A 72,089-nucleotide genomic window follows, 5' to 3' on the forward strand; every position below is an offset into this window, starting at 1 on the left:
CCTATTACCCCTTTTGCCCTTCTCACTCCTCCTTCCCCTCTGGTTCCAACAATCTAATCTCTGTATCTATGTGTTTGTTTGTTGTTGTTGTTTTATCTTTCACAAATGAGTGAAATCATAGGATATTTGACTTTCTTCCTCTGACTTATTTCACTTAGTATAATACCCACATGGTCCATCCATGTTGTCACAAATGACAGGATTTCACCATTTTTATGGCTGAGTGTTATTCCATTATGTATATATACCACATCTTCTTTATCCATTCATTCATTGATGCAGACTTAAGTTCTTTCCAAGTCTCGGCTATGTGAATAATGCTGCAGTGAGCATAGGGGTGCAAATATCTTCTTCACATTCATGTTTTCATGCTTTTTGGATAAATACCCAGAATTGGAATAGCCGGATCATATGGTACTTCTATTCTCAATTTTTTGAGCAATCTCCATACTGTTTTCCAAGTGGCTGCACCATGTTACATTCTGATCAGCAGGGTATGAAGTTTCCCTTTCTCCACATCTTCTCAAACACTTTTTTCATGTCTTCTTAATTATAACCATTCTAATGGGCATGAGGTGATATCTCATTGTAGTTTTGATTTGTATTTCTCTAATAATTAGTGACATTGAACATCTTTTCATGTGCCCATTGATCATTTGTATATCTCCTTTGGAGAACTGTCTGTTCACATCCTTTGCCCTTTTTTTGTGTATGTGTGAGAAAGATTAGTCCTGAGCTAACATCCATCACCAATCTTCCTCTTTTTGCTGAGGAAGATTGGCCCTGGGCTAACATTTGTGCCCATCTTCCTCTACTTTATATGTGGGACACCTGCCACAACATGGCTTGATGAGCAGTGTATAGGTCTGCATCCAGGATCCGAGCCTGTGAACTCTGGGATGCCAAAGCAGGCGTTTTGGACATGCCTTTCTCTCTAAGCTTAATCATTTCTGGCTTTTGACTTAAAATGAATGACTTACGACTCTTTCTTTCACTTTAACACTTAGAGGCCATTGTATGGTTGTTAATTGGTCTAATTTCACTATTATTGTGTCTCAGGGAATAGGGGGGCCTGAGGTGAGGGAGAGAGATTGGGAAATGAGTGGTTGGTGGAGGAGTCAGAACACATAGAACACATATAGATTGTTTGCCATCTTACAAGGGCAGAGTTTGTGGCACCTCCAAATAATTATGATAATAACATCAAAGATCACTGATCATAGATCACCATAATATATATAACAATAATGAAAAAGTTTGAAATATTGTGACAATTACCAAATGTGACACAGAGACACAAAGTGAGCAAAAGTTGTTGGAAAAATGGTGCTGATAGACATGCTCGATGCAGAGTTGCCACAAATATTCAATTTGTAAAAAATGCAATATCTGCAAGTTCAATAAAACAAAGTGCAGTAAAGTGAGGCGCGCCTGTACGCATAGGAGAGTGGACGTCCTTATATTGCTCTGATTTTATGAGGGAAGTTTTTTATGGAGTGTAGCTGTTTGTTCGTTTAGTGACTTTTCTAAATTATATTTGGAAAAAACTGTATTTTCTGCCATGTGCGGTTTTTGAAGTGTCTCTTCTATTAACCTGGTCGTTAGCTAGTTATTTGACAGACATATCCATAAACAAGTTCACCAAGGAAAATAATAATAACATAGATATAGATCTGTCTGTTGTTGTGCTCAGCATTTTGTATAATGTCACTTCCTTAAAATATGTTGGCACTTTTTTAATGGTCTAATACATAATTTTGTAAATATCCCATTTATGGATGCAAATAATATGTGTCCTTTATTAGATATATAATTTTATGCATGCCTCTGCTTACTTTTAAGTTGTTTTATTCAGATCTTTTATATCTTTCCTGACTTATTGCCTGCATTACTCATTAATAATGAAAAGGCACATTGACATCTTCTGTTGTCGAGGTGGATTGATATTTCTCCTCATGTGGATTTATCTAACCTTGTTTCCTGCATTTTGAGGCTGTATTAGTAAGTGCATGTATGAGTCAAGGTCATGGAGCAAGGACAAGACCGAGTGAAATGCCATCACTGAGAAGGAGTATTGTAAGAGACTATTTTCAAGATGTGGGGAGCTGTAGGAAAACCACAAGGTGTGCAGTACTCTGGGACTGGTAAGAGTTGAATATGTTAGGATACAGTGGGTACACAGAAGGTGCAAGGAGCAGTGGAAATGAGCAATGCCAAAGGAAGAATATATCATAAAGTAAAATAAAACTTTGGAGGGACCTTGCAGGGACCCATGAGGGTCATCTGCTACGAACTAAGGACTATGATTTACTCAATCTGTTCTCTTTAGTTTCTACTGGCACTTCTCTCCCTCTCACCCAAGTGAGGACAGATGCAAAATAAATACAAACTAAAATAAGAGGAAAAAATGATATAGCATTGTGACATTTACCTATCCTAACGAGTACCCTAATACTAGACAACACCCAGTAACACAAGATAATGTAGAATTAGATGATAAAGAATTCAATATTTATTAAATATATCTTGTATTATGATAATTTCAGTCTTTGATGAAATTATTCTAGGAGAGGGGAGAGATAGAAGAACAAATATCCAAAGTATTTCATCAGTGCTATCACATTACAGAAGTATTGAATCATTCTTGGGATAACCCTCAAGAGATAAATAATACACGTCTCAAACCTGTCTACATCCCCACTATAATAGTATTGACTTTACTTTTACGATTACAACTACACACATTGGCTGCTATAAAATGCCTCTGGGAATTTTTCCCTCTGGTCCCACTTTTAATTCAAAGTATTCTCACCAATGTTTTCCTAAAAGTTTCCTTTGAATGGAAGATTCATTGGAGAGTCAGAGGCATTCCACATCTATTTATGGTTTCACAGCACAGTCACAGAAAACAAAAGGAATCAGCCTGAAATATCACCTTGACATTTCAAAGAAATACAAAATCTTGCAGAGGTGAGCATCCTGATGAGCATATGTATATATGTATTATATGTATATGTATGTATTAAAATTGGAAGAAAACAATTGGGATTTTGAGGAGCACTTTATTTTTTGTAAAATTTGAACTTCATAAATTCAAATTTTAAAGTTTAAATTCTTCTGAAATAAATTTCTTGGTAGTTATTTCCAAGAGAGGGTATTCAGGAAAATCAGAATGATAATTTGAGGACAAATTGAGGGTTTTAAGCCTGTATTTGTATGTGTGAGAAGGCATTTAAACATAATGAAAAAAGTATGAGCTTTCAAATTGGACAGAAAAGGTTTGGATATAGTCCTTCCCCTTCATGCTTACTTTGTTCTTATTTGCAAAACAGAGACCATAACACAGTAATGCACACCTCATCAGGTCACGGTGAAGATGAAATGCTTGGTAGATGAAAAGTATCTAGAAAAAGTGTCCAGAACATATTATTGCTTACTATGTGGTATCTAAATATTTTGCCCTAAATACATCAAATAATGAAGCCCATAACTTTCAATTTCACAATGTCTCTTTATTATAGATGTAATAAATACTTAAAAAAACAGAAAAATCATATCAACTTGCTCTGGATGAATTTTTATACTATCCATATACTCTTATGTCCTTAGTCACAATTCCCCCTTCCCAATAGTCTTATTTAAAAGTTTTTTTTTTTTTCCTTGAAACTGTCATTGAAATGTCTTTTCAAACAATCCTTCACAGATTTTTCTCAAAGAATTTAAAGTTTAAAGGAGAGATTTTTGGAAAAAGCTCTTTAATTGAAAGGTATGTAAAAATGTGGACTCCAAATTCTTTACTCCAGAAACGCTGTGTATCTAAGCATATATATGGGTGGGTTGTGGGTGTGTGAGTGTGTGTGTGACAGAGAGAGAGAGATTAAATGAGAGAGAGAGAGAAGGGACAGGGAAAGAAAAAGAAAGGAAAGAGGCACAGAGTTTTTTTTTATGGATTAAACAAAGACCAGAAGGAAAATGATTTGAGGATGGGACAGGGGATATTTCCACAGGAGGTAGCTTTTTCAGAGGATTCTATGAGCACTGTGTTGAAGAACGTTTTTCTATATGGACCTGTGTTTTCCCAACTGATGTTCAATCATCGTAAGGCAAGCAGCACTGGCTCAAATCCTAAGAGATGCTGAGCTGTGCACCAATGTTCAGGAAACATTCTACACTAAGGGTTGCACTTTTACAGTTTTGATTCTCTAGTTTTTCTACAGTTTTGTTACACAATTTTAATAAAAAGTTATTAGTTTTATTTATTCTTTAACTGATCAGATTCTTCCACATAAAAGAGACTAGGTTTGGATAGTCTCAATTTACACAAAAAGATGTTCATTGCTAGGTTCCATTTTGAACCCATAACAGACTTATACCAACACCCATGTTTCTTCCTTATACTTACTGTATGTCTAATATGAGTTCTTCAACCTATTCCTTTGGGAAGAACATAAAATCCACAGATAAAACAAATTAACTGAGAAAAATGCTCATATCTATTTTCTTTCTTTTCTTTTTTTTTTTTTTTGTGAGGAAGATCAGCCTTGAGCTAACATCTGTGCTAATCTTCCTCTTTTTGCTGAGGAAGACCGGCTCTGAGCTAACATCTATTTCCAATCCTCCTCCTTTTTTTTTCCCCCAAAGCCCCAGTAGATAGTTGTACTTCATAGTTGCACATTCTTCTAGTTGCTGTATGTGGGACGCGGCCTCAGCATGGCCGGAGAAGCGATGCGTCGGTGCGCGCCCAGGATCCGAACCCGGGCCGCCAGTAGTGAAGCGCGCGCACTTAACTGCTAAGCCATGGGGCCAGCCCCATATCTATTTTCTTATACAACAGTTTGTTCCTCTCCAAACATTTTTGGGAGTACTGTTTTGTAGACTTGACAAGTTAGAATTATAAGCCCTTTACATTGTATATTCTTTACGTGAAGTTCATTTATTTTTCTCTTGGCATAAGGCAGAAAGATCCACATTATCAGTTCCGCTTACCAGTTGAAGAAGGAGGATCAGAGAGAATGAATTGCTCAGTGCTCACAGCAACAAAAAAAATTAACAGGATATGTGAGACTGGATGTTCATCTTCAATCATTAGGTGAGGGATCTGTTCACTGTATCATATTGTCCTCTCACTGATATCACTAAACAACAATTCATTGAAATTAACAATCTTTTAGGAAAACCATGACTTTGCTGTGGAGGACATTTGGCTAAAAGGTCAACACATTCACCCTCTGCTCCTAGGTATATTACATCAACATGGTGGCACTATTCTAAACATGTGTTTACATAAGCAGGTCATTCTTTAATCACACAGCGTTCTTCAATATGTCAACAGAAAGCAATCAGCTCTCTAGAGTGTTTCTAATGTTTCAACAGCAGCCTCTAATGTATCTTTAGAATAGTTAGAAGAAAGGTGAAGAGTTTATATAATAGTAACCTGTGTTCCTATATTCAGAGGCCCAGCACGTGTGCCTTCAGTTGCCCATTTCCTGCTCTCCATGTTCTGAATTTTGGCAAAATATGCCAAGAAGGAGAGTCATTGAAACTATTATCAACTAATCAAAACTATTTCTCTGCTATTATTCAAAGCCTTGATTTTGTTTTTATTTAAAAAATAAATGTTTAGTTTCACTGGATATATGGAATGTAGGTGTGTGATTGGGACTTTATACATAAATTATATGTAGCATAGTGGAGGGCAGCAATTTGCCTAACATTACACAGGTAGTTAATGGCAGAGATGGAGCAAGACCCCATATCTTTTATAGAGATAAAAGAAAACAGCTGGAAGGCCATTTGATTAATGGATAATATGGCATAGCTGTTAAGAGCATGGAAAACAGCATCAGATACAGCCTCATATCTTAGAGTGCTACTTAATATCTTAATGATTTGGTGGAATGAAGTGAGCCCACCCATTTTTCTTTCTCATATATAAAATGAGTATCAGAATTGTAACTAATGGGTTGTTATTAGTTAAAAGCATACAAAATGTTTACAAAAGTTTCAGACATAAAATATGCTCTCATTGAATGTCATTTGAAATATAATGATGCTGTTAATCAGAAAAGGATTTAAAAGACTAAGTCTGTAATAAATCCTTTATGACCTAAATCTTTTGTTCAATTCTATTTATTTATTTATTTTGAGGAAGATCAGCCCTGAGCTAACATCCGTGCTAATCTTTCTCTTTTTGCTGAGGAAGACCGGCTCTGAGCTAACATCTATTGCCAATCCTCCTCCTTTTTTTTTTTCCCCAAAGCCCCAGTAGATAGTTGTATGTCATAGCTGCACATCCTTCTGGTTGCTGTATGTGGGACACGGCCTCAGCATGACCAGAGAAGCGGTGCATCGGTGGGCGCCCCGGATCCAAACCCGGGCCGCCAGTAGCAGAGCGCGCGCACTTAACCGCTAAGCCACGGGGCCGGCCCCTTTTTAAATTTTTTTTTTTTTAATTTACTTTTTGTGTGTGTGTGTGAGGAAGAGCAGCCCTGAGCTCACCTCCATGCCAATCCTCCTCTTTTTGCTGAGGAAGACTGGCTCTCTAACATCTGTGCCCATCTTCCTCCACTTTATGTGGGACACCGCCACAGCATGACCTGACAAGCTGTGCATTGGTGCGCACCCGGGATCCTAACCCCCGCCGCCAGCAGCAGAGTGCGCGCACTTGACCACTTAACCACTACGCCACTGGCCGGCCCCTTCAATGTTTAAATACTCCAAACTTAAAAAGCATTATTGAAGATGTACTGTGTTCTGTCCATTTCAGATGAATTGAGTTTCTGCTGTCTACTCTGGACTCACCTCAACCTCATGGAAAACCAGAACAATGTCACAGAATTTGTTTTCATGGGGCTGTGGGGAAATAAGCAAATAGAGCTACTGTTCTTTTTCTTGTTCCTGCTCTGTTACCTGGCCATCTTAATGGGGAACTTCATCATCTTACTCACGATCACCTGCAGCCATCTAATCCAACAACCAATGTACTACTTTCTCTGCCACCTTTCCCTCATGGACCTCTGCTACACCTCCACTGTGGTCCCCCGGCTGATCAGGGACTTAGCGGCAGCAAGAAAAAATATTTCCTATAACAACTGTATGACCCAGCTCTTCATTGCCCACTTGCTGGCTGCTGTGGAAATATTCATCTTGGTGTCCATGGCCTTTGACCGCTATGTTGCCATTGTCAAGCCCCTACACTACATGGTCATCATGAACCGGCAGAGGTGTAACATGCTGATCATCATGGCCTGGATTGTGGGTTTTTGGCACTCTATTGCTCTACTTCTCATAATACTCAGTTTACCTTTCTGTGGTCCTAATCAGATAGACCATTACTTATGTGATGTGAAGCCTCTTTTGAAACTGGTTTGCAAAGATATTCATGTTGTTAATATCTTAATGATCGCAAATTCAGGGATGGTGGTGGTTGTAGTTTTTCTTGTCTTAATAACTTCTTATATACTCATATTATATAATCTTAGGACACACTCCTCTGCAGGGCGACGCAAAGCTCTCTCAACCTGTAGCTCTCACATGACGGTTGTAGTTTTGTTCTTTGTGCCGTGTATCTATATTTATGTTCTACCTGCTGGGAGTGAGAACAAGGATAAGGAAATCTCTGTGTTTTACACTGTGATTGCTCCCATGCTGAATCCTCTCATCTATACCTTGAGAAATATGGAGATGAAAATCGCCATGCAGAAGGTATGGTCTCAAATGGCACATTCAAAATTAAAGTAACTAAGATGATATTCATTGTGCTTTCAATCCTGTGTCCTCAGGGCGTTTATCATTCGAGATGTTATAGAAAGCATATAAACTTTCTTTGGGGAGTTAGATTAAATGACCTCTGACAAAATATGAGCCAAAGAAGCAAGTCACTGTTATTCAGAATGCAATCTGCACTTGGAAGTGTCCAACTAGTTCGGGGTGTGATTACATGAATTTGAGTAACACAGATGCCCTTCTAAAGCAGTAACTCCTCCTTTGTTTATCAGATATCTTCCAAAATAGGTCTGAGTTGAATTTGCTAATGTCAAAAGTCACTACACTGGAAGAAAATATGGTGTTATGGGGTCAGGGAGACCCGGGTGACTACTGACTCTGTACCATTTTTATCTCTGTGTCTTGGCAATTTGCTTTAATTATATGAGCTTCCATTTTTAAAATATCTATGAAATGGGGTAATATTATACTTCATAAAGATGTCATATTACTTTGGCTAACCCATGTGACGTTTCAGGATATGGCATACAGGAAACCCATGTTATGTCATTGTCCTTTTTCCTTACCTTGCTTCCTGTTTCCCTTTGCTTGGATTCTTTCATCCAGCTACACTGGACCCCACTACATTCTCCAAACATTCTTTAAAATCTCTCATCTCTGTGGTTTTCTTTCTGCTATCTCCTCTGCTTATACTGCCCCACCGTTAATTCACACTTCTGATGTTTTCTTATTCAGGAAGATTTTGCAGATCCATTAACAGAACAGAAGTATTTCTGATATCTATTCTGTATTTTTTATTGCTATGCAGCTAAACATTTACTGTATTTCAAATAAGCTTATGACTGATACTAATGTTTCTTCTTCTATGCGTGAACTGTGTTTCTCCAGTTTGACTGAGCCAGAGGGTAATGTCCTGTATCTTTATTTTCCTTTTTATGTCTTTATTTTTTAGCAATAAATCTGTACAAATTAAGATGGAAATAAACAGTTACTGAATTAAATTCAAAGGCACTATCTTTTCTTTTTATTTGACTATATGCATTGTTCTCATATATCTAGAACTTCCTCTTATGCCATTAACAATCATGCATTAATAATAAGATAAGAAATATCAGAAAGGCTAAAATTTTAACATACATCCTTATGTAACTATCAGGGAGAGAATGAAATCCAGTAGACTCTCAGCCCTTTATAATGTCTTTTTCCTCGTTTATTTTATGCAATAAGGAGGTACTACTATTTTTATTATTGTTTATCCCCATCTCCTATGAATCACATAATCCAATCTTGGGAGTCTTCAGGAAAAATCCACCCCATCAGAAAGAATGCTGTGCAACAAAACCAAAAAACCTTTTATTATCATTTGTTTTCTTTTCTCAGGGTCCGTAAGATTTTATTAACAAAAAAATATGAGGATATTATATAATAATCACACAAAAAAATATATTGAACTAAGATTAATTATCTACTGCTAGATGTTTTTTTCCAGGGGTCACTTTCCAGCCTGTAGCACAATGCCTCCTATCCTCAAAAATATCTGCAGGCAAATGTATAGAAGTATTTGAGAAAATGTTTTGCTCAGCATGTGAGTGTAAACAGAGTATTTAATAGTAAGCTCTGGTTGTAAATGTGTAATTTAATAAATTCTATCCATTTATATAGGAATTTATTGGTGATTAAAAAAATCCATCATTACTAAATTTTATTAGCTTTAACCTGCTAATGAACACTTATATTGCACATGCATACTATTTTAGCCCCAGGACTGTCGGAAATTACCAGGTTGGAAGAAGCTTAGAAGTCTTGGGTGAGACCTAAGTGCACACCGGAGGCCAAAACCAGCTGTGAGGACACAGTGCTATTTGACTTCCTGTCTCAGTCACACTGTCCCAGTCTCTCACTCTCATCCTCAATCTTATGTCTTTCTCTAGGCATCCATTGCAGGGGCTGATTTGGTGCTTGGAGACTATTCTAGTATTCTCTTGAACAACTGAGAGACGCCTGTAACTATGGTGTCACATATCCTAGATATTTCAAAGTAATCTCTTTCTCTTTTAATTGTGAAAGAATTCCTCCCATCCTGTTATTCAATGCATCCAACACCTCACATCTTTATCTTTTTTTTTTTTTTTTCTGGTGAAGTCAGTTAAGTTCCACACTCTTAGCAAATTTCAGTTATATAATAGTGTTATGAACTATAGTCACCACGTTACACATTAGATCCTCAGACCTTATTCATCTTATAGCTGAAAGTTTATACCTTTTACCAACCTCTCCCTATTTCCCTCAAACTCCCAGCCTCTGGCAACCAACCACCTTTCTACTTTCTGTTTCTTTGAGATTGACTTTTTTTTCTTTTTTTTTTTTAAGATTCCACATATAAGTGATTCATTATGCTGTTTTTCTTGCTCTATCTGCCTTATTTCACTTAGCATGATGCCCTCAAGGTGTATACATGTTGTTGAAAATAGCAGCATTTCCTTCTTTCTCATGGGTGAATAATATTCATACATATATATAATATAGATCACGTCTTCTTTATCCATCCGTCCACTTAGGCTGTTTCTGTATTGTGGCTATTGTGAATAATGCTGCATAGAGATATCTTAATTTCAAATAGTTCCTTTCCTCTGTACCCAAATAATCATATTTCCCAAATCTTTTCGATTTTATTAAATATCTCTTAGACTAGCTGCTTCATCTGAAAGTGCACAAAATAGTTTTATCTTACTTCACATTCAGATGCTTTTACTGTAACGTGAGCTATAGTCTGAATTGGGTCTGTAGCCGCAGGCCCTGCAGGACCAGTTCAACTGACCACATCTCTTATCAACAGAGTGATTCAGAATTGCCTTTCAGAAAATCTGCAAAGTTAAGTAGCCAGGGCATGCACAAAAGAAGAAATCTTGACCTGAAATGACCACAGAACCAAAGATCCTCCTTCCCATGGAACCCAAGGACCGGGACATGACTGGAATTTGAAATACAGACTCTTATCAGAAGAGAAGGGTCCTGCATTCAGGAAGATCTGGTGTTAAAATTCCTTCCCCACCTTATCAAAAATGTTTAGAACCTATCATAAAAGTTTAGAATCTCATCATAAATGTTTAGAACCCTGTCATAAATGTTTAAAACCTTACCATAAATGTTTGAAGCCCACCAATCAAAACCTGTCCCATCAGCATTTCTCCGTGCTAGCCTGTTCTCCCTGAGCTCTTAAATTTCACCCCAAATCCTGAGTCAGGGAGACAGATCTGAGGGTCCACACTCCCTGTTCTCCCTGCAGATTGATCTCACAGAATAAAGCTGGTCTCTTTTCCCAATGGCTGATGCCATAATTAATTTGCTTGTTTATGCACATTGGGCAAGTGAACCCCACTTTTGTGTAGTAACAGGTCCATCACAAGGAAAATTTGACTATCAGTTAAATATAACAGAGGAAGTTGGAGGGTCTTTCTTAGGTATGGGCCTCAATATTTCAGTCCAGTTCTATGTTAGAGCCACAATGATTAGCATAGGTTCTCACATGCAGGTGGTTCTGAGGGGATGTGGTATGCTGATGCATTATGGTGAAGGAATTTAAGCTCTTGAGTCAGTAAGACCTGGTTATGACAGGTGTAGGGGACGAAGACAATTCCTCTATCCTCCTTTTCTATTCAGAAAAGGCCCTTCTGGCTGGTCTAAGAATTAAACTGACATGAGACAGAAAAAATAAAAGAACATAAAACAAAGTTTAATAACATGTATACATGGGAGAAACCCAGGAAAGCTGAGTAACTTGCCAAAATGGCCAAAGCCACAACCTTAAATACCATCTTTAGCTAAAGACAAAGGAGGATGTTGGGGGTAGTTGGTTGGGACTTCAAATGGGAGGAAGACAATTTACTTGGAGATGGAAATGCAAATGTTTGTTAAACAAGTGTTTGCTGGGCTACCTATAGACGATGTGACCAAAGAGACAGAACTTTGATAAAAATGGGCTTGCTGGTGCCTTTCTATAACACCTATTTTACATTATACTATAGTTTTCTTATGGTATTAGCTCCTCCCTGGAACAGGCCTTCTATCTTAAATTCTTTTAGGCAGTTAGGAGGAAGGCCAAAGTTTATTTCAGAGTCTTTTGTTCTTAAAAATAATTAAGGCAAAGAGACACATTTTGGGGGTGGCCAATTCTGATCCCCCACATAGGCTAATCTGCATGACTTTGAACAGAGTTCACACAAAGATTCTAGTTTAATTCTTGGCATATAGTAAGTATCCTGTATGTGCTTGTAGCAGTTGCTTTTGTTTTTAGGCTTTTAGAGAATTTAAGTACCTTGTCCAGAGATGTTAAGCGGCATGGCTAGCAAGAGGTAATCCGGATCTATGACTTTCAAGTTTTTAAAAACTGTGCCACCTACCTGTCAATTAGCAACAGCAACAGTTCTGTTCTTAATAGTAACTTTAGAAAGAAGTTCAGGTGTTTTGTTCCCTCCCGAGCTGGAGCCACATGCTGATAAGGAAATGGAGATGGAGATGTTGGTGATTTTCTCTCTGAAGGCAACTACGGGCTTAAATGGAACTTCTTTCCTGAGGAGCAGGGGTGTGCCCTGACTTTCCTTTTTCCTTAGAAAGAGGAAAAACCTTGGAAGCCCCTATTTGCCCTGCGCAGTGGCCCGGGTCCATTCACTGAATGTTCTCAAAATCTGCCAGTGGTCCCTTCCTTCACGTGAGCAAGTTCTTTCAGATTGTGTTGCCAAGCACTTTTAGCATTTTATTTTCCCTAAGTTCTTTAACTTTCCTTAACGTTTTGCTTACACTAATCTTATTTAGTTGTGCCTCCTCAAAATGTAAATTCTATGATAAATTTATGAAATACCCTATGTACAATGATATCACTGTACCACAATTGCACCTAAAACATGAGGATGGGCAAGACACCATATGTTTTCTTTAAACATATTTCTTTTCTTCCAACTGCAAAAGCTTTGTTACTGTGTTGTCTTTCTTGAGGGCTCCTTTGCTTGCAATTAGTTATTTATCAAATGCCTTCTTATTTCTCATGCAAATATGCTTTCTTCCATCTCTCCAGTTCATCCAAATAATGAAACTACAATTGAATTCAGCTCTGAATCTAATTGGAGAGGGTTCACATAGAATCTTTAGGCCCATTGCAAGGAATCTTCTGGTATGTGAGACTCTGCAGAAAGCCTGACTTGTCCAGTTTAATGAGATTCCTTCCCCATGTGCCTCATTCAAGTGGGTATATGTTATAAGAAGACTGGCCTTAGAGATTTTCGTTTCGGATCCTGAAATAGCTATATAATCTCACTTTAAGTCCAAGAATATTGGACTTAAATGTTGCACAATCTTTCCCTATTTGAGTCTAATTTGGTTATCTGCTTTTTGAAATTTATTGCAAACAAGGTCTGGAATGCTCTAAGTGCAAGTCATATACTCACACAACATATTATTTCTCTAAAACCATGTATGAATCCACATCTAATGATGCTAACTCTACACCTAATTGGTGATACCTTGGGGCTAATAATACAATTTTATGGTATCATAAGTAAATACCTAAAAGTAGACTTGATGGAACATAGCTTATTGTGGCTTGAGTCAATATTGTCCAAATGTATTTCATTGTTTCTGTATATTTTTCAAACCACTACCAGCAATATATGAGTTCTATTCTTCATATTGGTAATTTGTGTTTTTTTTTTCTCTCTCGTTTCTCTTAAATTTACCTTGATAAAATTTACTGAGTATTTTTTTTTTTTTTCTTTTTGGTGAGAAAGTTTAGCCCTGAGCTAGGATCTGTTGCCAATCTTCCTCTACTTTATGTATGGGACGCTGCCACAGCATGGCTTGAGGAACAGTGTGCAGGTCGACTCTCGGGCTCTGAACCCATGAACCCTGGGCCACCGAAGCAGAGCACACAAACTTAATCACTACACCACCGGGCCAGCCCATAAAATTTTCTGAGTTCTATTCATCTTTTTAGAGAACCAACCTTTGCCTTTTTTTATTCTCTATTTAGGAATGTTAGTTGTCATTGATTTCTTTCCTTAATTTCTTATATTCTTATTTCCATGTTAATTTGATTGAATTTGCTTTTATATTCCTAGACCTTGATTCCTAGGATACTTATAGATCATTGATTACAAAATTTATTTGTTTATTTATTTATTTATTTATTTATTTATGAGGAAGATTGGCCCTGAGCTAACATCTGTGTCAATCTCCCTCTATTTTGCATGTGGGAGGCCGACACAGCATGGCTTGATGAGCAGTGTGCAGGTCCATGCCTGGGATCTGAACCAGTGACCCCGGGCTGCTGAAGTGGAGCACACAGACTTAACCCCTATGCTGCCAGCTGGCCTCCCAACATACTTATTTTTTAATGATAGAGGTGATAGCACTACATGTTCTACAGATTTTAGAAGAATAATAAGAGATTATAATGAGCATATTAAGGCCAATATATACAACAACTTAGATAGAGTAGACAAATTCTTTGAATGATATAAGCTGCCCAAGCACATTAAAAATAAGTAAAAGATATTTCCAAAAGTCATTTCTATCTTAAATAAATTTAATATATTGTTTTGTTTCCTTACCCCCTGTCTGACTAGCTTCAATGGTGGATTCTACCAAACATTAAAGAAAAATATTAATTTTCTATAAACTCTTCTAAAGAGAACGGAAGCCAATATTTCTGAACTCATTCTATCAGTCCAGCATGTCTCTAAGACTTATCATTTCTGCTAGCTTATCTGTACATTCCTTAGAAATTTCTATACAAACAATCACTTCACTGTGAATACAGACAGTCTTACTACTCCTATTCAATATGAGTGACTTTCATTTTAATGTGAGTTTAGCATGTTAGCAAGACATAAGATATAAAAATCAATTGCATAGTTTGTACCAATGACTAACAAACAGAAATTGGATTGTTAAAATTCCATTCATAACAACATTAAAAATATAAAATACTTAAGAATAAATTTAACAAGATATAAGGAAGACATGTACACTGAAAACAGAATATTTGTTCGAAAAATATGTAACTGCAGGCCCTCCAGGACCAGTTCAACACACCCCAGCTTATCAACAGAGTATTAATAGTTGTCTTTCAGGAACTGAGACCCCTTGTCCAATTCAGTCTGGTTGAGACCACCAACCCATCAACTGGGCCTGTGAAAATGCTCCACAAGTGACCTTTTGATGTCAAGGAGCTAAAATCTCCACCCTTAGATCTTGGTAATACTACTATTTTGTGAACATGTGTCCTAGGAAAAGACATGAAGCTTGACCACACTTGCACAGATCATCAACTACCTCACTTCTCCTTACCTCCAATCACCTATCTCCACACGTCAGGCAGGCTTGCCCTTCATCCCATAAATTGTGCATCAAGCCCTGGGAGATAGATCTGAGGGCACATACCCTTGTCTCCTTGTAGATCAATCTTGCAAAATAAAGCTACATTTCTTTTCCCAAAATCTGATGTTACAGTAATTGGCTTTTTCTGTATGCATGAGGCAAGAGAACCCCAATTTTGTGTAGTAACAAATATAAATGCCTTAATAAATAAAGAAAAACTGTGTTCATGGACAGACAACACAACATTTTTAAAGTATGAATTCTCCACAACAGCATTTCTGGATTCAAGAATTCCCAAACAAAATATAAAAAGGCACATTTTTAGAATTTTTCAAAACTGATCTAAAATTTACATGGAAATGCAAAAGACCTATATTATTTTCCATAACTCTAAAAAACAAAGTTGGAGAACTGACACTATGTGATTTCAAGTTATATTGTAAAGCTGCTGTGTTCAAAATGGTGTGGTGTTTTCATAAAGATAGACAATAAGACCAGTGAAGCAGACTCGAGAGTCCAGTAGTAGATGTGCACATATAAAGTCAGCTAATCTCAACAAAATCTGTAGTCAAGTCACTGGAGAAAAAATTCATCTTTGCAACAAATTGTTGTGGATGCATTGGGTATCTATATGTACCAAAACACAACAAAAAAGAAAAAACCTTTCATCTATATATCATACCTTGGACAAATTTATTAAAAATGGATTCTCGACATGCACGTAAAATATAAAAATGTAAAACATTTAGAGTAAAACACAGGAAGATCTTTGTGACCTTGGATTAGAAAAAGATTTTTAAAATGGTACCGAAATTATGGTTCATTAAAAAAATGATAATTTGCACTTTACAAAAATTAAAACTATTCAGCAAAACTAGTATATGACCAGGGATGAATTCAAGAATTGAGGATGTACATGCAAAACTTGTATCTGCTTCAAAAGTGTATCCCAGTGTGTGTTTGTGTGGGGAGTTTAGAGATACAACCAGCCATCTCCTTCTGTGTATTGATACAGGCAACTTGAGTAAAGTTTGATCAACACTGGGCATAATATTGAAGTGGACAACCAGTAAAACCCTGGGTTATGATATCCTTTAATGCCGAAGTGCTAAAGTCTTTTCTCTACTCAGGGTTGTTAAACTTTCAAAGCCTAGACGCAAGTACTAAACTTAGAGTAATCCATTTTTCTCGCTTCTGTTGCTACTGGCTATTTGAGCTAGTTACTTAACCTCTAGAATCTTCTGTGCTTTTATCTGCAGAGTAAAGCTGATAACATTTGTCAAGATATGCATTATTATGAGTATTAAATAGTACAAAGAACTTAAAACACCCAGTAATCTCTCAATAAATTATTTTATTATTGTTTTGCTAAGTAGTATGATCCAAATCAGATTAGATACTATAAAATTTAATTCCTTGATGTTTTAAATGCATGAGAAAACTCTGTGTGGATTTGTACATAGACTAACTGAACTTTCAGTGTGTGCAGTTGAGGCTGAGTTCAAACAACCTGTGAATATCTGGTGACAGGAGAAAGAACCAAATGGTAAACACAATACAAGATTTTTTGTACTTTGAATCCTTCTTTTTTGTGATTTTTCTTATATTTTAATTTTTCTAACTGCCAAGTTTAAGGGGAGAAGAACGTTTATTAATTTTTCTTTCCTTTTCTTTGTCTCTCATCCCCCAACCATTTATTTCATCAATGTTAGCCCGTAGCCACATGTAACCTTATACCAAATATGATACCACAGGTCATTGATTGTATTTATCTATCTGCTCTACACACTTAGAATCTTGACAATTGCCCATGTACGACTGTGAATGCCCAGGTTTGGTTCTCTTTGTCCTACCTCTTCTGTGATTTTGCTGAAACCTAAGCTAATACTATTACAGGCTACATTAGATTCTGTTCTATTTTCAGAAATCTGGAAGAACACAGAGCACTCAGAGTTTCCTGAGCTGCTCAGACTATGGCCATTTGAGCCTCCAAGGAAATAATGTCAGTTTTTTTTTTCCTGAATAGGCAAATGTGGAAAGTAAATACCCAAGAGCACCAAGCACATTATTGTGGACCGTGGCTTAGCAACATTTGGCCAGGATCAGTTTAGAAATGCCTATGGGCATACAATCACTTAGAGCTTTCAAAGACCTACTAATTCTTGTCTTGTCCTTTAAATTTAGATTCTGTTCTTCCAAACCAAATTTTCTTCGGGCAAAGGCATAAAATAGATGTTCCTAGGACCTAAATACTTGTCTTAGATTTTGCAGGAATTTGAAAATTCTTTTTGTTTATTTTTTGTTTGAGCTTATATTAGGGTGTTAATTGGTGTTCAAAATTCCCTGCCTGCTTTCCTGAGGAATACAGATCCACTGCTCCTTGCATCGCCGATCGTTTTAGTGAATATTTGAAGTCTATTTCCCTTGTAAAACTGTAGAAGGTTTAAAGCATGCTGAGATTTTAAAATATTTGCAGAGAATTAATCTGGATGTGTTTGAATTACTGGTTTGTAATTCTCTGCCTTTTATTCCAGATTTTGGTACTGGAGGTGAATTGGTAGACTGAGTATCTGAGGGCAGAATGCTTCCTGATGCAGCCTAAAATTAACCTGACAGCCACTCAGATCTGACGGTTAGTGAATTACCTGTGTCACCTTGGTTTGGGACAGGTCCCGCCAACCATGTGCTGGGTTAATTTTCTGTTCTGTATATTTATTTTATATAGTTTCATTCTAAAGGCTATAACTTCTCTCGCAACATAGGTTAATTTGATTACTATAAAATGTTTTAGCAGATTTTAGTTTTAATTGTGCATTTTTTATAAGCAAAATTCCTATTAAGAACAATAGAGCTAATTAAAGAATTTTCAAGTTGGCAGTGAATTTAATTGTGTCCTATTCCTGTTCTTATATACAATCCTCCATATTACAGTTAAGAAATTGACTAGTTTATTCTTGAATATCTAGAATGATGAAAAATTTCCTAACTTCAAAACACTCGCCATCCTAAAGTATACTCGTTTTATCTGAGTCAACCAAGGTAAGTTTACAATATGCTACATTCTGTTACACTAAGAGAAAATTTGAATGTGTAGTCAAAATTTTATTTAAATATGAGTGACTATTCTTACACAGACAGCACAACACTAAAAGCACACATGATTTTTATTCAGTACTACCAGGGAAATAAAGCAATCATTTGCGTATGTTTTTGTAGGGAAAAGAAAAAAAAAAGACTAATGATTAGTGTTAAGAAATGCTCTAAGATAACCAATCTATTATCAAACTAACGAACAGATTTTCGCTGATAGATTGTTGAACTTTAAGTTTGTCTGATGACATTTATTAAATTTATGTTACAAATGATTTTTTTCTTTATTTTTCCATTGGATTTGTTGTATGTGTGTGCATGACAATTTGTGTAGTTGCTAAACAATTCGCTCAAACAGGGAAAACTGTGAAAGGAAAATGACCACCTGTCTTGAACCACATATGTCTAGGATATTTCTGGGGTATTTCACATTGCTTCGTGTATTCCTCATTCAATTTCTGAATTGTGTAATGATATCTTAACTGTATACTAAAGGAAAATGAGGCTTAAAGAGATTGAACAATTAGCTCAAGGATCACATTGGTCAGTTTATTTAGCATTCCTCAATGTTTCTACCTCTTTCTGTGTTGCCAACTGTTCTAACGACTTGTTCAACTGTTGCCTGGTATTCTTTATTTCATCAGTTGTGACTACAACTTTTACATAGGAGGTTTCCTTAATATCACCATGTTGTTTTACGACCATAGTTCTCCTCAATTGACTTCCTTTCTACCTTTGCTAATAGCACTGATTATGTAACATGTTCCCTCAGATTACAGGATGGAGTGTGAGCTATTGTAGATCAAATGCCAATCATGATCTAGAAAACAATCAAGGATCTTGACTTGAGGAATTTACTAAAGGAAAATTATTTCAAATGTTTTAGAATCAGAGAATTCTAGAATACATGTTTATATTAAACACTCCACTATTCTTTACATACGTAAATACTCAGAAGCACAAACTGGGTGTCTGGTAACCCATCATCTTGCATATTCTTTTCTACTCAGATGAGGATTCAAAATAGTCTTTTCGTTACCGTCCTTCACGACATACTTCTGCCATCCTGTCAGCTCTCATGCATTAAACATTGCCCCCAATTAAGGGAGAAACAAAATGTGTGTCTTCTAACATTCACACAGAATTATTTTCCAATCCTGAGAAATTACTTAGAATCTCTTGATCTGCATCTCTTCTATTTAAAATCAGAGATTTGGATTAGTCAAGTGATTTCCACTTTTATATTGTTCAAAGTCTACAATTTGTTTTATGTAAATAAGTGTTTCTGAATAGATAGCATTATTTATACTTTATAAACAAACAATGAGTATCAGTTGCAATAAGTATATGACTGGTCATTGATCCTAGACTCCTAAAATATAACACCACTCTTTAGTTACACTTAACTGCTGGACATTGTCACTGATTTTGTTTTGTTATATGAAGCAGGATAGGAAGTCTTGCAGTGATACTGAAGCAAAGTAGGAACAAATTGAAAATTTCGAATTATTAATTTGGAAATTTGAATAGTAATTTAAAATAGAATTAATGCCCTACATGATGGACTATTTTTTCAATGCCATACCTGTCAACTATTTTCCACCGGAAATCCTCTAAAAGACTATAAATAACATAGATATTGAATTTGTGAGTCACTCTAGTTGAGAGTTTCTAAATAATCTTGCAAAAAAATCATTTTGTGATTTTTAAATAGACATCTGGGGCCCAGATATGACTGTCACATCAGATCCAGACTAAGGGAGAAGCTGTGCTAGCTTTTGCAAACCCACTAGGGTCAGATAATTCCTCATCAGTGGGTAAAACAGCTCCTGGATGTGGCTTCTCTCTGTGCTGCACTCATTTTGTACTGATTAAATAATGTCTTAAGATTTACATTAGATACAAAAGATCCAGATTCCTGAACTTTTCATTTCTTCTTTATTGCAACAAACACCACTGAGTGCCAATTAACCACAAAGTTTGTTTTCAAGTTACCTTCTGTATCATCTCCTTTTGTTGACGATCATTCTTCAGATTGTATGTAAAATATGAAACTTTTGGCAAAAGCCATGACATATGCACAATTCAAATATACTTGTGAAATTTAACAATCTTATCTTTCCTTTATCAATTGCCATCACAAACTTCAATGCCAGTATATATTTTTAAACTGTCTTTAATAAATAAAAGGTAAATATGAGAAATGAATGAATTTACTGATTATTTTTCACAATTTCAGTCATGAATTGACATTCTTTCTTAATGTATAGTTTTCAAGCATTCTTTGTTTTTTAATCCAACAGCAATTCCATTGGTTTAACATGACCCATTGACAACGTTTGATCATATAGCAAGAAGAGTATGCTCTACACAAATTAAAGTTCAGCAGTCCAAACTCTAGTGTTTAAACACATTTGTATTTCTTCAGGATTTGTTCCCAGCTAAATGAGGGAATTTGATAGGATAATCTTAAAAGAAGAAAATTTTCCCTTATGTATAAGGCAAGCGCACTGAAAAATATACAAAAAAAACTTTTCTTATTTTAGGTCAATTAGACTAAATAGTATAATTTACTGTTGTTATCTAAATAACATAGTTAAGAGTAATTGCTTTTTATTTTCAAGATGATATTTAAATATTTTAAGTAACTACCAATATTATTAAGTAAAATATATAACTATTCTCATTATTACCATTATAAAATTATTCCATGATAGATTTATAAAATGAGACATAATACTAAGAAACAGCAGCTTAAAAATTGAGTGATTAATATTAATATTATATTCATGTAAATCTATTTTTTAGTAAATTTTATATTTTTGTGTTCATACTATTAATTTTTCACCTAAAGTTGTTTTCTTTCTTTCAGAAACATAAGTCATTTGTGTGTAAGATACACCAAACTCAAATATATGGAAATCCAGAGAAACATCTCAGAATTCATTCTTCTAGGACTTTCTCATGGCCAGACCATACAAATATTTTGCTTTGTGCTCTTCTTATTCTGTTATGTTGCCCTGTTGGTAGGAAACTTTCTGATCCTTATCTCCATTCGATGCAGTCCTCTTCATAACCAACCAATGTACTATTTCCTCAGCCACTTGTCCTTTATAGACATCTGCTATACCCCTACTGTTACACCCAAATTAATTGCTGACCTGCTAGGGGAAAGAAAAACCATTTCCTATGGTAATTGCATGTTATATGTCTTTACCATGCACTTCTTTGGAGGTACAGAGATCTTTATTCTTACTGCCATGGCTTTTGATCGCTATGTTGCCATCTGCAAACCTCTCCACTACATGATTATCATGAACAGGACAAGATGCAATTTCTTAGTCTTGGCTGCTTGGGTTGGTGGGGCTGTTCACTCCTTTCATCTATTTTCTACGGCAATCAGTTTGCCCTTCTGTGTTCCTAACAAAATTGATCACTATTTTTGTGATATTTTTCCTTTGCTAAAAGTTGCCTGTACTGATACCTACGTCACTGGTGTCATCATGATAGTCTTTTCAGGTATGGTCGCCTTGGTTACCTTTGTTGTCTTATTTGTTTCTTATGGCATAATATTATTCACATTAAGAAATCATTCAGCTGAGGGAAGACGCAAAGCCCTCTCTACCTGCTGGTCTCATATCTCTGTGGTTGTCTTATTTTTTGGGCCTGTAGTCTTTATCTACCTTAGACCTCCCACCACTTTCCCTGAGGATAAAGTATTTGCACTATTTTACACCATCATTGCTCCTATGTTCAACCCTTTAATTTATACACTGAGAAATACAGAGATGAAAACTGTCATGAGAAAAATTTGGTGTCAAACGTTGTTTTCAAAGGAAGCACACAATTAATTTGAAAAAGCTTACTGAATGAGTGACTTTGTGAAAGAAAAGGAGTAAACATGAAGGAAAAAAACAGAAACTATCTCGTAGATTTTATATACCATCACTGTCTTGAATGGAATGAATGAGAGAACTAGGACTACGAGTTTAAATAATAACTAAAATTCTAATTCTTGCAAACCAAAATTAAGTGGAAACTAGGTTAATTTTGTGGAGTATTAAGATGGTATATATAGGGTTACCTGCATGAAAAATGATTGGGTCAAATCAAATAGGCAATGCTATATTGATCAGTGAATTATAAAAGAAATTATTTTTTAGCAATAAGTTTATTAAAAACTTTGGACTTAGGGGCCAGAACGCATAGTGACACACATTCTGTGGTAGTGAAGAATTTGAAATCTGAAATTAAAATAAATTTAAATTTCTGAGAGAACATTCACATATACATCCTCTAGTGGCATTCAGAAATGAGTTGCACAACAAAGAAATATTTAGAGTAGAATGTTTTAAAGTCATCCTGGGGGTCAACTCTCCTGACATGCCATAAAAATAGATAATAATACCTAATGAAGACAGAGTGGGAATCTATAATTCAGAATGCTGAAAACAAACTTAATGGTATTCCACCTATTGGCCAGAATTTAGTAACATTTCCCATTAAACTCAGGGAAGTATATAATAAAATTTAAGTGTTGACACAGCCTTACCTGCCTAAAATTGTTAAGTAAATTGGTAGTCATTGGATCCAGAACCAAAAACCTTTCCTGATGCAATGAGGAAAAAAACAAAACAAAACAAAACAAAAAAACACTAACATAAGACAAACAAGATGTGGTCTAAAAACACAGTAACAAACTCAAAAGCAAAATGCATTTTGGCTACACATAGATGTTTATAGCAGCTTTATTCTTAATTGCCATACCTTAGAAGCAACCAAGCTGCCCTTCAATAAGTGAATAGATAAACTATGGTTCATCCAGACTATGGAATATTATTCATCACAAAGAAATGAACTATCAAGCTTTGAAAAGACATGAGGGAAGCTTAAATGCATGTTACAAAGTGAAAGAAGCCAATCTGAAAGGTCTACCTACTGTATAATTTCAGCTATCTGACATTCTGGAAAAGGCAAAACTATAGGGACAACAAAAAGATCAGCACATGCCAAGGGTTACGGAGGGAGGAGGGATGAATAGGCGGAGCACAGAGGACTTTTATGGCAGTGAAACTGTTCTGTATGTTACAAAAATTTTGGATACTGTTTTTATACATATCAAACCCCATAGATTGTACAACACCAAGAATGAATCCTAACGTAAATTATGAACATGGGATATTAAAGATGTGTCAATGTAGATTCATTTGGTTCTTACAAGTGTACCACTTTGGAGAGGGAGGTTGTCTCTGTGTGGGGACAGGGGATGTATAACGACTCTTGTACTTTTCACTCAATTTTGCTGTGAACCTAAAACTGCTCTAAACAATAAGGTTTACTAATTAAAAAATACATTGTGTGGGGCCAGCCTGTTGGTGTGGTGGTTAGGTTCGCACGCTCTGCTTCTGCAGCCCAGAGTTTGGGGGGCGGTTTGGATCCCAAGTGCCGACCTACACACTGCTTATCAAGCCCTGCTGTGGCGGTGTTCCACATACAAAAAATAAAGGAAGATTGGCAACAGATGTTAGCTCAGGGTTGATCTTTCTCACCAAAAAAAAAAAAAAAAGAAAAAAAAATACATTGTGGCACAATGCATAAAGCAAATCAACTTGTAACTATAATTAAGAAGAGAAATCTGAGAAATATTTTCTAGAGAAACCAGAAGAAACTTTTATGGAAGGACTTTTGTGCATTAAGATCTCTTAAGATACACAATAAATATTACAACAGAGAAGGTATAGGTTGATGGAATTTTATAAAAAGGAAAATAAAATATTGAAAGAGTTTTAGAATATGAAAATGCAATGCAAGAGTTAAAAGTTCTGGAGGCACTGTGCAAAGAAGGATAAAGAGTAGAAAAAATAATGAAGGAGTTAACATTATGTGCAATTGTTACAGCAGAGAAAAATTGGACAAATTACTATCTCAACCGTTCTTAATAAAGAAATGAAAATCTAGCCAAATTTAAATTTATCTTTTGAAAAACTATCACAAAACATCAGTCTAAAAACGGGAAGGTGTTGAAAATGATCAATTTTATTACCAGAAAATTTACATTCCATTGTTTATGAAAGAGAAAAATTTTTCCCTTTTAAATAGGCTCAAAGCATAAAAAACATATGTAATTTTCTTGAAAAAATTTAAATATTGTTAATAAGAATTCAACATAATATCTCCTCTCTTTACTTGACTATCTGTACTGTTCTCACATATCTAGATCATCCCTCCATGTCATTCACAGTCGTGCATTAATAACAAAACAAGAGATACCTGAAAGCCCCCAAAATTAACATGTATTCCTATGTAACTATGGGGAGGGCATGAAATCCAGCAGACAGCCCCATAATATCTTTTTTTAAGACTTTATTTTTTTTGGAGCGGTTCTAGGTTCACCCTAAATAGAGGAGATGGTAAAGAGATTCCCCCTACATCCCCTGCTCCTACACAAGCATAGCCTCCACCATTATCAACATCCCTCCCCAGAGTAGGACATTTATTACAAATGATGAATCTACATTTGCACACCATAACCATCCAAAGTCTATAGTTACATTATGATTCACTTTTGTCGCTGTGTATTCTGTGGGTTTGGACAAATTTATGACACGTATCCACAATTATGGTATTGTACAGAGTGTTTTCGCTGCCCTAAAAATCACCTGTGCTCCTCCTATTCGTCCCTGCTCCCCATAGAATGTCTTTTTACTTATTTATTTTCTTCATTAAGGAGACACTACTATTCTAATTATCCTTTACCCCCACATTTTATAAATCACATAAACCAATCTCAGCTTTGTGTCTGGGTTCCCATTCCCAGGGTCCCTGCCCAGGCCCTGGTCTTCTCTCAGCAGAATGACTGAGTTGCATCCACACAGTACCTCTGAATGAGTCACTGCTGCCTCGTATCCCGGGAGAGATCCAGGGAAAACCACAGATACAACACCGTTTGTCTTTAGTGTCGGGAACACTCTTTGATGTTTTACCTCTTAGAGCCTTTGCGCAGCTATCAATTTTTTTCTCCTGGAGCCCTGGAATACCAGGGAAATACATTCTGTCCATTCTTAAGGAAATTAGCTCTGACCAGTTATACAGTGCTCTGTTTAATTTGGTTTAATGTACTATTTTTCCATGGAGTATTTAGATTTTTTTTAGATAAAGAAAAATGTTCATGTATATATGTGCCTGCGTGTGTCAGATGTGGGTGTCTGTATGTGTATCGTATAAGGAGTGTGCTTCTGAGGAGGGCTCACAGGAAATACCCTTTCCATCAGGAGGTGTGCAATGAAACAAAATCATGAAACCTATTATCATTAGTTTTTTCCCCAAGGGGCCAAAAATTTTATTAGCTGAACATATGACTAAGTTATGTTTAGGTCCACACCCATACTATTAAACAAGATTAATTTTCTATTTGCTAGTCTTTATTTTTATTTTTTGTGTTTCTATTTATATTTTACATATCTATTTTCTAGCATGTAGCACAATGTCTGACATCTGCAAAAATATCTGCCAAGTGTATGGTGAACTTAATCAGTTGTTTTGCTCCATATATGATTAAAAGCACAGAATATTTTACAAATATTTATGTTGTAAATGCGTCATTAAAGAAATGTTACTCATTGCTATATCATTTTGTTCAATATTTAAAAGTCTACCATTACTAAAGTGTATTAAAGGAATACCTTAACCTGCAGAGGAACTGTACTTAAGTCCCAGAGTGTCGGAAATCCTCAGACTTGAAGAGCTTAGAAGTCTTCGATGCGGCCTGAAAGAAAGATTGGGGATCAAATCCACCTGTGGGCAACATGGTTGCATGTGACCTCCTGCCTCAATCTCACTCTTGTTCTCCCTCATCCTCTCCCTCAACCCTATGTCCACTTTTAGCCATCTATGGAGACGGCTGATTTAGACCCTTCTAGGCTATTCTAGTGTTCTCTTCAGTACCTAAGAAAGGCCTAAGAATATGTTTATACTACATCCTAGACATTTCAAAACATTCTTAATTTCAAATAGTCTATCCTTTTCTCAGTACTGAAATCATCAACTTTCCCAGAATATTTTGATTTTATTAAATATCTCTTGGGGCCAGCCCAGTGGTGCAGTGGTTAAGTGTGCGGGCTCCACTTCGGCGGTCCAGGGTTTGCAGATTCGGATCCCAGGCACGCACCAATTCACCACTTGTTAAGCCGTGCTGTGGTGGTGTCCCACATAAAGTAGAGGAAGATGGGCACAGATGTTAGCCCAGGGGCCAATATTCCTCAAGAAAAAAGAGGAGGATTGGCATTGGATGTTAGCTCAAGGCTAGTCCTCACAAAAAAAAAAAAAATGTATATATCTCTCTCTTAAACTTCCTGCTCCTTCTGAAAGCACAACAATGGTCATCTTTTACTCCATGTTCTGATACTTGTACTGTAAAATAAGCTATAATCTGAATTGAGTCCTCCACAAGGAAAACTGACCTAGTAGCTGTTTTCTCCAACCCTCTTTTTTCAAGGTCCTGGGAATATGTTATGGGAGACTGACAGGTTTTTCTTAACTTCATGCTCATACATTTCAATTCAGCTCATGTATTAGAGGCACAGTGATTAAAATACATTCGCACAATGCAGGTATTCAGGTGGTCCTGATGGGATGCCATGGGCCAGGGTGTGCTATGGGAGCCAGGATTTTAAGCTCTGGAATCAGAACAACCTACCAATGACAGTATAGCTGTGTGACCTTCCTTAATTCACATGAAGCACATCACTCAATTCTTGGCATGAAGTAAGTATTCTATTGTTGATAGAAATAGATTGTAGTTGCTCATCTTGTGGCTAGAGATGCATTCAGGATCTCAGAGAATTTATGTTCCTTCCCCAGAGAGGTTAAATAGTGTGGCTAGTGAGAGATCCTATCCAGGCTCTCTGACTTTGAAGTTCAAGTTTTTAATCACTGTGTTGGATTTCTTCTCCAGTATCAGCAATAGTATTTCTACTCCTAAAAGTAAACTAGTAAAAGGTATTCAAGTGTTTGGTTCTCTCAGTGCTTGAGGCCACATTTTGATGAGAAGAGGGAGACAGAGATGTTGGTGATTTTCGCCCTGTGCGTAACTGGAGCTGGGCTGGAGGTTCCTTCAGGGGAGCAAGGTGCTGTTCTGACTTCGTTTTCCCTCAAAAGGAGGAAGAAGCTTGAAACACCCTGAATGGCTTGTCAGTGGCCTGGCACTTGTGTCTAAATATCTCAGAGGTCTGATAGTGATACCACTATTTTGGATACATACATCCTTTGTGATTGAAATCCCAAGCACTTTTAGCATTGTATTTCCCAAACATTCTTTACATTTCTTTTAACGTTTTGTTTTCATTAGTCTTTTGTCCCCCATCCCCAATGTTGCAATCTTTTGATAACTTTATGTGGCAACGTATGAAATATGATTCCACTGCACCACAATTACACTTAAACCATAGATTGGGCAGACGCAGTTGTTTTACTAAAATTCATTTCTTTCCTTCCAACTGGAAAACTTTGTTATTGTATTAAGACACTCATGAGGGCTCCTTCTTTGCATAGAATTAGTTTTCTTCCCACCTGCTTCTTTTCCCCGTGCAAATATACTTTCCTCAGACTCTCCGTTCAATTCACCCAAATAACCAAGCTATAATTTAATTCAGGTCTGGATTTATTTTGAGGAATTTTCACTTTAGCATTGCTAGGCCCATTGCAGACAGCATTCTGGCACTTCAGACTTTCCATAATGCTGAACTTGTCTAGTGTTCTGAGATTCATCTTTCATGGACCGCATCCAAATGAGTACATGTGGGTAAGAAGATTGGCCTTGCAGTTTTGGTTTTTGACTCTGAAATGGGTATGTAATCTCACTTAAGTACAAGAATAATTTATTTATCCCTCTTTGAGCTTAATTTTCTCATTGGTCTTTGACATTTGTTGCAAACAGGATTAGGTGTTCTAGGAGTGTGAGCCGTGTGCCCATTCTACGCCTTCTTCCTGCTCAGACCATATGTGGTTCTCTATCTACCCTTCTAATTGATGACGCATTGGTGCAAGTCCCTCAAATTTATGGTATGGTAAATCAATACCTAGAAGTAAGTTGCCAGATCATAGGTCATGGCTACATTAGTAGATATTGTCAAAAAGTGTTTAAATTGTTTATACAGATTTACACTACTATCAGCAGTGTATAAGATTTCCATTCCTCACATTGGTAATTTGTATTTTTTTTCTCTCCTTTCTCTTGATTGATCTCGCCCAAGGATTCTGACTTTTATTAATCCCTTCAACAAAACACCTTTTGGCTTTGGTACTGTTTTCTATTTAGGATTGAAAATTGTGTCATTGATTTCTTTGTATTTTTATATTTTTAGATCTATATTGTTTGGATTAATTTTGTTTTTATTTTCCCAAGTTTTGATACCTAGGATGCTTAAATCATTTATTACCAAATTATTTTGTTTCTTAATCATAGAGTTGATATTGCTAAACTTTCTACAGATTTTAAAAGCACAATAAGAGAATATTATGAACATATCAAGGCCCACAAATACAGTAACTTACATAGAATGCACAAATTTATTGCATTAAATAAACTAACAAAACTCATTGAAAATAAATAACAGATAATCTCAATGTCCCTATGTCTCTTAAATAAATTGCGCTTCCTGTTTTAAATCTTCACAAAGGAAACTCCCTGTCCATATAGCTTCACTGGTGAATTCTATAAAAGCTTAAAGAAGAAATAATACTTACTCTGAACAAAACTACACAAAAATAGAACAGAAGAAATTACATCTGAATTCATTCCACAAGCTCATCATTTCTCTAATTTTATTCACTTTTGTAGTTTTTCTATAAATTCCTTAGATTTTTCTACGTAGTCATATTATCTGTGAATGAAGACAAAGTTTTACTTTTCGTTTTCCAGTATGGATGACTTTTTTTTATTAAAGTGAATTTAGTAAGATTTCAGGTTATAAAATCAATATAAAAAATATCTTGTGTTTTTGTTAGTAAGAAAATATCAGAACATAAAATTTTAAAATGTCATATGTAGTATTATCAAATATATGCAATACTTAGGAATAAATCTCACAAAAATGTGTAAAAAATGTACATGAATCCATAAAACTTTTTTGAGATAAATTAAAGAATTTCTTAATGATAGAGAGCAAGTCCACGTTCATAGATAAGAAGACTAAACCTCATTATTAAGTCTATCTGCCTTCCTTAAATTTCTCTCAAGGAAATCTCCCCCCAAAATCAGAGCACAATTTTTTTTTAGCAATTTAAAGGCATATTTAAACATTTATATTGAAATGCAGATGATATAGATTAGCCCACATAACTTTACAAAAGAAGAAAGCTGAGGAACTTACACTACCTGATTGAAAGGTATATTATAAAGAGTAATCAAAGCATTGTGATATTTTCATAAAGGTAGACAAGTAGATCAATGAAACAGCCCTTCTGAAGCATGTCTAAAGGAAACTTTTAATATACGGATTTGTTCTGAGAGGGGGGATTGGTTCACTTAACTTCAGTGTGCACATTTTGGATTGAGCTTATATAATCTGCAGAAATGAAGTCATATAGGAGAAAAACCAAATTTAAACAGAATAAAAGTTTTGCTGTACATTGACTGCTATTTCCTCTGATATTTTTATTATATTTTCATGTAATAATATACCACTTATAACCTGATAAGTTTATGGGGAAGAGAATGTTTCTTCTTTTATCTTTCTTTTTCTACTGTCCTCCATTCCAGCCATCTAGCACATCAACGTTATTCCCTGGCAACAAATAACCTGGTTCCGGTCCTGATATTGCAAGTCACTGACTTTATTGATTTATTTACTCTGTGCATGAAGGTTACTCTAATTAATGATCCATATTTGGACCTTAGCTGCCTGTCCTTGGTTCTTTTTGTCCTCCCTAATCTCCAGCTTTCCCAAAAGCTACCCTCATACTACTCCATGCTACCTTATTTTTCCTCCTTTTCTTCAGAAAGCGAGATGAACATAGAGTAGGCAGAGTTTCCTGAACTGCTCTTCTGACTAGAGCATTTTAGGGCCTCCAGAGAAACAGTGCTTGAGACAGCCTAACGCAAATGTGAGAGATAAAGTTATAGCCAAAAATGCCGAGAGGCACCAGGGACATTACCATGTACAGTGGCTCAGAGGCATTGAGTAACCTGTTCAGAAAACCACAGGAATATAACTTCTTAGAGTTTACAAAGACTAATTAATTCTTGCCTTGTCGCATAAGTTTATATTCTGCTCTTCCAGACCAAATTTTGTTTAGGCATAGGCATAAAATAAATAATTCCGAAGACTGAAAATGTACATTTGCTTTCTCGAGAATTTCAAAATACTTACACTTTTTTTTTCCAGTCTGAACATCCATTGTTGCATCCCTGATATTTAATGGATATTTAAGTTCCACTCCCCTTGCAAACCTATACCTAAAACCTTAACTTATACAAATGTTCGAAGACAGGTTGAGATTTTCAAATAATTTTAGAGAACTGACCTAACTGTGTTTGAATAATTGGTTTGTAAGTATCTGCATTTTATGTCAGATTTAGATACTGGAGAAGAGTCAGCAGAGTCTACATCTCAGGAGAGAATTCTTCCTGATTCCCCTTAAACCCAGTCTGATAGCCACTCAGATCTGATGGTCAGTGACTTAACCACGCCACCTTTTTTTGGAGACTATTTGACCAACTGTGATTTAAGGGGGCTATAGGCTATTTAAGTTTATTCTATTAATCTCTTTTTTTTCCCCCTGCTGAGAAAGGTATGCCCTGAGCTAACATCCATTGCCAATCTTCCACTTTTTGATTGAGGCAGATTTGCCATGAGCTAACATCTGTGCCAGTCTTCCTCTATTTTGTGCATGGGTCGCCACCATAGCATGGGCACCGACGAGTGGTGTGGGTCTGCACCCAGGAACCACACTCGGGCCGCCAAGGTGGAGCGTGCTGAACTTAACCACTAAGCCACAGGGCTGGCCCCTATTAATTCCATTTTTAAGACTATACTGTCTCTTGCACCATAAGATAATTTAATTATAATAAAAATACTCTAGCTTAGTTCAGTTGTAATTGTATGTTATTTACAACCCCAATTCCAGTTGAGAACAAGAACAGATGAGTTAAAGTTAATGAGATTTTGAAGTTGCTGTGAACTTTATCGACTACCATATTGGTACTTTTTATTTTCCTTGATGTTCATATAAAGGTATAACCTGGTTTATGTATGAATATCTCCAGTGACAAGTAATTTCCTAACTTTCAAAAACATTGTCATTCTAAAGTGGACTTGATTCACCTGATTCAATTAAGGTAAGTTTACAGCAGGCCATATTCTGACACCACTAGGAAATATTTTGAACTTACAGTGAAAAGTCTATTTTTACAGAGTTATTTATTTATAAGTTCTTTATTTATAATTTATAAGAGCAATTATGCTTATTATTTTGATAGCATAATTGAAAGCAAATGCAGAATTTTTATGCAATATTATCAAAGAAATATGGTAAGAATCTATATTTTCTGCACTATATTTTTATAGTGCAAGAAAATTTCAGGTTAGTGATTAATGTTAAGAAATAACCAATCTCTCAGAGTAATTTTATTTCTTTTCAGTAGCCTTTGCCAAAATTAAAATTTACTTCGGTCACCTCATTAAATCTATATTGTAATATTTTTGGTATTTTCTTTATTTCTTCATTGGACTTGGTTATATATGTGTGTGCACAATTTCAGAAACTGGTCAATCAAAAAGTACAAAAAAGAGGGGCCAGCCTGGTGGCGCAAGCGGTGAAGTGTGCGCGCTCCGCTGCCGCGGCCGGGGTTCACTGGTTCAGATCCCGGGCGTGCACTGATGCACTGCTTGGCAAGCCATGCTGTGGCGGCGTCCCGTATAATGTGGAGGAAGGTGGGCATGGATGTTAGCCCAGGGCCAGTCTTCCTCAGCAAAAAAATAAAGAGGAGGATTGGCAGATGTTAGCACAGGGCTGATCTCCTCACACACACACACACAAATACAAAAAAGAAAAAGAAACTAGCATGTGTGGTTATGAACCACGTATGACACTGGTGTATATCACACTGTTTTTTTGTGTTCCTCATTGTATTTCTAAATTACATAATAGTACATCAATTCTATAAATGTGAACAATGAGGCTTAAAGAGATTAGCAATAAGCTCAACATTATGGAAAGAGAACAAGTTACTTCTGTTTACTGAGTTCCACAATAAAATATTTTGATATATAGGAAAGGAAAACAATTAATAAAATTGGTGAAAATAATGTTTGGATAGTGTCTGTGCTTATATTTGGTGATTGATTTCTCACAGAACATTGGCAAGATTGCTTACATTTTAAATTCTAAAACCCTAAATAACTACAATTAAAGTGAAAAATAAGACAAATATAAGGACACATTTCACTCACTCCCAAACCTCTGACTATTAGAAATATTTAGGTAACTGGTTTTCTTTTTGTGTTCAGATGGTTACTGCTATAGAACACAATTTGAATCAAAACAGTTCACCATTCACTTTATTTTATACTTCTGCATGTTTCTACCTCCTTAATGTTGCCACTATTCCAACAATTTGTAGAGTGTGTACATAATATTTTCTCATTTCAACATTTATGTTTTTAATTATTTGACAAATTGAGAAAATATGTTCAAGAATATATTATGTGTTTCAATGATAATAATTCTCTCGTACTGTTTCACACATCCCTTTTACTCCTGCTAACAGCAGTAATCATAATAACATTTTCCCTCAGAATTTGCAATGGCATTTTAAGAGTTACTATGGATTAATCATCTATGAAGATCTAGAAAATGAGGCAGAATCCTACCTTAAGGAATACACATTTTGCTAATGCTGATGAAAAATTCCTTCAAAATGACTTAAAATCAAGAATGCTGGGTCATATATTTATAATAACTGCAAGATATATCCACATAAATATTCAGAAACACAGATCGAATAATCTGGTAATGTCACCTTGCACATTTTTTCTATTGGGTTAAAAATGCTTCCTCTCTCTACTATCCCTCATGCTCTCCTCTCAAGCTTGGCCTGCAGCTCCAGATTGAGTGGGAATCAGGTATCTGTCCCCCTATATCCACAATGTACTACTTACTGATGCTAGGAAATTACTTAGATTCTCTTGATGAGTCACTTTTATTGAAAATTAGAGGTTTTGATGTATCGAGTGATACTCAGTTTGAGTTGTTTACAAACCTACTTATGTAAGTTAATTTTAAATCAAATTGTTTTAGTAAATAAGTCTATCTGTAAAGTAAGCAGTATGCCAACTCCTATTCAAGGAATCAGCATTAGCTATAAGGTAAGGAGAAAATTGATCAATGAACCAAAAATTTATTACTCTCTATTTAAGTACTGTTAATTGTTGAACATTATGAGTCTGACAATCATTTTTGCTCTGTTAAGAAAAAAAATATATAGATGTTAGGAGCCTTATAGCAATACTAAATTCATAGCAGGAACAAATTAAATGTTTTCTCCTTGATGAAATTAGAGTTGAATGATAACTTCAGTTGAGTTGCTTTCTCACAGTATAGACCATTTTTTAATGCTATACCATTACCTATTCACTATTCAAAATGATCTTAAAGACACAAGTTTGAATTTGTTATTCGCTGAATTTGATAGCTTTTAAATAACTTCACTACAAAAGCATTCTGTGTTTTTTAATAGTCATTCAGAAAGCCCAGACATGGTGGTCACATTGGGTCAGACTAAGGTTGAAAGTGTGCTACAGTGTTTGCATTCCCATCATGTGTCAATTAATTCCTCCATCCTGAATAAAATAGCTCTCAGAGTTCATTCTCTCTACTCTACGCTCTATTTCCCTTTATATAAATAACATCTCAAGACTGTACAAAAGATGCAAATTTGTGAATTGCTCGTCCATTCATTAATGCAACAAATAGACGCTGAGTGCTAAAACAAATTTCTCTTAGAGCTACATTCTGTATCATCTTCCTTTACTGACTTTTATTGCCTAGATTGTCTATAAAAAACATGAAATTTCTAGGAAAAAGCACAAAATATGAATAATTCAAATGTGCTTAAGAAATTTCATTTTACCTTTCCTTTGTCATTTGTCATCGTAATTTTGGCATAGTTTTAAATTAAAAAATTGCTCTAGTGTGTAAAATGTAAAGAGGAGAAATGCATGAATTTATTGGTTATTTTTCACAATGTCAGTCAGTTGACAGTCTATGTTTTGCCCCATGGTTTTCAACCACTCATTGTTTTTTAGAGTATCTAAAGCTCCATTACTTTTAAATGTCCAATTGCTGGTGTTTGTTCACGTGTCAAGGAAGATCATCCTTTACACAGAATAAACAATTCAAGCTGAAGTATTTTAAATAAATTTGCACTTCTGAGGATACGCTCCCAGATAACTCATGGAATTTGTACAAATCATCCTGAAAGAAAACTTGACCCTGTAATAGGGCATACATTTTTTAAAATGTGCAAAAAAGTTTTTTTAATTATGTAATCTAAACTATTATTCTTATCTAAACGATAATGTTTTTAGCAAACACCTGATAATTGCAGACAGATGGATGAACCAACTTTGCATGTCCAGCCTTAATTTACTCACAGATTTAATTTTATGTAAAGTCCTTTATATGCTTGAGAGGGGATAGGAACATATTTCAGGTGTTTTTAATCTCATATATATGATTTCGTTCATGAAAATTCAAAGGAACAAAAAATTGTTTTAAGAATAATTCAAGCCAGTACTATATTCAACATTATTACTGTATTGAAATTAAAATAAATACCCTTTCTTTCTATTGGCAATTTATTACTGTAGTCTGATTTTGGCAATCATCAGAAGCTACTTTTCAATAATTGGTCTTTAAATTAATTCAAGTTTGGGGCCAGCTCGGTGGTGTAGTGGTTAAGTTCACACACCCCACTTCGGTGGCCTGGGGTTTGCAGGATGGGATCCCAGGCGCAAACCTATGCACTGCTTATCAAGCTATGCTGTGGCAAGTATCCCACATACAAAGTAGAGGAAGATGGGCATGGCTGTTAACCCAGGGCCAATCATCCTCAGTAAAAAGAGGAGGATTGGCAACAGATGTTAGCTCAGGGCTAATCTTCCTCACTAGATAAATGAATGAATGAATGAATAAATAAATAAATAAATAAATAAATAAGAAACTAATTCAAGTTTGTAAAATTCCACTATGGAAATGAATGTCTTTGTTTTAACATTCCAGCTCTATGACAATGTGACTGTTCATTTTGGATGACAATGTTAACTTAATCAGTAATAGGGAAAGTTGAAGAGGAAATTTAAGTAGGAATCCATTGAGAAGCCACGTATATGGTTAGGGCAGAAAATGTATAACACGACAGTGCAGACGTTTTGAAGACATCTGGTCAAGGTTAATCATAAAACTTTTGACTCACAATTAAAAAAGAATTTGATGGAACACATTGTTAGTCATTCAGTGTCATTTTTCAGCAGGATCGAGACTCTAACAGCTTAAGTGAACACCGCATTGTGTTACCATCTACTGCAAAGGTTCTGATATATGAAATCAAATCCTATCAGCTTGTTATCATTTTTGTTGATTGATGAAGAGATTCACACTATTCATACGCAGATAATTTTCCTTGACTTGTAGTTCAAGTCCTCTGTTGGTGGAGGAAAGAGATTTGATTCGTGAATTAAGAAACTTTGGGGTCAAAATAGTTTTAAGATTCTAAAATTTTATTTGCTCAAAGTCCAGTTTACTGAATAGTTTTCACTGATATTTAGACAATGATATCTACTATTAATATCCACAGAATTTACAAAGAATCTTCACATTCCATTACTCTTTGAATATCTCAAAGATTGTATTTCTAAGACATGGTAGATTTCCCATTTTACTTAACTCCAACAGATAAAATTTTTGGCACCCAAGGTAAATGCATATTGTAGTATAATGCAAAGAATACAGCTGATGTCCTAACTCTGCTCCTTATGAACCACATTTCTCAATGGAAGAGTCCTATCTAAACAGTTCATAAGTTTAGGCAAAAGTATTTTCCTGGCAAAACACTAAAAAAAGAAATACATAACCCCCCAAAAAACAAAGGCTAAAGGAAACTTGACTTGCCAAATATAATATACTGAGTTGAGTGCAAAACGCTAATACAACACTGCCTTCTACTCAGCCTTTTAATAAATGTATCCCAGGTTTATTTGGTGCTTCATTAAAGTGTCTTGTTTTCATTGAATTAATTATAGGACTAAACATTCTTGTGTTTTAGAACATCAGCATATAAATTTCACTAAATCACTGGAAATAGATAAACAGGAAGCAAATAACATTAAAATCTTTCAAATTTTTACATCAGGCTCTTGAAGACAGAGCCTTTCATTTTAAAATATTTGTCCGTAAATGTATTTAAGGTAACATATATTTCACTAATAAGAACAGCTTAAACTACACATTTGCATGTACACAATTAAACAATAATTAGCTAGGTAACTTACATTTATTTCTTTAATAAATTTTGAGTCTAGGAGAGTAAGAATGGTATCCTTTGCAAGGAATTATTGTATATATTACACTAGGCTTGGAAATGGGCATTACATAAATTTAAATATTTAATATTGTTGACCGATCAAAGGAATTCATATCTACTGAGGCAGACATTGATCACAATTTGCTGGAGAGTTAATGGAACTCATGTAGCGTATGTTCACACAGTCTTATTAAAGAGTCATTTTATTTGTACACCTGATTTTTATTCTTTGAAACACTTGGATGATGTCAACAAAACCTAGTTAGTTCCCTGAATAGAGTATGACCATTACTCTTCTCAAGAAACACTTCTAAATATGGGCTTATGAATTATATCAGTTCAGGTGATTTATGTATTCTGTCTACACTGGACCATGGTAAAAAGCCATAATGCCACTGTATTTATTCTCTTGGTACTTTCCCAAAACAAGATCATTGAAATCCTCTGCTTTGTATTATTTTTATTTCGACAAATTATTTGGATAAGAAACTTGCTCATAATGATTTCTATCACAAGCAGTCAACTGTTTGAGCAACCTTTGTATTTCTGTCTTAAATCTCTCATTCGTTGAACTTTGCTACGTATCCTCTATGACACCTAAACTAATGAATGACTTATTGGCAGAAAGGAAGGCCATTTCTTATGGTAACTACACGACACAGCTCTTTAGCACCCTTTTCTTTGGAGGCTTTGACATCTTTATCCTCACAGGGATGGCCTATGACTGCTATGTGGCCATCTGCAAGCCCCTGCCCTACAGCATCATCATGAGCAGACCAAGGTGTAATGCAATCATCATAGCCTGCTGTACTGGGGGATTTATACACTCCATCAGTCAGTTTCTTCTCACCATCTTCTTACTGTTCTGTGGCCGCAGTGAGCTAGATCACTATTTCTGCAATGTGTATCCTTTGCTGAAATTGGCCTATTCTAATACACACATAATAGGTCTCTTAGTCATTGCTAACTCAGGCCTAATTGCTTTGGTGAATTTTGCTGTCTTGATGTTGTCTTATTTTATTATATTGTACAACATCAGGGCATATTCTTTGGAAAGTTGCAGTAAAGCTCTTTCCACTTGCAGTTCTCATGTAACAGTCATAGTCCTGTTTTTTCACCTGCATTGTTCATTTGCATTAGACCAGCCACCACTTTCCCAGAAGATACAGTGTTTTCTCTTTTCTACACCATAATTACCCCCATATTCAACCTTCTGATCTATACACTGAGAAATATGGAGATGAAGGATGCCTTGAGGAAAGTCTGGTATCATCATATACTCTTGGAAGAAAAATAACTTTTCTGAAGCTTTTCTGATTTTCATGCCATGGTTCAATGAATCCATCACTTGAATAAGATCCATTCTCATCATCTCCTAGCCTTACTGCTTGGGGAAATTAAGCTGGCAAGCGGGAAGTATATCCCTTCTTTTTTTAATGCTTCTGCATTGACACTTCATCAAAAGATTGAGTGTTATTCTTATTCGTACTCTCCTCCACCTGACTTAATCATTATGAATTGTGCTCACATGATATGAAATAACCAGATGATATTTTAAATATAAAGGATTATATCACCTATTTGGCATTGTATTGAAAAAAGATAAAATAGTTAAGGCATTTTTCATGCCATAAAATGCTAAGAAGCAGAATAAAATATTACCTTCAATTTTTAAGCTTTTTACTCAACTATAAATACAGAAAATTGCACATATCATGCATATACAGCTCATGCTTGGTCACAAACTGAGGAATATCCTGTAATTAGCAACCAGATTAGGACACACAAATCACCATGTCACCGGAAGTCCTCCCCACATCTCCTTATAATAACTACCTTCCAAAGTGAATCAGTATGTTCATCTCTACAAGTGATTAAATTTACCTATTTTTGGATTTTGGGGAAAAACAGCAATGCAGATTGTACCCTTGAGTGTCTGTCTTCTCGTTATTATGTTTGGGAGATTCATTCCTCATGTTTTATCTATTTTCTGATTGTTTTCATTGATCTATAGCATCTCATTTTGTGAACATGTGACAATTGATCCATTCTCTTGTTGGTAGACATTTAGGTGGTTTCCCATTTAGGGCTAGTATGAGTAGCATATCTTCAAACATTTTGAAACATGTCTTTTGGTAAATATATATCTTCTATTGATATGCGCCTTTTACAAAAGATGCACCTAATCCCTAGGACATGAAAAAATTGAAACTAAAAGGATGAAAAAGAGCAGGCAAATGATTTAGCATTTGAAGCAATGATATATACATATGTGTGTGTGTATATATATATATATATATATCACTGGTATATAAGTGATAACTTGCTTCAACTCCATGAGCCTTCTTTTATTATTTAAGCTTCAAATTTTAGATAAGTGAATGGTTCAAAAGGACATTTTGCCACAATACATCTCTTAGAATGGCCAAAATATGGACACTGACACCAACAAATGCTGGTGAGTATGTGAAGCAACAGGAACTCTCATTCACGGCTGGTGGGAATGCAAAATGGTACAGCGTCTTTGGAAGACAGTTTGGCAGTTTCTCACAAAACCAAACATACTCTTACCATACAATCCAGCAATCTTGCTCCTTGGTATTTACCCAAAGGAGTTGAAAACTTATGTCCACACAAAAACTTGCACAGAGATATTTACAGCAGCTTTATTCACAATTGTCAAAGCCTGGAAGCATCCAAGATGTCCTTTGGTAAGTTAAAGGATAGATAAACTTTTCTACATCAGACAATGGAGTATGCTTCAGTGCTAAAAAGAAATGAGCTATCAGGCCATGAAAAGATATGGAAGAACATTTCAGTGTTTTCCCCATGGTACTTAGCATTAAGCTTTAACACAATTGTGAGACCCTTATTGATGTTCCCGGTTCCTATCTTTCCAGTTTCATATCTTACTAATTAGCCTTCTACAAGCTCAGTGTCCAGCTTGTAACCTGACACACAGTGGGGACTCAATATATAATTACTGCATGAAAGGATGAATTCATAGCCACAGCCGTATTGAATTGGTTAGGTTTCCTGCATGCTCCTTTTCCCCTCTTGGCCTTTGTATGTAGTCCCCTCCTAGGAATGCTTTCATTTCAACATACGCCTATTCACACTGATGATTGCTTTTCATCCTTTGTGCCCCATTTTTGATGTCTTTTCATCTAGGAAGCATTCTGGACCCTCCAGATTTTCGTTGTGTGTCCCACAAACACGCTTTCATAGCACCCTGTGCTTCCAGTATCTTGCCATTTATAACAATGTGTTGTAATTTTCTGCTCTCTTCTGGGAGTCTCTCAATGGATCTTAAACTCTCTGAAGGCATGACCTGGTGTCTTTTTATTCGCCACCTCAGCGACTGTCAATGTGCCTGATCTATTCTTTGGGCTCAAAATGTTTGTTGATTACTGAATGAAGGATGGAAGGAATGAATGGAATATATTTATCCTGAAATTGCTTTGTATGTAGACAGACCTACATATTCTTAAAAATGGCTTCTCTTAATTAAATGTTACCAAATAGTAAACTGATTAACATAGAAAAATAACCTGAATAGCCCACATTCACAAGATGATGAAATCTTGCTGAAAGCAAGGGCAATATCAAAGTAAACTATTTGCTCATACAGTAAGAATCTGTTTCAATTTCTTTCTCATTCCCTAGCTTAAACAGGACTAAAAACAAATTCTGGCTTCCATAAGAGATCTGCCTAGAGTTCTCCTCAGAGTCTGAATCCATAAAGGTAGAAAAAAAGGTTCTTGTGTTCAGGACTAGTTTTTGTTCCACATTTTATTGGCTTTATTCATCTTCTTTTCTACCTTTATTCATTCATTAAATATTTATTATGTAGCCAACATTCTGCTGCTTGTAGAAACTATTGTTAGCAAGTAGGCAAGTACTTTATGGAGTATGACTGTTTATTTAATAAATAGAAACTCCTGTCTGACATTAAAATGTCTTATTTATTTGAGTAATCACACTTTCTGATGGGTTATCAGCCCAAGATTGTGCCATGAGCAATGCCAAAGGATTTTGAAGCCTACAAGTATACGGAAACATGGTGTAATCTTTGTTACTTACTCCACAGAGGTTCAATGACCCATTATTTTTATAACTCTAAAGTAAATATTAAAATGTCACAGGGAACATATTACTATCAATTAGGATATGTAAAAATGAGCAGAGTTATTAATGTAAAATTATTAGAATTTAGTGATAGATTATATACATATATAGTGTGCCCAGCATAGTCCCTGCCTCAATAAATGATAACTAGTTTAATTATCTTACTTTTCTATCATCATTACCTAGCAGTGAATTATGGCAATTAAGAGCATGGTCTAAGAAATCAGTTAGATTCTAGTTACTGGCTCTTCAATATACCAATTTTGATGATTTCCCCTTTCTGTCTGTTTCCTCACTTGTAAAATAGGGATAATAGCAGTGCCTACTTCTTTGGAATTTATACAATTACTGCACAATACTTTATTATTTCTAGGAAGGAAACCATATGAGTCCATATACATGGATGAACTAATAAAACTAAGTCCCAGTTTGGTAGATTTTTCTAAATATGCAAAGATAGCTCCTGGGTTGGATTTCCTAATATTCTGGCAACTGTTTTTGCTCTGCTCAATGTAGAATATAAGATTCATAGCTGTAAATTTTCTTCTTTATCCCATAAGTATTCTTGCTGAGGTAATCCAAAGTGTCCCTTTGACCATTGACACAGTTGACTCAATTTTGGGCTGCAAACTTATTTATTTGTCACCTGAAATAGCTTTCCCACTACACAATTTCTTCATGGCATTTTTCATCTGGTCATTTCTCAGGGTATAGATTAAGGGATTTAACATGGGGGTTATCATAGTGTAAAATACAGCAACTGTTTTGTCAATAGATAAAGTATCTGGGGGTCTCAGGTACTCAAATATGCAGGGCACAAAGACCAAGATGACCAGTGTGATGTGAGAGACACAGGTAGAGAGGGCTTTGCGTCTCACCTCCAAGCTGTAGGTCCTTAGGGAGCGCAGGATGACCACATAGGAGATCAACACGATGAGGAAGTTTAACACACAGATGAATCCACTGTTGGCAGCAACAAAGAGCCCTAGAGTGTGAGTATCAGTGCAGGCAAGATTGAGCAAAGGATTCAGATCACACATGAAGTGATCTATGATGTTAGGGCCACAGAAGGGTAATCGAAAGGTGAAGAGGATCTGTATGATTGCATGAAGAAAGCCTCCCATCCATGCCACTCCCACTAGCAGGCCACACACCCTCCAGTTCATGATGATTGTGTAGTACATGGGCTTGCAGATGGCCACATAGCGGTCATAGGCCATCACAGTGAGCAAGATGATCTCAGCACCTCCAAAGAAATGTTCCCCAAAGATTTGGGTCACACACTCATTAAATAAGATGATCTTCTTTTCATGGAGTGAATCTATGATCAGTTTGGGGGTAATGACAGAGGAATAACAGGCATCAATAAAGGAGAGACAGGCCAGGAAAAAGTACATGGGGGACCCCAATGACGGACTGGCAGTGATGGTCACCATGGCGAGCACATTTCCTACCATAGAAATGATGTAGATGACAAGAAACACAGCCAATATGATTTTCTGTATCTTTGGATTCTCTGTGAGCCCCAGTAGAACAAACTCTGTCACGTTGTTCATATTCTCTATATATTTCATATTGTGTTAATTACATTATCTGAAAATAGCTTTGTGCTAATGTAATCATGAATTCATTAAACTTACCCAATCTAATAAATATTAAATGTGATGATTCTTTTGAGTTGTAAATTCTTGTGAGGTTTTTTTGAAATAAAAAAAGGGTTCTGAGTTCTTGAAGGATACTCAAATTACCTCTTGGTTCAAGATTCTGTTAAAGATATAGACATGGAGATATTTTGGAAACACATAGGAGACCATGTGTACACACTTAATCATCTGAGATGACTAAGAACCTAACATAAAGGAGTAGATCACACACATTGTTGCAACTAGGCTAGAGAAGGGAGGTAGAACACAGATATAAAGAATATGACTGCATAGCTAAGGGGTTTTCCTTTTATCCTCAGGAAAAGGGGAACCGTGAAAGGTAGGTGAGAACACAAGTGGGAGGATAAAGAGGAATTTGAGGAGGAGGCAATTGTGGATATTGCTCTAATAAAGATCTTTGTGTGTCTTGGATGAAGTGGGCTGATGTTCAGTGAGGGGGTTGAAGGCAGACACAGGAACCTCAGTAAGGAAATTACACATGAAGTTAGCATAAATAGAGTATTGCTGATGGGAATGTAAAGAAAGTATACTTGAGCTTCTACAAAAGAATTTGTATGCTTGTTGACTAAATCTAATAACTTTACAATAGCTAAAATATATACTTTTTAGTGATTGGTTGTTATGTACATGACATAGTAGCAAGTGCATTGCACACCTGATGCCATTTAATACTGACAACAACCTGTGCGGTCGGTATTAACTCATCCATTTTGCATATGAGGAAACAATCTCAGAGACTTATGTTGAGATTAATTATAATGATGATAATATTAACAGAACTGAACACTTACTGTGCTATAAGTGTTTTTGAGGACATTTGCTGATTTAATCCCCGCTACAAACCTATGAGATGATTACCATTACCATTTTTACACATTAAGAAATAGAAACATAGTAAAGTAAGGATCCTGCCCAAGATCAAGCAGCTATTAAAGGGTAAGGCTAGGATTAGGTTTACTTTTTTTTCTCTCCAAATTCTAAATCTGTGCCCTATATTGTTATAAATAACAATATCGAACTTTTATCTCCTTTTTATATGATTCTAATAATTATAATTACTTTACTACTACTTCAGAGGCAAGAACTGATGAAGAATTTTCATCAGCCGATACACACATGCACAAACATACCACACACCACACACAAACACCCTGCACATAGTGATGTGTTTGATCTTCCAGATATCAAGTAAAATGTGGCTGCGTTCATAGAAAGTATTTTTGTCTTGACTCCTCCTCAGATACAGTTCACTCTTATCCAATCCCCCTGCAGACACGGGGCCACAGATTCTTCTGCAAAGTGTTTAAAACGACGACCACAGTGGTTAAGTGTTCTGGTTTAAGAATCAGAAAGACCAGACCAGAATCCTAATTCTTCCGCTTGCAACTTGCTCTACCTGGGGTACATTTTTTGGGACCTAACATGCTTGTTTCCTCATCTATAAAGGGAGAATAGTGATATCCACCTCATGGGTTTTTATGAGAATTAATCGAGGAAACATATGTCAACATATTCTCCTCCCTGCTGTAGACACACATAGGGATTTCATCTATTTTTGTGACTGTGTGTGCACCAATGAGATAGGAAGAATTGACGTTTTGAGCACTAATACAGAGAAACACTCAACCACGCAATAAGCTCGGCAAAAATTATCTCCAACGTTACTTTTAAAGAAGCCTCAGAGACTCATCTTCTCCACAGCAGTTGATCCCAGAAAGGGTGCTCCATGTTCGTGCTTAGACTAAATAGCTGAAGATTTATGTCATTTAATATTCATATTTATGTCTTTTCTGTGAGTGAAGTGTATTTAAATTTTGTTTTAATCTTCACGATTAGTCTTGATTATTAAAGGAGGTGTCTCATGGCAAAAGGGTGCCCGGTGTCAGAGAGCGGGATCCTACAATGTGCTTAATTTCTATGAGCCTCAAATTTTTCGCCTCTCAAATTAGGTTAATAATATTGGCCAACTATGTTTTGAAGAATGGATTGAAGATAAAATGCTCTATTACTATATTAAGAAAGTGTTGAAATATAGCCATTACTGTATATGGAAAGTAGCAATCCTTACTAAGTATCAGCACTATTGAAAAACTTACCTTATACTCTTAGATGAATTCAATGATATTCAGGGGTGTTTGAAACAATTCCATAGACAAATTGACATCCTCTTGTAATAAGTCCTCTTTTAATACGTAAGATAAGACACATTTGGAAAGAGACTATTCAGATAATTCAATATCAAATCAACAGTTGTTAAGAAACTAATTTTATAAGTCTAAATCTTTCCTTCTAGATTGAAGCCTCAAAACATTTTCACACAAAACTTGGGACTGAATTTAGAATAGATTCATTTGAAACTTTATGGAAAAATGGTCTTCTATAGATGGCTCTGGTCCCATAGAGAAGTGGCAGAAAGAGTGGAGGAAACATTCAAATTGGTCATTCTATCTGTGATGAATCTTGCTCTGGAGATATAAACAACAAAAGACATTTCCACCTTGCACTGCATGGATATTTAAAGTTCCCATAAAGGTTCAAAGACCTTATCTTGTAGTTGCTGTTTTATCTCCCAGGAATTAATTATCTCCATTGATGGAAAGCCTTTGTCATAAAGGCAGGTATTCTGGAGAGATATGTTTGAGAAACACCCATTCATGAATGAGGAATTGTATTCCCTGTGCTTTGAACCTAAACATGTGAAAGTCTCCTTTCTCTATCTGAACCTGGGTTTCTAAGAAAGCTGAATTTCACATGAATAGCAAGTTGGCAGAATTCCAGTGTGAACATTGAACCTGTGGATTCACGTCACAGAGAGAACTTCTGTCTTCTTATCAATATTAAACCTTTTCTGGGACCCACTACTGATTGCTCAAGAACTAAAGCAGTAAGGGCATAAAAATAATGATATCTATTTTAAGTACTTGACTACAAAAGCAGTTTTTCACATTCATCAGCGAGTTATGAAGGTAGACAGGAAATCTAAAATGCTCCCAATTAGCTGTCTCTGGGACTATGTGACAATCAGTATGGAATACTAGGCAACACTAAAAATTTGGGGAGATACCTAAAACACAACAATCGGGTTCCACGTGTTTCACATCCTTGTTGCTTGGTTTTGTTAGCTATTTTCCTTTTAGTCATTCTAGGAGGTTTGTAGAGGTAAATTATTGTGGTTTGAATTTGCTTTCCCTGATGATTAATCATGCTGAGTATTTTTAAAATTTTCATGTTATCGTTGGCCATTTGCATTTCTTCTTTTGTGAAGTTCCTATTCAAGTCCTTTGCACAATTTAAACAGAGTCCTGAGTTTCTTATTACTAAGTTGTATGTGTTCTTTACATATTCTAGATATAGATCTTTTGTCATATCAATGTTTTATAAATATATATAATATGTTGTGTAAAGTTGTATATATAAATATATACGAATACATGTATATGTATACATTTATATATAAATTTTTTAAGTACTTTAAAATTTTATATGTAAAATTTTGTCCTGGTCCGTGGATTGCCTTTTCATATTTAAAATTGTGACATCTGAGGAACAGAAATTTTAAAATTTTGAAAATGTCTAATTTTTTAAAATCTTTCTTATTGTTCATGCTTAATGTGTCATGTCTAATGAGCACTGATCTACCCCAAGGTCCAAAAAAGTTTCTTCTGGAATTTTTATAGATTTAGCTTTAACATGTAGGATTTTGGGTCTCTGCTTCATTTTGCATTACTTGTTATACATGGTGTGATATAGTGATTGAGGTTCTTGTTTTTCTCATAGGGACATCCAAGTGATCCAGCATAATTTGTTGAAGTCTATTCTTTACCCATTGAATTACCTTGACATCTTTATAACAATTCATATATTTAGGTCTTTCTGGCTGTCTATTATTTTTCAATGATGCATATATTTATCCTTATGTCAATGCCACACGGCATTGACTATGGGAGCTTTACAGTAATTCTTGAACTTAGCTAAAGTATGTACTCAAACTGTGTTCTCTTTTTGAGAGTGATTTCTTTTCTGTGTTCCTTATATGCAAGATTAAATTTCAATATAATTTTCAGAATAAGATTGTCAATTTCTCCAAATATCCTGTTGGGATTTTTATTGGAATTGCATTGAAATGGCAAAAATTTGAATCATTTAATCCATCCATATGGCATATTTTTCCATTTTTTTATACATTTAATTTCTCTCAGCAATATTTTCTGGTTCCATATATAGCTTTTGAACACATTTTTCAAATTTAGCCCTCAAATTTCATTTTTTAAATAGTATTTTAAGTAGACTTATGTTTCTTTTTATTTATTTATTTTTTATTGTGGTAATATTGGTTTATAACATTATATAAATTTTGGGTGTACATCATTATATTTCAATTTCTGTGTAGCTTACATCATGTTCATCACCCAAAGACTAATTACAATCCATTGCTGCACACATGTGCCTAATGATCCATTTCACCCTCCTCCCTCCCCCTTCCCCTCTGGTAACTACCAAACCAATTTCGGTCTCTATGTGTTTGTTTGTTGTTGTTTTTATCTTCTATTTATGAGTGAGATCATATGGTGTTTGATTTTCTCCCTATGACTTATTTTGCTTAACATAATACCCTCAAGGTCCGTCAGCATTATGTTTCTATTTTCAATTTCTAATTGTTGCTATTGTAGAAATACATTTGATTTTTGTATTCCATTTTATCCTGTGACTTTGCTAAATTAACTGATTAGTCCTTAGATTTTTTTTGTAGAGCATTTAACATTTTCTACATACACAATGGTGCCATGTGCCTAAAAATCAATTTTTTGCAATTTTACTTCTTCCTTTATAGTCTATTTCTCGTATCTCTTTTTCTTACCTTATTGCAATGTGTGGAACCTATGGTACAATGCAGAACAGGAATGGTGGGTGGACAAACCTTGTCTTGTTTCTAATCATTGAGAAAGAGTATTCACCATTAAGTGTGATGCTAGTTGTAGTTTTATACAGATGTTCTTTATCAGGTTGAGCAAGTTCCTTTATATTCTTCACTTGCTAAAAGATTTTTTTAAATATCACATATCTAAATTGAAATTTATCAGTGTTCATGCTTCTGTTGAAGTTATTGTGTGATTTCTCCTCTAGTTTGTTATTTTAGCGAATTACATTGATTGAGTTTTCAATGTTAAATCAGACTTTCATTCCTGGAATAAACTGTACATGGGCATGGTGAATTACTATTTTTTAAAAAGATTGATGTATTTCATTTACTGCTATTTTGTTTAATATCTTTGTGCATATGTTCATAAGGGATATTTGTCATTTTCTTTCTTATAATGTGACGGCTAATAGGCAATGCTGTTTTCATATAGTGAACTGTGTAGTCTTTGCTTTTGTCTGAAAGAATTTGTGTAGAATTTGTATGATTTACTTTATATTTTTTGGAATTCAAAAGTAAATTCACTGGGCCTGGATTTATTTTGGGGACGGATTTAACTACAAATTTAATTTCTTTAACTGATATGAGACTATGCAGTTTTTCTTTTCTTTTTCCATCAGATTTTAAATATTTTTACAAGCAATTGGTTCATAAGTTGTAGAATTTATTGGCTTTACCTGTTCATAATATTTCTTACTAGCCCATTAGTATGTAGAATCTATAGTGTTGTATGCTCTTTCATTCTTGGTGTGAGTAATTGGTCTCTTCTCTCTCTCTTTTCCTTCCTCCCTCTCCCCCTCCTCATTAGTCTAGCTAAGTTCTATCACCTTTCCGGATCTTTTCAAAGAACGAGATTTTGTTTCATTGATTTTTGTGTTTTTGTTTGTTCTTTGTTTTCTTTTCTATTTCACTTATTTTTTTATTCTTATTATTTACTGTCTTCTACTTATTTTCTGTTTAATTTTCTAGGTTGATTTGTCAAAACCTTTATAATTAATTGTAGATGTTATTCCTTTTTCTCCAAATTTTCCTTTAAGGACTTTTACTGCTTCCCAGAAATTCAAATACGTTATGAATTCCATTTCATTTATTTCAAATGTTTTATTAGTTATGTGATTTTTTTTAAATTGAGGTAAATTCACATAACATACAATTCATCATTTTAACCATTTATTAATGTAAAACCAGTTGGCTTTTAGTACATCCACCATGTTGTGTAATTATTGCAACTATCTAACTGCAGAACATTTCATTCATTCTTAAAAAACACACATCTTGGCTAGAGAATGAACAAGATGAACTGAAGCATCTTGTAGTGCTGGAAAGCAAGGAAGTTCTAAAACACACACAAACTCACACAGTGATGAGGACGTGCCAAAAGGACACAGGAGCCAACTGAAAGAACCTCCAATGGCAAAGGTGAGAAAAACTTGAGCAACAAGTTAAATAACACAGAATTGAAATGTAATTCAAAGTATAAAATAAATATCCTTGAGTTCATACTGATGTCAATAATTAAATAAATAGATAATAAATAGGAGAGAATAGACAAACCTCCCGTGAAACATAATTCCAAATGATTATGTAGATACTTTGCACTCAAAGAGTTATGAAATAACTCTCCACCTCTTAGTGTAGGCTGTACATAGTGACTACCTTACAAAGAATACAGTGTGGAATGGGGGGAAAATAGTAACTTTACAGAGCAGAAATATGACAAGGATTACCTTAGCCAGGTGATCAAGGTTAACATCAAAAATGATGTCATATTGATAGTATATACACTGATATGATGGGGTCAAATGGCACTTTACCTCTGTGGTCTTTCCTGCAGAAACTCATAATCCCAGTCTAATCATGAGTAAAATAACATAAGAACTCAAACTGAGGGCTTTTGTGCAAAATGTCTGACTACTACTCCTCAAAACTATCAAGGTCATCAAAAACAAGGAAAATGAGTCTTTCTTTGTCTTGATGACAGTCATCACTGTCTGGAGCTGCCAAAGAAAACATGACAATTAAATGTAACGCAGTATCTGGGATAGGATTCTGGAGAAATAAAAAGGCATTAGGTAAAAACTAAGGAAGCTGAGTAAAGTATGGCTTTTAGTTCAAAATAATGTTTTGACATTGATTAATTAGCAGACAAATGTACCATACCAATGTAAGATGATTACAGGGGAAACTGAGTGAGAGGTATGTGGAAACTCTCTGTTTTATTTTCACAACTTCCCTGTAAATATACACCTGTTATAAATTATAGAGGTAATTAAAAATGAATGACTCATTTCACTTAAAACAATGTCCTCAAAGTTCATCTCTGTTGTAGCATGTGAAAGAATTTCCTTCATATTAATGCTGAAAAGTATTCCATTGCATGCATGTATCACATATTTTTTATCTATTCATGTGTCAATGGGCACTGTGTTTCTTATATGTTTTGGTTAATGTGAATAATGCTGTTATTAACATGAGTATACGAATATCTCTATGATTCCCTGCTTTCAATTATTTGGGGTATATATCCAGAAGTGGAATGCTGGATCATACGGTAATTCTTTTGTAATGTTTTAAAGAATGTCATACTGTTTTTGATAGTGGCTGCAGCATTTGATGATTCCATGAGCTGTGCACAAGAGTGATTAGTGATTCTGGGCATCTTTTCATGTGCTTATTGACCATTTGTATATCTTCTTTGCAGAAATTCTATTCAAGCCCTTTGCCCATTTTTGAAACTGGTTATTTGTTGTTGATTTGTAACAGTTCTTTATATATTCTGGATATTAACCAGTTGGATATTTATTTGCAAATGATTCCTCCCATTCTGTGAGTTGCCTTTTCACCTTGGTTACAAACCAAGGCTTGTAACTAAAGGTTACAACCTTTGATGCTTAGAAATTTTTAATTTTGAGGTAGTCCAATTTATCTATTTTTTCTTCTGTTGCTTGTGTTTCTGTTATGGTATTCAAGAAACCGTTGCCTAATCTAATGTTATGAATGTTTTCCTCTATATTTTCTTCTCAGCTTTTTATCAGTTTAGCTATTTCATTTAGGTATTTGATCCATTTTGAGTTAATTTTTATACATGGCGTAAGTTGAGGATCCAAGTTCACTCTTTCACGTGTAGACATCTAGTTTTCCCAAAGCCGTTTTTTGTAAAAACTGTCTTTTCTCTCGTTGGATGGTCTTGGAACCTTTGTATACATTTGTATACATCACATACATGACAATGTATGTGATGCTTTATTTCTGGACTCTATTGTATTCTAGTGATATATATGCTTGTCTTCATGCCAGTACCACACTGTTTTGATTAGTGTAGTGTTACAGTAAGTTTTGAAATCAGGAAGTTTAAGACATCCAAATTTGTTCTTTTTCAGGATTGTGTTGTCTATGGGGTCTTTCGAGATTTCTTATGAATTTTGGGATGGAGTTTTCTGTATCTGCAAAAAATGCCATTTGGGTTTTTATAGGGATTATGTTGAATGTGTGTTTCTTTGAGTAGCAGTATTGAGATCGTAACTATGTTAAGTCTTTCAATCTCTCAACACATGATAACATGTTATCTTTCCATTTACTGATGTTAGAGTTCTCCAGAGGAACGGAATCAATAGTGTGTGTGTGCATATGTCTATGCATATATATATAAAGAGATTTAATATAAGAATCGCCTCATGAGATTATTGAAGCTGGAAAGTGCAAAATCTGTAGAGTCAATGTCCAATTTTGAATCCAAGGGCCAGAAACAACTGTAAAAGCAGAATATTTGCTTGTTTATTAAAATCTCCCTCTTCTTGTCACCTTTTGGTGAACATTCACATGGGACACACATATCTTCATGTTTTCTGCCTATCCTGAGCATTATATCCACACACCTCTTTCCCAAATTTTCTTGTCACCGATCTTTAAATCAAGTTCCTTGCACTCCATGACCATTCAACCAAACCATTGGCCACAACCCATGAATATAAGCATACATCTGGCCATTTCTCCTTCCAGCAAAGTGCACAACCGGGTGCATGAGCCACTGGAAGAATTCCTCTACAACACTTTCCTTCAGGGACGTTCCAGAAAGAAGCTGTAGTTCTGCGGCTATCCACATTTTGGTCATGACTGAATATCATTTAAGAACTATCTGGAAACCAGTCCTAAGTCTTTTCTTCCTCTGTCAACTGACCCTAGGGAACTCCCAGGAGGTCATAGGTGCAGTCTGGGAGAGGGATTGCGTTGTGGTAGGAGTGGATTCCTTGGACATTTGGGCCACTTCTGCATGTAATTTTCCTTCAGTGACTACTTGAGTCCGATCAAGCATATATGTTCCCATTTGATGATGGAGTGCTGCTGTGTACACGCAACTTTATCACTTCATGAGTCAGATGATACCAATTCATGAAAGGCAGCTCAGGCTGCCTAGTAACTTAGTGGTCCATGGTTAAGCATTTAGTCTCTACTAAGGCCCACTAGCAGGCCAAGAGCTGATTCTCAAAAAGGAGAATAGTAATCTGTAGAGGATAGGAGGACTTTCCTCTGAAATCCTAAGGGCCTGCTTAGGATTCACCTATAAGTGGCCATCCAAAGTCTCCAACAGCATCCCTATCTGACACTAACACTTCAAGTAACATTGATTCTGATGTATCATGTTTCCCAAGTGACCGTGCAGCTTGCACAGAATCCTTGTTCTGTTGTAGAACCTTCTCTTTTTCTGGGCCCCACTCACAACTAGCAGCTTTTCAGGTCACTTGAAAAAATGGACTAGAGTAACACACCCAAATGAAGAATATGTTGCCACCAAACCCTGAGGCCCACTAGGCATTGTGTTTCTTTTTTGGTTGTAGAAGGGGTCAAATTGAACAAGTAATACTTCACATTAAAAGTGTTATCTTGACATGACCCACACCACTGGAACATAGAAATTCACTGAGGAAGAAGTCCCCTGAATTTTAGTTGGATTTATATCTTATCCCATGACACAAAAATGTATTACCAGTAAGTTTACAGTAATTGCTACTTCTTGCTCACTAGGTTCAGTCAGCATAAATGAATCAGTGTAATAGATCAGTGTGTCATCTTGTGGAATGGAAAGGCAATCAAGATCCTTATGAACAAAATGATAACATAAGGCTGTAGAGTTGATATACCGCTGAGTTAGGACAGTGAAGGTGGACTACTGGCCTTGCCAGCTATAAGCAAACTGTTTCTGGTGGTCCTTATTAACAGGTATGGAAAAGAAAAAGCACTTTCCAAATCACTAGCTACACGCCAGGTCCCAGAAGATGTGTGAATTTGCTCAAGGAATGAAATCACATCTGGTACGGCAGCTGCAATTGGAGTCTCCATCTGTTTAATATTATAGTAATTCACCATCATTCTCCAAAATCCATCTAAATTCTGCACAGGCCAAATAGAAGAGCTGAATGTATATGTGGTGGGAATCACCACTCTTGCATCTTTCAAGCTCTTGATGGTGGCTCTAATCTCTGTAATTCTTCCAGGAATGTGGTACTGCTTTTGGTTTACTATTTTCCTAGGTAGAGACAGTACTAGTGGCTTCCACTTGGCCTTTCCCAGCATAATAGCCCTCACTCCACAGGTCAGAGAACCAATGTGGGGATTTGGCCAGGTGCTAAGTATGTCTATTCCTATTATACTTTCCGGATCCGGGGAAATAATCACTGGTTGGTTTTGGGGACCAATTTCCCCCACTGTGGAATAGACTTGAGCTAAAACTTCATTAACCACCTGACCTCTGTAAGCTCCTACTCTGACTGGTGGGCCACAGAGATGTTTTGGGTCTCCTGGCATCTGTTTCACTTCAGAGCCAGTGTCCAGTAGTTCCTGAAAGATTTAATTATTTCCTTTTCCTTAATGCAGTTACTCTGGTAAAGACTGTAGATCCCTTTGGGGAAAACTTGGAGGAAGTTTATTAATATGTAAAGTTTGGGCAGTGTACCAGTGTCCTTCCTCAAGGTGACCTGTCTTGCCCTTCATTCAATGAGTTCTGAGTGTAAACTGGCTCATGTCTGGAAATTTATTGAGAGGGCATGACTTTCCATTTTTCTGATTCAAGTTAGTCTTTTGTTTATCTAACCTTGAACTTTTCAGCTGATACAGATTAAGTAAGAATCCAGTAGACTTCCTCTCCATTTCCCTTCTAGGAAAACCATGATCAACTGGCCAATGCCAAAGGGCTGCTGGAATCAAATTATTATGCTTGCTGTGTTGACCCTGCTGTCCGTTATGATAATCATGCCCACCTTGCCCTCGGGGGTTGAGTGCCACCACTTGGCCCCTGTTACATGGGATTAAATCTTTCCCATTGCATTTAGGTTTCCCAGTTTAGTGACCATAGTTCCCACTATAAGTTCTGGTCTACAGAAGACAGTGATCACAGAGTTCTTCAATGATGCCAGAGATTCCTTCACAAATCCATTTCTCGCAGTCTTCCTGTAAAGTACTTCTTCTGGACCCTCCCAGTGAGAGTGAGCAGGTCTTAAATGAGGAATCCACTCTAACATTCCAATCTCCATATGCCTTTGAGTCCCTTCATTTACATTAAACCAAGGCAGGTCTGGCTTTTTAATTTACTCACCGTGGACCACCTTTTCGGTTCATGTTTCAGCCAACCAATCAAGCACACTATTAGAGCTTTACCTAACTCCCCAAGTGGCAGCATTAAGTGAAGGGTCTATGCTTAGTGAGCCCATACCAATAAATTCAGCTTGATTCAACTTCACGTTCCTTCAACCATTATTCCATACCTTAATATCCATCCCCACACATTTAGCCCAGTTTTCCGTCTAGATGAATTAGCTCAAATCGTTCTTTTGGAGTGTAGTGCATCAATTTGTGGGTTCCACTTTGTACTTCACTTTAGAGGCCTGCTGAGACATGAATTCAGTAATAGGTCTAGAAGTAAAGAGGGTGGTGGGGGTGAGTCCTGAGGAGAATCAGCATTGCCTTTTATGGCAACTGCCTCAGGGAAGGTCATTACAGTTTCCTCAGACTGTGCAGGGTTAATCCTTCTGATAGTTGAGGAGAGGCTGCTTCTGCAGGGGATGGAGAAGTTTCTTCCACTAACAAAGAAGACTCATCCTTTGCTTCTTCTTCTCAGTTTCCTCATCCATCCAGTGATCTAAGCCATAACTTGAGTTTTATTCATGATTCTTCTCTCTCTAATCTTCATCCACTATCAAGTTCTTTTGTTGATAATTCCTAAATAACTCTTGAATCTTTCTCTATCTCTCCATGTTAGTGTACCCTAGATGCAAACTCTGAGATCGAGATTTTTGTGAAAGTGATTTATAATGAGAAAGAGTTGAGAGAAGCTGACTGTGGTAGGGGGAAAAAGGATGTGGTCTCAGCTGAAGTCTGGTATCAGGATGGATCCATGAGAGCTCTGGATTATACATTATACTACAGAACTGGTTCCACCTTGAGGCAAGGGGACTGGCCTTTTTTACCACTATGCCAGTCAGACATTTATCTGTGGTGGGCACTGAGGTGGTGGGCATAATACTTGAGGTGAGACAGCTTCTTTTTCTCAGACATGATTGTCAAGAGAAGGGTGGTGCTGTGAGCTGTTAGTTGACTAGACACACAGCAGCTGTGGCCTGGGTGCACTAGACAAGTGAAAGAAATTTGTGCTGGGTGCAGCAGTGTCCACCATATACTGCATCCTCACTGGCAACACCAGAGTTCAGGCCTCTCTCTTGTCACATCCAAATCATTACAGTAACTCGTTACTGCTCTTCTGCTACCAATCTTGTCCCCTTCAATGCATTTCCCATACTGTAGCTAGAGTTATCATTCTAAAACTCAAGTATAACTGCATGACTCACTAGTTTGAGAAATATTTCAATGTTTTCCCCATGGAACTTAGCATTAAGCTTTAAAATACTTATGAGACACTTCTTGATCTTTCCTGTTCCTATCTCTCCAGTTTCATATCTTACTATTTAGCCTTTTAGAAACTCAGTGCCAAGAATGTTGCCTGGCACACAGTGGAGATTCAATAAATAATAACTGAATGAAAGGATGGATTGATACCCACAGCCATACTAAACTGATTTGGTTTCCTGCATACTCTTTTTTACCTCCTGGACTTTGCTATGTATTCCCTCTCCTAGAAATACTCTCATCCCAACTCATGCCTACTAGCTGTGCTGATTCATTTTCATCCTTTGGGTCACATTTTTGATGCCGTTTCATCTAGGAAGCCTTTCCTCATACCTTATGTTTGTTATTTGTCCCAGAATCATGCTTTCATACCACCCTGTGCTTCCACAATCTTATTGCTTATAACACTGTGTTGTAATTTTCTGCTCTTTTCTGGGAGTCTCTCAGTGGATCTCAAGCTCTGCAAAAGCATGACATGGTGTCTCTCTATTCATCACTGAAGGAATGTACCTGATATATTCCTAAGGCTCAAAAATGTTTGTTGATTAATGGATGAAGGACGGAAGGAATGAATGGAATACATTTATCCTGAAATGCCTTTGTGTGCAGGTGTAGCTACATTTTTTTAAAAACAGCTTTTCATAATGAAATATTACCAAAATTAAACTGATCAACAGAGAGATATAACACAAACAATCCATATTCATAAGCTGATGAAATCTTGCTGAGAGCAGGGAGAATATCAAGGTAAATTATTTGTTCATTAGATGACAATATCAATTTCAGTTGTTTTCTCATTCCTCAGTTGAAGCAAGAATAAAAACAAATCATTGTTTCCCAAGGATCTATAAAGAATTCTCAGAGTCTAAAACAGGTACAGGTAGAAAGAAAAATTCCCTAGTCTCCAGTACTATTCAGCTCTACATTTCATTGACTTTATTCATCTTTTGTTATAACTTTATTCATTTACTCACTACTGTGAGTGCACCAGACATTAAGCTGCCTTGTAGAAAATATTGTTAGTAATCAGGCAAGTACCTTATAAAGGATGACTATTCAATAAATAGAAATTCCCATCTGAAAGTAAAATGTTCTTCTATTTGTTCATCACTCTGATGGGTTAGCATCCTAATAATGGTGACATGAACAAACAAAACGATTCTGAAGCCTACAAGGAAATCTGGGAACATGGTGTAATCTTTGTTACTTACTACTCAGAGACTAAATGGCCCATTGCTTTTATAGCCCTACAGTAGTGATGTAACATAATGGTATATGAAACATATTACTATCAACTATGATGTATAAAAATGAGCAGAATTATTAATGAAAAAGTATTATCATTTAGTTATACATAATGAACTAATATATACAGTGGGCCCAGCACTGTCTGTGGCACAATAAGTAGTAGCTAGTTTAATTATCTTGCCTTTCTACCAACATTACCTGGCAGTGTATCCGCAGTTAAGGGCATGGTCTGAGAAATCAGTTAGATCTGGCTACTGGCTTTTCCATACATCTCTTTTGATGCCTTCCCCTATCAGTCAGTTTCCTCACTTATAAGGTGGGGATAGTAACAGTGCCTACCTCTATGGGTTGTTATAGATTATTGTTTAGTACCAAAATATTTTCTTATTTCTTATTTTTTCATTAGAAGGAAAGCCTATGAATCAATATGTGTGGATGAAGCTAGTAAAACTTAAGTCCCAATTTGTTAGAATTTTCCAAGTATGCCAACAGTTACCCTGGGTTGGTTTTCTCTCTTTTCTAGAACCATTTCTGCTCCCCTCAATGCAGAATCTGTGATTCATAGCAGTTAACTATCTTCTTTATCCTATAAGTATTGCTTGCTGATATCATCCAAAATGACCTTTTGAACACTGACTCAGTTGAATCAATGTCGGTCTCCAAACACATTTATTTCTCATCTGAAACAGCTTCCCGACTACACAATTTCCTAATGGCATTTTTCATCTGGTCATTTCTCAAGGTATAGATTAAGGGGTTTAACATGGGGGTTATCATGGTATAGAATACAGCAACTGCTTTGTCAATCGATAAAGTAGCTGCAGGTCTCATGTACACAAATATGCAGGGCACAAAGAATAAGACAACCACAGTGATGTGGGAGACACAGGTGGAGAGTGCTTTTCGCCTTGCTTCCAAGCTGTAGGTCCTTAGGGAGTGCAGGATAACCACATAGGAGACCATCAAGAAGAGAAAATTTAACACACAGATTAATCCACTGTTGGCAGCGAAAATGAGCCCTAGAGTGTGGGTATCAGTGCAGGCAAGATTGAGCAAAGGATTCAAATCACACCTAAAGTGATCTATGACATTGGGACCACAGAAGGGTAATTGAAAGATGAATAGCATCTGTATGTTTGAGTGAACAAAGGCTCCCACCCACACCACTCTCATTAGCAGGCCACACATCCGCCAGTTCATGATGGCTGTGTAGTGCAAGGGCTTGCAGATGGCCACATAGCGGTCATAGGCCATCACAGTGAGCAGGATGATCTCAGCAGCTCCAAAGAAATGTTCCCCAAAGATTTGTGTCATACATCCATGAAATAGGATGGTCTTCTTTTCACAGAGTGAATCCATAATCAGTTTGGGGGTACTGACAGAAGAATAGCAGGCATCAATAAATGAGAGATAGGAGAGGAAAAAGTACATGGGGGACCCTGATAATGGGCTGGCGGTGATGGTGACCACGATGAGCACATTTCCTACCATAGAAATGATGTAGATGACAAGAAACACAGCAAATATGATTTTCTGCATCTTTGGATTCGCTGTGAGCCCCAGTAGAACAAACTCTGTCACGTTGTTCATATTCTGCATGTATTTCATATCGTGTTAATTATGTTACCTGAAAAAAATGACTTTTTATTAATGTAACCTTAAATTCATTAAACTTATCCTTTCTAATAAATATTAAATGCGTGAATTCTATTGAGTTGTAAATTTTTATGTGGTTTTTTTGAGATAAAAAAAAAGTTTCTGAGTTCTTGAATGTTACTCAACTTGTCTCCCAGGTGAAGATTCTGTTAAGAGTATGGACATGAGGATCTTTTTTAAATACATGGAGATAATTTGTGCGTACTTAATCATCTAGATGACTAAGAACCTAGTGTGAAGTGGTGGATAGCACACAGAGTGGCAGCAAAGCAAGAAAAGAGAGGTGGAACATGAATGTAAATGATATGACCGCAGAGCTGAGGGGATTTCCCTTTATCCTCAGGAAACAGGGAGCCACGGAAGGTAACTGAGCATGTGAAGGAAGGACGAGGAGGGATTTGAGGAGGGGGATCACGGATATTGCTCTGGTAAAGATCTCTGTGTGCTTGGATGAAGTGGGCTGAGGTTCAGGAGGGGATGGAAGCAGGTGGGAGATATTTATAATAGTTGACATGAGCAGTAACATCACATTGCTGATGGGAACGCAAAGTCTACAGGAGCTACTATAAAAGAACCCACACGCTTGTTGAGTAAATCTAATAACTTTATGATCGCTAAAAATACACGCTTTTTAATGATTGACTGCTATGTACACGACACAGTAGCAGTGCTTCGCACACGTGATTTAATACTGACAACAACCTGTGTGGTTGGTATTTCTTTCATCCATTTTACAGATGAGAAAGCAGTCCCAGAGACATGTTGAGATTAATTATAATAGTTAGAGTGATAATAAACCTGAACACTTAGTGTTTTCAAAGACATTTGCTGATTTAATCCCCACTGCAAACCTGCGAGATGATTACCATTATCATTTTTATGCTTATTTTACACCCCAGGAAATAGAAGCACAGAGAAGTTAAGGATCCTGCACATGATCAAGCAGTTCATAAAGGGCAGGGCCAGGATTAGTTTAACATATTTTCCCTTCAAATTCTAAATCCATGCCTTATATTGTTATAACTAATAATATTGAACTACTAATCTCCTTTTTATATCATTCTAGTAATCATAATGACTTTAGTATCACTACAGAGGCAAGCAAATATGAAGCATTTTTATCAGCATACACACACACATAGACACACACCACACACACACACACACACGTAGACACAGTGATGTTTTGTCTTCCAAGTATCAAGTGCAATGTGGTACTGCATTCATTGAAAGTATTTTTATCTCAACTTCTCCCTCAAATACAGTTCACCTTTCTCCAATCCCTCTGCAGACAGGGGCCCCCAGACTCTTCTGCAAAATGCTGAAAATGACTACCACCATGGTTAAGTGTTTCGGTTTACGAGTCAGAAAGAACAGACCAGAATCCTAATTCTTCCAATTACATCTTCTTTCATCTGGAGTACATTTTTTGACAGCTTACATGTTTGTTTCCTAATCTATAAAGCGAGAGTAATAATGTCCAACTCATGAGTTTTTATGAGAATTAACTAGGGAAACATGTGTGAACATATTCTCCACAGTGCTGTAGACACATGAGAATTTCATCAATTTTTATGACTGTGTATGCACCTAGGAGATAAAAAAAAATTGACATTTTGAGCAATAATACAGAGAAATATTTAACCATGCAATACGCTCAGCAAGAATCCTCTCTAATTTTGCTTTTAAAAAAGCCACAGAGACTCATATTGTCTACAGCAGTTGATCCCAGGAAGGGTGCTCCATGTTCGTGCTCAGACTAAAAAGTTGATGATTTATGCCATTCAAAATTCTTATTTATGTAATATCTTTTGAGAAATGTATTTAAATTTCATTTTCATTCTCATAATTAGTCTTGATTGGGAGGTGCCTCATGGCAAAAGCATGGTGTCTGGTGTCAGACCTGGGTCCTACCATCTGCTTAATTTCTATGAGCCTCAAATTTTCCACCTGTCAAATTAGGTTAATGATATTTACAAGCTATCTTTTGAAGAAAACATTGAGGATGAAATGCTCTATTACTATATTTGAAAAGTGTTGAAGCATACGATCACTATATATGTAAAGTAACGATCTTTAATATCTTATTAAAGCTTATTGATAATAAGTGCTTACTTATTATCAGCACTATTTAAAAACTTACATTATAGTGTTAGATGATCCTAATGATATTTGGAGTTCTTCAAAATAGTCCCATATTCAAACTGACCTCCTCTTGCACTAAGTCCTCTTTCAATATGAAAGATAGAACACACTTTGAAAGAGACTTTTCAGATAATTAAATAACAAATCAACAGGTGTTTAAAAAGTGTTTTTATAATTCTAAATCTTTCTATCTAGATTAAAGCCTCAAAATATTTTCACACAAAACTGGGGACTGAATTTAGAGTGGATTCATTTGTAACATTATGGAGAATTGGTCCTCTATAGATGGCTCTGGTCCATTGGCAAGAGGCAGAAAGTGTGGAGGTAACACATCCAAATGGGTCATCCGAGCCATCAAGAGTCTTACTCTGGAGATGTAAACAACAAAAGACACTTTCACCCTGCACTGCATGGATATTTAAAGAGGTTTCCATAAAGATTCACGGACGTTTTCTTGTATCTGTTACTTTTTCTCCCAGGAATTAATTATCTCCTTTGATGGAAAGGCTTTGTCTTAGAAGCAGGTATTCTGGAGAGAAATGTTTGAGGAACACTCATTCATGAATAGGAAATTGTATTCCCTGCCCTTAGAAACTCAACATGTGAAAGTCTCCTTTGTCTACCTGAACCTGGGTTTCTAAGAAAGCTGAATGCCATGTGAATATCAAGGTGGCATAATTCCAGTGTGGGGACCTATGATGTAGTTTCCTTGGTGACTCATGTCAGAGGTTGAATTTCTGTCTTCTCATCAATAATAAACCTTTTCTGGAAACCCACTCTTGATTGCTTGAGAGCTAGAGCAATGAAGGCATAAAATCAATGGCATCTAGTTTAAAGTACTTGACTCTAAAAGCTGTTTTTGATACTCCTCAGAGGGCTATGGAAGTAGACAGAAACTCTAAAAGGCTCCTGATTAGCTACCTCTGGGACTCATGTGATGGTTATTATGGAATAGCAGGCAGCATCGAAATGAGGGGAGATATCTAAAACACAAGAAGGGTGTTCAGTTGTTCCACATCTTTGTCACTTGGTATAGTTAGTTATTTTCTTTTTGGTCATTCTAAGATGTATGTAGTGATAAATTATGGTAGTTCTAATTTGCTTTCTGTGGTCACTGGCGATGTTGAGTTTTTTTTCTTAATTTTCACGTTATTATTGGCCATTTGTATATCTTCTTTTGTGAACCCGTTCAATTCCGTTGCACAATATAAAAATAGTCCTGAGTTTCTTATTACTAAGTTGTAAGTGTTCTTTAAATATTATAGATACAGGTCTTTTGTCATATGTATGTTTTATAAATATATATAAATATAAAATATATTTTATGAAATTTTATACATGTGTATATAATACACATTTTTATGTATATAAATATATAATTTTTATATACTTTAAAATTTTATATCTAAAATATTCTCGTAACGCACAAATTGTCTTCATTTTTAAAAATTGTGATGTCTGAGGAGTAGAAGTTTTAAAAATTGGAAAAGGTCCAATTGTTTATTTTTCTTATTGTTCATGCTTAATGTGTCACATCAAATGAATACTGATCTACCTCAAGGTCAAAAAATGATTCTTCTAGAATTCTTATAGATTTAGCTTTAAATGTAGGCTTTTAGGTCTCTGACTCATTTTGACTTAATTTTGGTATATCATGTGATATAGTGGTTGATGTTCATTTTTTTGTCACATGGATGTTCAATTGATTGAGCCTAATTTGTTGAAAAGTCTATTTTTTAGCCACTGAATTACTTTGACATTTTTGTAAGAAATTCATGTAGTTAGGTCTTTCTAGATGCTCTATTATTTTTCAATGTTTATGTTTATCCTTATGTCAATGCCACACAGCATTGATTACGGAAGCTTTACAGTAAGTCTTAAATTTAGGTAGAGTAAGTACTCAAACTGTTTTTTTTTTTTTTGAGAATGATTTTCTTTTCCATGTTCCTTTAAATTTTCATACATTTTTAGAATTAGGTTGTCAATTTCTCCAACTATCCTGTTGGGATTTTTATTGGAATTTAATTGAAATTCTAAACTTGAAATGGTACAAATATTGAGTGATTTAATCCATCAAAATGTCATATCTGTCCATTTCTTTATAGATTTAATTTCTCTCAGCAATATCTTCTTTTTTCATATATAGATTGTGAACATGTTTTTAAAATTTATCCCTCAAATTTCATTTTTTCAATAGTATTTTAAATAGCATTATGTTTCTATTTTTAATTTCTAATTGTGGGTCTTATAGAAATATATTTGCTTTTTTGTATTTACATTGTATCCTGTGACCTTGCTAAATTAACTGATTCGTTCTATTAGATTTTTTGTACAGCACTTAACATTTTCTGCCTATATAATCATGCCATCTGCATACAAATATAGTCTTACAATTTTGCTTCTTCCTTTATAATCTGTATTTTTCTTATTTCTTTTTCTTAGCTTATTGCAATGTCTATAATCTAGGGTACAATGCAGAACAGAAATGGCTAGTGGACCAGCCTTGTCTTGTTTCTAATAATTGAGAGAGAACATTTACCATTATGTATGATGGTAGTTTTAGGTTTTATACAGATTTTCTTTGTCAGATTGAGCAAGTTCCTTTATATTCTCCATTTGCTAAAGATTTATCTAAAATATCATATATCTAACTTAATTTTTTTTAAATTTTTATGCATCTCTTGAAATGATTGTGTGATTCTTCTCCTTTATTCTGTTAATTTAGTGAATTACATTGATTTTTGAATGTTGAACCAGACTTTTATTCCTGGAATAAAATGCAAAAGGTCATGGTGAATTATTATTTAAAAAAAAAAATTGGCGGATTTCATTTACTGGTATTTTATGTTCATAAGGGATATTTGTCATTTTCTTCCTTGTGATGTGACTTGGCCTTTAGGCAACGCTGGCTTCATGTATTGAATGGTATACTGTTCTCGGCTCTTTCCTCAGAAAACATTTGGATTATTTACTTTTAAAATATTTTGTGGAATTCAAAAGTAAATTCATTGGGCCTGGATTTATTTTTGGAAGGATTTACTTATAAATTTAATTTCTTTAACTGATATAAGATTATTCAGGTTTTCTTTTCTTTTTCTGTCAGGATTTTTAATATTTTTACAAAAATTGGTTTGTAAGTTGCAAAATTTATTGGCTTTAATTTGTTCACAATATTTCTTACTGTCCTGCTAATATGTAGAATATGTAAGTTGTATGTTCTTTCCTTCTTGATACTCATAATTTGTCTCTTTTCTCTCTCTCCCCTCTCTTTCTTTCCCTCCCTCCTTCTCCACCTCCTCATTATTCTAGCCATGGCTCTATCAATTTTATGGATCTTTTAAAAAAATCAGCTTTTTGTTTCATTAATTTTTCCACTGTATTTTTCATTTTATATTTCACTGATTTGTTTCTTATCCTTACGATTTCCTGTCTTCTACTTACTTTCTGATTAATTTCATCTCATTTTTCTAGCTCTATAGATCAAAACATTTATCATTGATTTTAGACATCATTTCTTCTTAGAATATGAATATATGCCCCCAAATTTTCCTCTAAAGCTTTTACTGCTTCCCAGAAATTCAGATATGTTATGAATTCAATTTCATTTATTTCAAAATTTATTATTAATTTTGTGATTTTTTAAAAATTGAGGTAAATTTGCATAACACACTTATTACTTTAACTATTTAGTAACGTACAATCCGTTAGCATTTAGTACATTCACCATATTGTGAAATCATTGCAACTATCTAATGCATGATATTTTCACAACAATTAAGTAGTCGTTTACCATTTTCCCCTCCCTCTAGCACCAGGAAAATACTAATCTGATTTCTCTTTCTATGGATTTGCTTATTCTGAGCATTTCATATACATAGAACCATACAATGCATGGACTTTTAAGTCTTCTTTCACTTAGCTTGTTTTATTGCAGTAACATTGGTTTATAACATTGCAAAAATTTCAGGTGTATATCATTGTACTTCTATTTCTGCATGGACTACATCATGTTCACCACCAAAATACTAATTACAACCCATCACCACACACATGTACCGAATTATCCCTTTCACCCTCCACCCTCCCCCCTTCCCCTCTGGTAACCACCAATCCAATCTCTGTCCCTATGTGTTTGTTTATTGTTGTTATTATCTACTACTTAATGAAGGAAATCATACGGTATTTGACCTTCTCCCTCTGACTTATTTCACTTTGCATTATACCCTCAATGTCCATCCATGTTGTCACAAATGGCTGGATTTCACTTAGCTTGTTTTAAAGTTTCATTCTTATTGTAGCATGTATCAGTACTTCATTTCTTTTTATGGTGAATAGCATTCTATTATATGGATATACTGCATTTTGGTTACCCCTTCATCACAACAGAAATTTGTGTTGTTTGGGTTATTGTTAATAGTGCTTCTAGGAACATTTGTATACAAGTTTGTTTGAACATCTCTTTGTGTCTTTTGGGTAAATATCCAGGAGAGGAATTGCTGGGTCATATGGTAATTCTTTAACTTTTTCAGGAACTCAACTGCTTACCCAAAACTCACCTCATTTTACATTCCCATTGGCAATATATGAGTTTTCCAATTACTCCACATCTTGCCAACATCTGTTAATTTCTTTCTATCTTTTTTTATAAAGGCCTTCCAGTCGATGTGAAGAGGCATGTTATTTTCATTTTGATTTGTATTTCCCTACATACTACTGATGTTAAGCATATTTTCATATGCTTGAGAGCCATCTATATATCTTATTTGGAGAAATGTCTATTAAAATCCTTTACATGTTTTTTAATTGTGTTGTTTGTTTTTGTTGTTGAGTTGTAGTTATTCTTTATATATTCTGAATATGTGACCCTTATCAGGTATATGATTGGCAGATATTTTTTCCCTTTCCGTGGGTTGACTTCCATTTTCTTGATAGTATCCTTTGATGCACAACAGTTTCTAATTTTGATGGAGTCCAATTTTTCTTTTGTGTGTGTGTGTGTGAGGAAGACTGGCCCTGAGCTAACATAAGCTGCCAGTCCTCCTCTTTTTGCTTGAGGATGATTGTCCCTGAGCTAGCATCTGTGCCCATCTTCCTCTACTTTGTGTGAAGGATGCAGCTGCAGAGCAGTGTGCAGGTCCATGCCCAGGATCCAAACCCACGAACCCCGGGCTAACGAAGTGGAGCATGTGAACTTAGCCACTATGGCACCAGGCCAGCCCCAATTTATCTTTTTTGTTGTTGTTGTCACTCATGTTTTGCTGCTATATTTAAGAAACCATTGCCTAATATAAAGCCATGAAGATTTTCCCCTATGTTTTCTTCTAAGAAATTTAGGCTTAACCTTCACTTCCTGCTTTCACTGAGCCTAAAGTTCAATGGTGGTAAAAATTTAGTGTTTTCTTGAACTTTTCTGAGCATGTACCCAGCCCTAAGCAGATGCATGGTTTTCTAGAGTCCCTGTAGACACAGGAGTTTTTCAAAGTCCTTACTTTCCTATATATCTCCTTCCCCAGCCTCTCTCTTTCCAGATTTTTTAATCTCGCTGTTGCTTTCCTTATTTTATCCCTTGCAGACAGTTGTGGCCAGTATATTTCCTTTAGATTATTTTGACAGAAATTTCTCCGGAGACCACTCCAGCCCTGAGAAGTTTCCAAAGCAGATGAAGCAAAGTCAAGCCCCTGAAACAATTTTTCAGGGAGCCACCACAAAATTAAAAATACACAATCGCAACTCTTTGAGATGAAGGTCTGGCACGAGCAAGCTGCATGAGGAATGTGTTCCACCATCTCTGTGGCTGCCACTGAACTGGGAAATGGGAAATGGTAGGTGAGCAAATTAAAATGCCACAATATTCTCTTTCCAAAATTTATCAGCCTCTTTCTTCATTAAGCATTCCCCTGGTTGTTGCAGCTTCTTGATAGGTTCCATAGTCTTGTAACTTTGGAAAAAGTTTAGCAATAATTTACATAACTAAACATACACCTACCGTATAACCTAGACATTCCATTTTTAGCCATTTACCCAAGAATAATAAAAGCATATGTATATAGAAAGACTTGTACGTGAATGTTAATAACAACTTTATTGGTAATAGCCAAAAATTGTAAATAATCCAAAAGTCTACTAGTAGGTAAATTAGTAAGCGAATTGTGGCATAGCCACTCAATGGAACACTACACAACAAATTATTAAAAAGTCTTAGTTACTTGATATTTTGTTCTCTAATACTAGTGAAAATTGTGTCTATTTTCGTTACATTTCTGATTGTTTGTTGATGGTATATAAACATATAATTGAATTTTGTATCTTAATCTTATGGTCAGACACTATGCTGTTCTACTATTTTTAATAATATCTTTACATCTTAAATTTTTTTTAAGTGAATTGTCATTTCATCAGCAAATAATGACAGCTCTATTTCCTTCTCCCATTTCTCATGTATCAGATTTTTGTCTCATTGTGCTGGGTAAGACTTGCTTTACAATGTTGAATGAAAGTGGTGATAGGAATGAGTATTTTTTTCTCATTCTTGAGTTTAAAGAGAATGTGTCTAATTTAATCTCTTGAGGATAATGTTTTAAGTAGGGTTCTTAATAAATACTTCTTTTAGTGTTAAGCAAGTTCCGGTATATTTTAGAGTTTTAATATTGATAAACATTTAATATGATAAACACCTATGTTTATCACATACTTCTGCACATATTGAAAGAATTATTTGCTTTTCACTATTTATTTCTAATTTGGTAGATATATTTATCAAGTTTCTAATAATAAACCATTCTAGAATATCTGAGATAAAACTAATTTGGTAATGGAACATTGATTTTTTATGCAAAGTTAAAGTACATTTGCTAATATAATGTTAAGGCTTTTTATAGTCTCAATTTCAGAGGGAAAAGAGTCAGTGATGAATTATATTTCCTTTTAACAACAGTCCTGCAAAATGAAGTAATGATGGTTTACTTATTACTCTTCAATGGGAGACTTTGTATAAGAGTAGGATTATCTATTGTGGAAAAATATGGTAAAATTTAATAAATTCACTTGGGCTTGGTACTTCTTTTATGGAATTATTTTGTTTAATTCTGTTTCTTACCAGTTATAGACTGGCTAGGTTTTGTAATTCTTCTTGTGTCAGTTTTGGTACCATTTTTTCTAGAAACATCTTTTTTATCTACATTTTCAAAATTATTGACATTTAGTTGTTGATAATATTGTATAGTTCTCTCTTTATCTCTATATTTATCTGTAGTTATGTCCCCCTTCATTAATATTGTGTGTGTTTCTGTTTTATTTTTTGTGACCCAAAATACTTAAAATTTATCTATTTAATATGTTTTTATCAAAGTTTTATCCAACTTTTGCCTTTGTTGCTCTTGTGTATTTTTTGTATTTTTTTCATAATTTCTACTATAGTTTTCCTTACGTCTTTACTTCTTAGTTCTCTACTCTCTTTTCTTCTAAAGACAGAATCCCTTTCAGCTTTTCTTCATTTCTACTGTATATATTAAGGTTATAATTTTCTTTAAAAGGACTACTATTGCTTTCTTCCAGAAGATTTGACAGGTAGTATATTCCTTATAGTTCAATTACTGGTAGTTTTTAAAATTACCAGTACAGGGCCAGCCCCGTGGCTTAGCGGTTAAGTGCGCATGCTCCACTGCTGGCGGCCCGGGTTCGGATCCCGGGCGCGCACCGACGCACCGCTTCTCCGGCCATGCTGAGGCCGTGTCCCACATACAGCAACTAGAAAGATGTGCAGCTGTGACATACAACAATCTACTGGGGCTTTGGGGGGAAAAAAAAATAAATAAAATCTTAAAAAAAAAAAAAATAATAGAATAAAATAAAATTCCCAGTACAATTTATTTCTAAACACATTAGATATTTAGTAGATACAATATTAATTTCCAAATGTTGTGTATTTGTGTTTATCCATATCTATATCTCTCTGTATATATCTTTATCTGTATATCAGCATATGGAGAGAAACAATAAATATAAATTTTTATAAATGAGCACTCAGCCAATGGCCCAGTCCATCATAAAACCTGTTTTAATCTGTTGCCATGACTAAGTTTATTTCTTTTTACAGTACCACTCAAATCTTCTTAGTTTTTTACAGGTCTAAATTCAGCATCTATCATGAAACTTTTTACTTTATTATATTATGTGTCCAAATTTAAATTATTTGCTTTATTCATTATTTTTATGAGTCTTTCAATATGTTTTCTTAAGACACAAGGAGACATTGAGACATAAATAAATAAACAAAAATAGAGGGTAAACATTTGCCACAAATAAGAAATTATTTCAAATTTCAGGTTTACTATTAAATACCAGGGATTTAGAAAGTGAGCTCAGGAAGCTCCAAGTCATAGCTGAAACTTTCAACAGAATTCTTGTGATGTATATTCTTGAGTGTCCTTTACCCTGTTTTCAAGTAACAGAAGAGAGAAATAAGTGATTATTAACATTTATTGTATCTAGCCTTCTGCCAAACAGTGGACAGATTGTTTTATGTACCTTATCACATATATTCAAGTAATAGCAAGGTCAATAGGAAAAGTTAAGTGCCAAAATGGTAAAATGTGTTTATAACGCGTATGCCAGACAAAAGCACAATTTCATCAAATACAAATGTATTTCATTCTTCAGTCTTGAACAACACAGGTGTGGCATAGGGAAGGTACAAGATGAGCTGGGGCATCTATTAGTGCTGTAAAGTAAGTTCTAAAACGCACACACACACACACACAAACACACACACACGTAGTGATGAGGATGTAACAAAGGGACACAGGAACAAAATGAAAGAAACTCTAATGGCATAGATGGAAAAAATTTAAGCATCAAATTAAATAACACAGAATTAAAATATAACTCAAAGAATAAAATAAATATCCATGAGTCCATAATGATGTAAATAATTGAATAAATAAATAATATATAGGAAAGAATAGGCAAACATCCCATGAAAAATAATTCCAAATGATTATGTAGATATTTTGCCTTCAAAGAGTTATAGAATAACATCTACCTCTTAAGTGTGGGCTGTACATAGTGACTTCATTACGAAGAATAAATTGTAGAGTGTGGGAGAAACAGTAACTTTACAGAGGAGAAATGTGACAAACATTACCTTAGCTCCGTGATCAAAGTTAATATCAAATGTAATAAGTTATGTTGATAGTATGTACCCTCTGATATGATGTGTTGAAATGGCACTTTACCTCTGTGGTCTTTCTACCAAAAATCCATATTCTCAGTCTAATCGTGAGTAAAATAGCAGAAGAACCCAAATTGAGGGCTTTTGTGCAAAATGTCTGACTACTATTCCTCAAAACTATCAAAGTCATCAAAAACAAGGAAAATGAGATAAATTGTCACTGCCTGGAGCTGCCAGAGGAAACATGATGATTAGATACAATGTAGTATCCTGAATAGGATTACTGGAGAAAGAAAATGCTTTAGGTAAAAACAAAAATCTCAACAAAGTATGGGTTTTAATTCAAAATAGTGTATTAACATTGATCAGTTAGCTGCCACAAATGTATCATAGATAAACCCGCTTTAAAATATGAAGTTAATTAAAAATGAATGGCTTATTTCACTTAAAGCAATGTCCTCAAAGTTCATCCCTGTTGTAGCATGTGAAAGAATTTCCTTCATGTTAACACTGAATAATATTCCATTGCATGTATATATCACTTATTGCTTATTCATGTGTTGATGGACAATGGGATTTCTTAAACGTTTGGCTAATGTGAATAGTGTTGTTGTTAGCATGAGTGTACAAGTATGTCTATGATTTCCTGCTTTAAATTCTTTTGGGTATACACCCATAAGTGGAAATACTGGATCATTTCATATTTCTGTATTTAATTTTTAAAGAATGCCATACTGTCTTTCATAGTGGCTGCACCATTTTGCATTTCGATGATCAGTGTTTAAGTGTGATTAGTGATTCTGGGCATCTTGTCATGTGCCACCGTTATATCTTCTATTGAATAGAAATGTCTATTCAAGTCCTTTGCCCATTTTTTAATCAGGTTATTTGTTATTGAGTTGTAGCAGTTCTTTATATATTCTGGTTATTACCATCTTATCAGATATTTCTTTGCAAGTGTTTCCTCTCGTTCTGTGGGTTGCCCTTTCACTTTGTTTATGTCCTTTGATACGTAAAAGTTTTTAATTTTATGTAGTAAAATTAAATGTAGTCCAGTAAACCTGTTTTTTTCTTCTGTTGCCTGTGCTTCTGGCATCATAATCACGACATCATTGCCTAATCTAATGTTCTGAATCTTTTCCTTTGTGTTTTCTTCTAAGACTTTTATTGTTTTAGGTGTTTCCTTTAGTTATTTGATCCATTTTGAGTTATTTTTTGTATATGGTGAAAATTGAGTATCCAAATTCATCCTTTTGCATGTGGACATTTAGTTTTCCCACAATCATTTGTTGAAAAAACTGTCCTTTCCTCCATTGAATTGTCTTGGCCTCTTTGTAGAAAGTCGTGTGACCATATACATGATAGTTTATTTCTGGATGCTATTCTATTCCATTGGTCTATATGCCTGTTTCATGCCAGTTCCACACTGCTTTGATTGCTGTATTCTTACAGTCAGTTTTGAAATCAGGAAATGTGACACCTCCAAATTTGTTCTTTTTCAAAATTTGGAGCAGAGCTGATGCCCAAGTTTGAATCTAAAGGCCAGAATCTATTGTAAAAGCAGAAAAAGCTGATGTCTCAGCTTGAGTCCAAAGGCCAGAATCTGCCGAAGGATTAGGAAGAGTCAGTGTGCAAGTCTGTAGGCCATCAGACAGGAAGAGCTGATGTTCCAGTTCAAAGGCTCTCGGGCAGACAATTTTCTCCTATTCAGGGAACGTCAGTCTTTTCTTATTGTCAGGCCTCAACTAATTGGATGAGGCCCACTTACAATAGTGAGGGCCATCTGGTTTACTCCATCTACCAGTTCAAATGTTAATATCATCCAGAAAAATTCCACAGACATGATACAAAACAATGGTCAGGAAAACATCTGTGCATCCATGGCCTAGTCAAATTAATACATAAAATTAACCATCACAAGTCAATTGCTTGTCAATTTAGCACTATATGCCTCTACTTAAACCATATTTAATCTGCAATTAAAAACAATAACAGGGACATAATTCCACCTAACATGGCAGAACTATCCTGAGTACAACTGGAAATGCACTAAGTCTTTCCCCAGAAGTTGAAGTAAAGACGTTAAGTGATGTTTACTCTTCTACTTGATAACCTGTAACTAAATACTATGATGGAAAATTAACAATATTTAAATACTATGATATAAAATCAACATGCATTATATTTTATGATAAAGTAACAAGAGAGGGAAGAAAACAGATATTTGCTTAATATATATATATAAAGCATACACATAAATATATTTATAAATAAGGAGGAAATACTCATGACAATTACAGTCCTCATTTCTGTAACTAGTCATAGGTTTGTAGTTGGTATTTGTAACTACATTCTGAATCCCCTGTGCCTTCAGAGAGCACCTCAGCTAGTTGTCATTGTTTAACGCTGAGGTGACACAAACCTTCATTCCTGAAGTTTCTGGGCCATTATTTGTTCGGTCTGGACTGGATTGTTGTAATTTTCCCTTGATAATAATCA

The 72,089-nt window shown here is 35.4% G+C and overlaps 4 protein-coding genes and 1 pseudogene across 4 annotated transcripts; 3 read left to right on the forward strand and 2 right to left on the reverse strand.

The window, feature by feature from the left end:
- Positions 1–6,810: 6,810 nt before the first annotated feature.
- LOC101404692 (olfactory receptor 4P4-like) lies at positions 6,811–7,997 on the forward strand. Its single transcript, XM_004443482.2, has one exon. It carries the CDS (start codon positions 6,811–6,813, stop codon positions 7,738–7,740), a length of 930 nt encoding a protein of 309 aa, XP_004443539.1. The 3' UTR covers positions 7,741–7,997.
- A 13,104-nt stretch (positions 7,998–21,101) lies between these two features.
- On the forward strand, positions 21,102–22,042 carry LOC101404945 (olfactory receptor 4P4-like). Its single transcript, XM_004443483.2, is given in 2 exon segments — positions 21,102–21,995; positions 21,998–22,042. Coding segments are annotated over 2 exon segments (939 nt in total).
- A 15,097-nt stretch (positions 22,043–37,139) lies between these two features.
- LOC101405217 (olfactory receptor 4P4-like) lies at positions 37,140–38,063 on the forward strand (annotated as a pseudogene).
- A 3,466-nt stretch (positions 38,064–41,529) lies between these two features.
- On the reverse strand, positions 41,530–42,468 carry LOC101396612 (olfactory receptor 4C46-like). Its single transcript, XM_004443470.3, has one exon. It carries the CDS (start codon positions 42,466–42,468, stop codon positions 41,530–41,532), a length of 939 nt encoding a protein of 312 aa, XP_004443527.3.
- Positions 42,469–57,289: 14,821 nt separating this feature from the next.
- Positions 57,290–59,691, reverse strand: LOC147912623 (olfactory receptor 4C46-like). Its single transcript, XM_087423281.1, has 2 exons — positions 59,680–59,691; positions 57,290–58,213 (listed from the first exon to the last, which is right to left on the reverse strand). Exons 1-2 carry the CDS (start codon positions 59,689–59,691, stop codon positions 57,290–57,292), a joined length of 936 nt encoding a protein of 311 aa, XP_087279407.1.
- Between the last annotated feature and the right edge of the window lie 12,398 nt (positions 59,692–72,089).

The sequence above is a fragment of the Ceratotherium simum genome, chromosome 34 (assembly GCF_057802395.1).
Source record: "Ceratotherium simum simum isolate JZ-2026a chromosome 34, ASM5780239v1, whole genome shotgun sequence".
NCBI classification, from domain to species: Eukaryota; Metazoa; Chordata; class Mammalia; order Perissodactyla; family Rhinocerotidae; genus Ceratotherium; species Ceratotherium simum.

Excerpts from the sequence above, each read along its gene's own strand:
- LOC101404692 (XM_004443482.2), top strand. The coding sequence starts at position 6,811 with ATGGAAAACCAGAACAATGTCACAGAATTTGTTTTCATGGGGCTGTGG.
- LOC101396612 (XM_004443470.3), bottom strand. The coding sequence starts at position 42,468 with ATGAAATATATAGAGAATATGAACAACGTGACAGAGTTTGTTCTACTG.